Source organism: Emydura macquarii, unplaced genomic scaffold, assembly GCF_026122565.2.
Source record: "Emydura macquarii macquarii isolate MOO-44397 ecotype Brisbane River unplaced genomic scaffold, CSIRO-AGI_Emac_v2 contig_561, whole genome shotgun sequence".
In the NCBI taxonomy this organism is placed as follows: domain Eukaryota; kingdom Metazoa; phylum Chordata; order Testudines; family Chelidae; genus Emydura; species Emydura macquarii.
The window spans coordinates 14,655,419-14,716,366 of NW_027130698.1; the positions used below are offsets into that span (position 1 = coordinate 14,655,419).

The 60,948-nt window shown below is 44.9% G+C and overlaps 1 long non-coding RNA gene across 1 annotated transcript; it reads right to left on the bottom strand.

Moving 5' to 3' along the window:
* Positions 1–31,227: 31,227 nt before the first annotated feature.
* LOC137147663 (uncharacterized) lies at positions 31,228–42,497 on the bottom strand. The gene is made up of 4 exons (XR_010918293.1): positions 42,461–42,497; positions 32,439–32,541; positions 32,165–32,285; positions 31,228–31,787 (listed from the first exon to the last, which is right to left on the bottom strand). It is a non-coding gene; the product is annotated as an uncharacterized lncRNA (long non-coding RNA).
* Positions 42,498–60,948: the final 18,451 nt, after the last annotated feature.

The following is a 60,948-nucleotide window of genomic DNA, read 5'->3' on the forward strand; positions in this document are numbered from 1 at the left end:
AGGGGACCATAGGAAGCTAGAGGTGTGGGAGCTAGTGGTGATGAGGGCATCAGGAAATGTCAGTTCTGTGGGAGAAGGGTCTGGTAGTGGTGACAGAAGAACCTTGGCAGCCCCAGCCTGTTGTGAAATGGGGGAGCAGAAGCAGCTTTCTCCATCATGTCCCCCTGTATCCCTCCTGCTGTTCGTGTTTTTCCATCTCTGCCTCCCTGCTGGCCCTACTCTGGCCTGGATGAGCAGAGAGGTAGGAGCCAGAGCACCCACGGAGCTTCAGGAAACTGGGTGCAACAGCAGCCCCACATGGCTAGGGGAAGAACAGCAGCTGTCTGCTTGCAGCCGAGTGGAATCCTTGAGATCCCTGCAGGGGTGCAGGGAGGTATGATGGGGCAAGGAGCTTTGCACCCCTGCAGGCTCTGCACCTGAACTCTGGGATTTACTGCCCATTTCTCTCCACCAAACATGCTTTTACTAATGCCAACATTATTACTTTGCTTGCTTGTTTCCAACACCGCATCTGGAGTTAAACCTGCAAGTGAAAATGCCACAGAATCAGGGATCCACAGAGAAGTCTGCACTGACTATCAGGGAAGCAACTAAAGCTGATAAAAGTGAGAGATTGGTTACTCCTTTCCCACAGCTGAAAAGAGTGCACTAATCAAGTCCAAATTAGTGTCCTGCAAGTCTTCTTCATTAGGGAACACACTTCAGCTGTGACAAAGCAAGGTTTGGCATTTCCCACATGGGCTAAGTGCGGTTTAGTTATTTCCTTGTCAGTTGCAGAGGAGAGATGTGTGATTATGATTCTTAGGCTCACAATCACTGTTGTTTATTTCTCCCGTCACATCTCTCGCTTGCTGATGGCAATCGTTTGGCTCTGGAGGTGTTCTAAAGAAGTTAATGGATCGGCCATTCTTTATCTCATATCTCAGTTGATATCACAAGAATTAGGAATCACAAAGATTAATAAATATTTCATAGAAAAAAATGTGGTAAAGTTCACACACACATGCTGTGATATATAGTCACAGACACACACTCATACACACACACAGAGCTATATCTGATTACTCTATGGACTATAAACTGAAATCAGAATACACAATATAAGGCCCAGATCCTGCAAATACTTCTTCATGTACTGAATTTTACATACGTAAGCAGTTTCATTGATTTCAAGGGGGCTTTGGATTTCCTCAAGGTTTATTCACATGGGACCAACTGCATGACCTGCCACTTTCAGTCGTTTCAAATTAACTAACATTCAGCAGCAATAAATAGACAAATTTGTTACATTTTTTTCTCTTTGTGATCTCTCAGCAGAATGTCTGGTCCATGCTCTGAAGCATCATGCTGAGTGATAATCAGTTAAAGCTGCTTAAGTAGTTTTATTCCTTTCGGCCCTTGTGCCTGAACAAGCCTCCAAGAGGAAAGTGCTTCTCAGAGCCCTGACATCTGAATGTGTTGTTAAGGAAGAGGCATGTATCACATACACAGTAATTCACTTGGGTTTGAAAGCCACAAGTGGTATTTTGAATGGCAGTTTGCTAGTGGCGTCCATAAATAAATGACATGATTTATCAAGCCTTGGCTCACATGGGAAACAACCCAAGAAAGTGACCCTGGGACTATCGCTCTTGATTCCACAGTGTGAACGCATTCTGTCTGATTCATAAACACTAAGATAGGTGTGGGGGGATTTTTTTGGCAGGAGAGTTCAGACCGCTACAATGAGGAGGATATGATATGCCAACATTTTTGGTTTTAACAAAGCAAAGCCACAACCTGAAATGAGCATTTAGCTGTTTTCACTTCGTGTCGGTGGCATAATTGTTTTTGAAAGTAGGTCCAGCCATTCATTCAGAGCCCTTCAATGTGTAGGGAGGAAGGGACCAAAAGGAGTGGGGAGAGAGAGTAGGGAAAGTGGCATGTTAACAAGAGGATACTTGTAAACTTAACTAAATAAAAAAAAAGTCCAAGCTAGTTGAAAGGCGCACAGGAGGCTAGTTGTCCAGTAGAACTGCTGAATGGCTTGTTCCTATGCCAAGTGGAAGCACTGAGCTAATTGGTGTTTTGGCCTCCAAAAATCCTCCCCAACTGGAGTGTTTTCCACCCATACATTCCTTTGGAAGTAGATGATACCCCCTCATAGGAAATACTCTGCAACGGGTAATCTGTAAACCTCTCCGCATTTCCAATTCCGCTGAAGGAAATAAGCTCCCAAATAAGCAGGCTGGTTTGGATTTTTCCTTCCCTCCTCGTTATTTCCCTAAATGTTACCTAAGGAACCACAAGCAGCTGTGCTCCCGCAAACTTTAAAAATGTAATGACTTGCAATTTCCAAAAGCTCCTTTCGTTTGAAGATCCTGAAGCTCTTTAGAAAACTCAGAAGCCTCACAACCCGGTCTGAATTAGGCAGTTATATTTATTACCCACCCTCATTTTATAAACAGGTAAACCGAGGCATGGAGCAGTTTGGATATTTTGAGCTGCTCAAGATCACACAATGAACTGGTGGGAAGAGCTGGGAACTAAGTATTGCTGCAAGACAAGAATTCCATTTCATGGAAAATTTTGAGCTTGTGGCCAGTGTTTGCCATCCAATGTGCAACAAAACTAAGACCTCTCAAAACCGTTCAAGAAAGAACAAAAAGGCCCCCATGCTCAGAATAGCTAATAGACTGGTGGGTAGAGTGCTATGATGGGATGTAGGCGAGGCAGGTTCAAGTCCCTCTGCTTCAGAGCAGTGTCTTCAACCTAGATATGATGCATCCCATGTGACTCCCTTACCGCTGGACTACTGGCTATCCTGGGGATGAATCTCTTTCATGCTCACTGTTATCAGAGATTCCCAACCAGCTCTTCAGGGAGCAAAACCCAGAATACCCCATTCCACCTCTATTGTTCTAACCACTCAACTGTACCACCCCCATTGCCATGCATTTCCTTTCACGGCACTTCAGATATTTGTCTGTGTAAATAGGAGTTTTCTCCCCTGAATCAAGCCCCTGCTTCTTCCTTCTGCTGGCCTCATGCAATTATACCCCAAACCTGACATTACTTAGCATGAAGCTGATTGTATTGTCACCGCCAACACGGGATTGTGGAGCTAGAGAATTCATCAGCGAGAAGGATTAGAGAAAGGAAAGGAACCCATTTATGCGCATTAGGGCAGCTTCAGCGTGATTCATTGAGCTGCATTAAACACAAGGGAAAGAAGTGTTACCCCTACACTTTGCATACCATCGACTGCTCTTTTTTAAGATGGGAACTCTTGGAGGCTGTGACTATGCCCTCCCATGCATTTGCACCTAGCCATGTTTGGGGCACTTACGTGATGCAAGCAATACCAGCAGGGGCTACTAATTCACAAAGGGGTCTTGGGTGCTGTTGCAATAATTGGGGCTACACTGACCCACCAACAGCAATTCTGGGCGCCAGCACAGAACAGTCCCATCCCGCCTCTTCCGTCCATGGCCCCGTCCATAGTTCATCCCTGCTCTGCCCCAGACCCCACCCCTCCCTGCTCGCTGCAGCACTGCCGCATCCCCCCCACACACACACACACTCAGTCCCCTCCCCTCCACACTTCCCCTTCCTCCAGGCAGTGAGCGACAGCCATGGGGGTTGAGCAGGGGGGGAGGGCCTTGACAAGTAGCGGTAGCGGAGAAAAAAGGGGCGGAGAAGAGGGATGCATGCGGCAAGCAACAGCAGGGAAAGGAAGGAGTGATGCAATGAACAGTGAGCGGCGGGGCCGGGTGGGGCCTGGGGTGGAGTGTGGATGGGACCATGGGCAGAAGAGGGCCGGGCCCTTTTAAATTACCGGGCTCCTGGCCAATTGCCCCCCCTCTCCCCCACCCCCATCAGCGGGCCTGGACCTACAAATGTATCCTAACTGTGACCGCAACTATAAAAGGTATTGCGAGTTCATAAGCCGACACAGTAACCTATACTAACAAACATTGATGGGGAAAGGTACAAGACGGAGACAGACAGACTGAATTCGTCCAAACGAAAAGGCCGACGGATATAACTCAAGGACTGTGTTTAGATCATGCCAGCTAACTGAGAAAAGTGAGGAACCAGAAATCAGTGAACCGAAATTGAAAGTAGGCCTAACTGGGGGATAAAATAACAAAGGCATGGTTTATTCTGCCCACCATTCCCTTTGCGGGTCCTTTAAGAAAGAAACTTTGGGGAGACAAAGTATCTACTGGCGTGAGCCTCACCATCTTGGCTGCCATCGCCCACCACCTCCGGAGACCCTGGACCTTCATCGTCCTAAGAGATGTCCTAACCAGACAGGGCCAGAAAGAGGGGCCCAGATGACAACTCCACCTCTACCGGCTCTAACTGAATCCTAAGCACTACCTGGGATGAAAGGGGATCAGACTTCAACAACAGCTCCAGCCCACCTCAACTAACGTCTTCTCTTGTCCCCAGCAGGACAGTTTTTACCGTCTTTGATACCACCTGAGAGACGGTCAGACGAGGTGGGTTTCCTTCTAAAAATTCTCTGCAGATAAAGGCTGAGGGAACAAGGGAAATGAAAGCTTCTTTCGTACTTTACATGCTAAATGCTTTAACTTTTGTTCCTTCTTGTTGGTATTTTTAAACCAGAGGTTAAAAGGATTTTTAATGGCGTGTTGGCTGTGGTACTAAGCAGGCTAAGGTCTCTGTATACCAAACCCCGAACCTTCTTTAATGCTGTTGCATCTTGGACAGTGACTGGGTGATGTTAATGTCTGTGGCCCATTTATTCCATCTAAATTAATACAAGACAGGCCTGTCACCCAAAGGAATCCAGAACCCCGAGTTAGGCACCCAGCTTCCCCACACGTTGTACAGAGATAGTTAGGTGCATCAGAAAAGGACTCACAGACGCCGGCGAGCAGAGTGGGAAGCGAGCCAGCCAGCAGTGAAATGCAGATGAAAGGGAGGCGGGGGGTTAGGGCACTTGGGACCATAACTCCCATTGATCTGGGCCTTCGCTGCCTGACTGACAGGCCAGAGGGAGGTGTCTGTCTCCCCTCAGAAGTCACAGCCATGAACCTCCTCCCAGCATCAGGTGCCTAACCCAGGTCAATCCTCTCATAAAAACGAGGGATTGTCTTTATAGCCGAGTGGTTAGGGCACTCAGCCAGGAGGTGAGAGCGTCAGGTTCAGGTCGCTGCGCTGATGAATATTTACTTATACAGAGTCAAACAGCTTCGACACAAACAAGGGTCCTCCCAGTCGCCTAGTGGTTATGTCACTCCCCTAGGAGATGTGAGACCTGTTCTGCAGCAGGCAGAGCAAGAGGTTCAAATCTGACTCCCCCACATCTGGGGAGGGAGTACCCTCCCCACTGTGCTATTGGATCCAGGTACATATGCCTGACCTCCTTGCTCCCAGCTGACTCTCCTGCAGGAGAGGTGTGCTTACAGCATGCCTACTGGCTCAGGCCAGGTCGGTGAGGACCCCCCCTAAAGTGAGAATCCTGCGAGCAGAAGCGAGGCTGCTCAGCAATAGTAGGATCTAAGTAGCTTTGCTGATGTGGAAACTTAAGAGCCTCCAGGGTTGGGCAGCAATTGAGTGGCCTGTCGGGCCTCAACATTGGACTTAGCTGCCAAAGTCGAGCTAGCTCAAAAAGTCCCTGCAGAAGGACTGGCAAAGTTTCAAATGACTCACTTCTTCTGCATCACCTACAAGAAATGAGTCGAGATTACTAACAAACGAGGTATTTAAAATTGTCCAACGTGTTCCCCACCTCCACAATTCCCAGTGATTCTCCCCCCTTCTCTACATCTGCCCTGGCTTCACTGGGACTCTGTGTTGCTTGAAGGGGTCTGCCCATATAGCCCTGACTGCAAGACGGGGCCCTTACCTTGCAAGCTCTTCAAGGCAGAGTCTTTTGTGGTTTGTACAGCACCAAGCATTTTAAAAAAAAAAACCACCAAGAAGAAAACGTTCTACTGGCTACATAAGGAGAAAAACAGGGTACCCTTGTTTTCAGTGTCTATGCAGCTGCTTAAACCATTGTATTTTCTGCTATTCATCAGTTTTGGAAAACAGCCTCTAAAATATCCTTTCCGCCGCCCCTTTCCCATGTAAATCACTCCAAGGTTTTGTTGTTTTTTTGTTGTGGTTTTTTTTAAAAAAGCCAAATACACTCTGTTGTTCACAGCAACATTTTTTTCACGTCATTCTAATTTAGCAACTCTGTTTAACTCCACTTTCCCCAAAAGCCTGGAAACAGAGGAAGCAGTTCCTGCCTGCGGCTGCACGCAACCAGCAAATGCCACGACTACATGTTTTTTTTCCTGTCCACTCTTAACGTTCTGTCAGCTACCTCCAGTAATGAATGGGCACCAGTCAACTTCCACTGCTGCTGAGGCAATAGCCCTCCTTGGTTTTTTAGCTGCCTCTGTGCAGAACCCACTTAAAGAGTATTTGAACTAAGTCAAATTCCATTTATGGTAAAGAAGAGTGAAAGTCCCAGATTGTTTCAATGGGGGGCAATTTGCAAACTGCAATGCTCATGACAGAGAATCGGAGGTTGAGAGGAGGGAATGAGGATTCCTCCTCCACACCCAAGAAAATGGGTCTTGCATGGGGACTCAGAAGATGGAATCTTCTCTCCTACCCCAGAAGCAACAACATGGACATGCACTCAGATGCTCCATGCTGCAATTGCTGTCCATGTTACAGTGCAATCAGCGCTGCTCCTTCCTATGCTCCAGTACAGGAGTTGGAAAAATCATGTATGACGACGACAAGGGCCTCTACCCACAGAATGTAGTAGGAGCACATGCCCTTGTTCATCTCCTATGCTAATGGATTTAGCAAATCGATTCACATAGCTCACTGGTTGTACCCCTGCCATCTGCACAAGCCCTTTCAGCAGGTCCTTGGAAAGAGCTGGCTATGGCTGTGAGAGGAAGGATGCGAAGTAGGGCCAGATGCCTAGGATTTGAGAGATGTTGGTTCAATTCTTTGCTCTACTACTGACTTCCTATGTGACCGTAGGCATATCACTTTGCCCCCTCAGTGTCTTAACTGTGAAATAGGGAGAACAGTATTCCTTAACTCACAGAGGTGCTGTAAAGCTATATGCATTAAATGATTGTGAGAAGATCCGATACCACAGTGATGTGAACCAACTAAATACCTAAGATAGACAGACCTTTTTCCCACTGTTGCAAATTCTCACCATATTTGCCATTTTTCTTAAAGCCCCAGTTCTTGGAGTCATGTGATTATGTGAGATTCTCAGCTTCCATTTTTAACTCTATGGATTCCAGAGAAAACCATGAAAACATGACTAAGTGCCAGGGTCAGAAATCAGAGAGGAAATAAAATTCATCCAAATTTTTACCTTTTTTTTTAATCTCATTTTTAAGCCAGTCATGATTTTTTTTAGCCATACTGATGTTTTGAATGTGTGGGGCTGACAATACTTCCCTTTGCATGGCCTTTCTGGTCCTTTTGCTGTAAGCTGGCACCATACCACTTCCACCATCTTTCATGACTTATACTCCTAGGTAGGTAGGGAACAAACATTTGGCACAGTGAAGTTATTCTGCAAAGAAAGAAAAAGACTTCACTATCACAGCCATCAGCTTAAACCTCCCCAGGCTTGGATGCTGCTACAGTCCTATATTCAGGACTGCTCAGTTTACACCCAGAGAGTCTTTCCCATCTCCCTTATACCAGCTGGGACTTCAGTGAATCAACAGAATTCTCCCCAGCAGGAACACCATTCCCTAATAGGGTGGAATGTTTCAGGCAAATGCTGCCAGTCTGTTACAAGACTTTGCAAAATCAAATGGATCCTATTCCCAAAGGGCTCCCCCAGTTTACAAACTGTGAGTGAGCCCTGCACAAACTGGACAAGTGGATTGCTGGCCCAGCTAACTGCAGTGTTCCCACAAATGAAGGGCTCGTGCATGCATCCAAAGAGAGGCACTTTGAAAATTGGACCCAAAAGAAGCAAAAATATGTTTGTGAGCTTTTTTTGATAGGTATTTGGGGGATTTAAACCTTTCCCTGTTGTGCTGTATGTCAGCCCAAACTCTGTACTGGTTAGTGCATGCATAACCCACTGGTGAGTGTGTTACAGGGCCTCTTCTGCGTCAATCAGCAGATAATATGAGTTGTTACAGTCCTTCCCCACACTGCAGACCCTTTAGTTCAAGCGTATGCTTTTTAGCTCTGGGTCCCCAGTTCAATGCTCCATTAGGTCACCCAAGATGGAGGGCAGCTCCCAGGGGTGGAAATCTGCCAGTGAAAGTAACTACAAATAAAAGTGAAAATGACCCATCCTAGTTTCAATGTGCAAACCGAATGAAATGCAAAAAGTAAACAAACTTAACAGCCCGATCTTTATGCCTGTCAATAATTTTATACGCTTCAGTGGCCTCATATTCAGATCAATGAGACTGTCCAAGCGCTTAAAGCAACTCACACATGATTGTGTGTCGGATCCAGCCCAAAACAGCAGGAAATAAATTATTTTTTTCCCATTTTTCTGTTGTAAGCGGCATAAATAAGGAATTTATTCAATGTGTGACAGCTAGGTTGAGTGTACATTTAAAAAGAGGTAAAAATCAGATTCCTTTATAATAGCTGGAAGACAAAGGGATTTTTTTCAGTAACATTAACACAGATGATGACTGAAACCAAGAACTGTCTCAAATCACTCTGCATATTGCTAAAGTTCTACCTTTCCATTCGAAACATGATTTTATTCACTTTTACCAACAACCACCAGCATATGCTGCTAAAGATACTATAGGCCAGGCTTGGCTAAACAGCTGACAAAGTTCTCTTTTCTCAGAAGGACACATACAGAAATGATTAGCCAGGTTTCTCAGGTTCTCTGGAGAGCTGTGGAACAGGGCTGGAAAAGCCAGAGAGACAGTTCCTTTCAATTCCTCCACTGAAAACTATCGCTGTCTCTAAACGGTGCCATGTTTCTAACTTCACCTCTACAATTTCCCTCTATGAATGGATCTCTCTGACACCACTTTCCCTTTTTGTTCAGTCCAGCTGCCAGTCTTGTTTGGGAATCAGGATAGTGGTTTTTAAATGGCAGCTGGAAGGGGTGAAAGTTTCCTGCGGAGCCACTTGGAATCCAAGTGCTTCGACACTATGGAAATGAGATTTTTACAAATGCAAAAATGGAGGAAAATGTTCTTAAATGATGGCAACCTGCTAGGGAATCTATGATACTAGATCTGGATTTTTTAGGGTTATCTCCACCCTTTCTAGCACTTTTTTCCACTCAGTGGAACTGGGGGGGGAAGGAGCTCAAAGGGAAAAAACAGATTGAAATAAATTGAAACAAAGCAGAAATTGTTGCATTTCATTTGGAATTTCTCATTGAAAATAATAATTCAGAAAATTTTCAAAGGAAATGACAGATTTTCAGTTTTTCCAGACTTTTTCACAAAAAGAATGTGTTTTGACCTGCTCTCTCTGTATGCCCATTATAGATTTAACATACTGTTAAACAATTAACTATATGGAGTATAACGTGCTCTACACTAGGAATAATATTAAGGGTACAACCCTGTGAACAAAATCACCTGCATATCAAATATATTTGCAGGATCTGGCCCTTGCATTGTAAACTTCCAAAACAGGCACCCTTGTCTTCTTATATCTGCCTGCAAAGAACCATGCACCCTTATGGCCCTAAAGATATAATTAACAGTATTGACAATTAATCATTATGAGTCATATATATACACAAGATTGTCTGACTTCAGATCCGGTGTTAGCTAAGGAGAAACTCTGATCTGAAGAAACATTCTAGCTCATCCACGATCCAGGTCCATTCAATATTGTCAGGCCTGTGCTGGTGCTTAAATATGAATTTAGCACAGCCTACAGAGTTTGGCAATGGTTAGACAGACGACCAAAGCAAAGTGGGATTTTGGGGGGTGGGGGAGCCATCGGGGTCAATATACTTTAGTTATTTGACTTCTGATTCCCCAGGGAAACAGACTAAAGCGCAACCTCAAGCAATAGCTCTTAATCAGAGATGTAAAAGAGGGAGGCGTCTGTAAAGTCTCGTGCTGACCTCAGCAATCGGGCCTTCACTTACATACCCTCTTTAAAGGATATGGGAATGTTGCAATTTGGAATATGGCCTTCTGCCCACCCCACACACCCTGATTCTGCCCTCCCTTCTGCCCCTTCAAAAGGAGGGAGCCAATAGAGTGCAGAAGACAGTGCTTAATGAATTAAAAGAGCACATAGTTTAGATATAAGAAGTGTCTCTCCATGCATTTCAACTCCATATTCTTGGCAGATTCAGGCTACTCCCACAGCCAGACCTCCCTCCTAGCGAAAAAAGAATTATCTAAGGATTTTGGAGACTTCCCGCAAAGGCTCCAGACCTAAAGACAAAGCAACGTCAGCCTCCAAAGCAGAATTGACACTAAGAGCATTCATTCATCATGCCACACTGGAATGAATGTGAACAAACTGCCAGGTCCAAAAGACGACTGTAGGCGAAATCCTGGCTTCACTGAAGTCAAGGCAAAACACCCAATGACTTCAGTGGGACAATGATTTCGCCACAGATGCCCCCATGGTGAGTTGTCTGGCCTGGCGATCTATTCTGCCTGGATATAGGATCTAGAACTGCCACCTGCTGGTCAGAACTCTTGAGTGCAGATAACCTACCAGCGCCAGCTAAGGACTTCTCAACTCCAACTAGGTGAATGGACAATTGGAGGAAACTGAATCTGCAACCAAAATCAATGAGGTTATCACACACGTTCTCAGCTGGGCCTGGTTCCCCAACAGCTCTTCAAAAAGAAAATGGGGGTCATCTATAATATCCATAGGAGGTCAGGCTTGGTGGGACAAAATCACCCCCTTCCCTATTCATAATTAAAAAAAAAAAAAAAGATGGTTCCTAGCTTTGCACTTTAGTCTTTTCTCTCCTGTTCTTCTTGGTCCTAGTCTCTGCCCATTATTCCCTCCCTCTTCCTTTTGCCCCTGTTGGAGTTGGGATAAGAGACAGGCCCTTGTCACTCTCTGAATGCAGGTGGTGAGTGCGTTTGACAGGTCGAGATGGAGCTCCCTCCCAACAAGGCTGGAGCCGACAGCCCTGGGCTTGCAAACATGGCTGTAACCCATCTAAAACTCTGAGGCTTGAACGTATTCAACTTTCAGTGGTTCTGGTGAGCGCGTGGGTGGGGGAAGGGAATTCTGCACTTCTCCAACCGTCAGAAGCTGGTGCATTGAAATTCCATGAGACAGGCTGCCCTTGAATGGCTCACAGCTGAGTGGGAAACCAAGGACACTTTAAGCCTGACCGTAAGAAATTTCCCCACCCAAGGGCTTGGTGTAAGCACAAAGGAGCTTCTGAGAAGATTCCACACGTTCAGCTGACCAGACAGCCTCTGAAGGTTTTTGTTGAGCCGGGGATCAATTCAGATCAATTCATGTGCCCACAGCTGGGCACCCAGTAACCACACCAGAGAAGGCCAGGAATCAATATCTTCAATGCAGAGCTATTGTTTATTGAAAAGCAGACAAATAGAATAGGACTATACAATGCCTCTCTTTAGTAAGCCTCAATTTCCCAAGTATAAACTCTCAGTAACTATGCTGGCCCCACACAGTATCCTGATTGGTAAGCAAAGCGGAATAGCTACAATTCACAGGTGAAGACTGTCTCTTCCTTCTTCAGGTTCCCTCAGGTCCTTGGTCTATTTTCTGAATCTCTCATAGTGGGGTTTTGGCTACCCTGGGGCCCTGTGATTTATGATCCCTCAGAGCAGGGTCTAGGTTATCCCGAGGCCCTCTGATCATAATCCTTCTTCTGTCTGACAGTCTCACTGGCCTTCTTCGATGTATGAGATACAGATAGAAAACTAGCTACCATGTGATCTTCCCAATACTTATACCCTCTTCCCAAAGAAGTCACATGTCCGCAAAATATGCTTTGCCAGCCAATTAGCTGACATATGCCAATTAATTCATAATTTGGGAGGGGGCTGCAGAGATTGTCTGATATTCACTTATCATGGACCACTCCCCTTCAGGCACCTGATATCACATCATTCCATAGGGTCAGGTGACCCAGGTCAGCTCACCCCAGATTCGCCATTACACGCCTCCACATGTATACATTGGCTGTCCGTGACCATTGGTCTTCCACATCAGCATAGCTGCTTACACAGGATCTGGACAAACATTTGTGACACATGTTGATGCCAAGTGCAATTTTTGGCCTTTTCGGTGATTTTCCACTGTCTAGTGATACAAGGCCCTGCTCCCAGAATCCTCTAACACTCAGGCTCACCAAACTTGTCCATTGTGACACTAAATAGTGATTCAGCACCGTCCCAACCGTTTTCTCACCGTCCAGCACTATTCCCAGCAATCAGGTATCCGTGGGTCCAGCTGGTTTTTGCCATTTGGCTTCAGTCCAGAATACAGCCCCAATATTGTATCCATCTTGCAGAACGGTCATGAGCACTGTGACTGTAGCTCTGTGACCTTGAATGACAATGGACAATACCGTCGTTAGTGGTGACGGCTGGGTTAGGTCTTAAACAGATGAGCAAGTCACATTTTGCCTAATTGCAAATCCAGTCGGGGCTACCTGACGGAGTTTCCAGGGATTCATCCCCACAAGGGCAGATAACAAGAGACTGCCTTTGTCGGCATCGTGAGCTGGGTAAGGCATTGGCCTTTATTTCTTAGGTCAGAGCAGCCGCACAGGAAGTCTGGTGAGGGCGGGATGTGGGATGTATATTGCTCTCCAGAGTAACTCTGAAAGGTAATTAAAAAAAATACAATAAGGAGGAACACAATAAAATCCTGCCGCTTTTATTTTCTCCAGACTGAGCAAGACTTTTCAGGAAGGCCTCATGTTTGTCTGCAGATTTACTGTACCCCAGGCACATGGTGCAACCAAAGGGGCAGCTGACGTTCCTTGGCAACCCTTGTGAAATGCTGATTAGCGCTGCTCTCCTTTTCAACCCTCTCCGATGAGTTTGAACCAGCGCATAGGGAGATTCAAGCCTGGAACCTCCACTTACATATAATGCTAACTCCTTGGAGTTTTATAACCAATCTGACTGGTTTAAAACGGGTCAACATGACCAAAATCAGAATTTTGCGCCGTCATCTCTCTGAACAGCCAATACCACACATTGGCTGGCAGAAGATCATCTACACATGATAGCTTAACTATGAGTAGACACTCCCCCATGCTGTCAGCTGCGGAAGATTCATTGCAACAGGAGCCCCTTACCTCTCTGATGTCCCCTGAGTAGGAAAGATCCTGCACAAAAGTTGCCAGCTACTGTGACTCCACCATACCGCAGGGCAGCTGTCTACTGGCTGCCATCCTTATGAGCACATAATGACCATAGTATATTGTGAAAGATCATGAGGATAATGAAACAATTCTGACTTCTCCAGTGGCAAAAGAAGTAAAGGAAACTGCCCTCAGATTAAAAAGAGAGACGAGGAAGGTGCTCAGAATCCAGATCCAAATTTTGCATGATGAGCCTACCTCTACTGTGACTGTCATAATATATAATGAGCCCAGTTTTTAAATCTAAAGACCGTGAATCCTACATTTGAAAGCTCAAAGCTGGAATGAAATAGTAAATAAAAGATATAAAAGTCTAATATAATATTAAAATGAAAAATATGATACAGTAGCCAACCCAAAACAATAAAGTCATTATTGACACAAGAAAGTCAAAGGATTCCTTTGGACACTTTTCCATCAATGCATTTGTTAAAATTGACATGTTCCCGCAAAACATTTCTGTTTCAATGAAACTGCATTTTCAAGTGGAAAATGGCTGTCGAAAGTGTCGTTGTAGCGATGAGGGCCTGATGATTAGGTCTAGTCTACACTTAAAACTTACCATGGCACAGCTGTATCGGCACAGTTGTGTCGCTGTAAGAGCGTTTGCGTAGCCGCGTTGTGTCCACGTGAGAGAGCTCTCCCGCCAACATAATAAAACCACCTAAATGAGCGGCAGTAGCTATGTTGGTGAGAGAGCATCTCCCACCAACATAGCGCTGTCTACACAAGTGCTTATGCCGGCAAAACTTATGCCGCTAAAGGGGTTTTATTTTCACACTCCTGGGCAACAAAGGTTTTGCCGGCATAAGTGCTAGTGTAGACAAGGCCTTAGATAGATAATGGGCTGGACCTGGACTGACAATGAAGAAAATTAATATTATCAAAATCAAGAAGCATGACCGCCTAGCTCCAGTGCTAATGAGTATTGCATAAAATGACCACTTCACTGAAAAACTGAGTGCCTGAATTCAGGTCCAAATTAGGCGCCCTTAACTGAAAACCCAGCTAAGAACATAACAGCCATACTGGGTCAGACCAATGATTTGCAGTTGTGGGCGCTCAGCACTTCTACAAATCAGGGGTGAAATCCGAGCCCTATTGAAGGCAATGGGAGTTTTGCCACTGAGTTCAGTGAAGTCAGGATTTTACCTGAGGTACATAGTATCTTCGTACCATTGATTGTTTACAACAAATGGGTCTCCAGAGAACAAGATGGCAGAGTTTATAGGCCTGGAATAAACGCATTAGTGATGATAAGAAAAATTAACAGATCACTCCCTACCCTGTAACCTTTAAGGTGTGGTCTCATCCTAACGGTTGTGATCTAGATGACAGCAAAGCCAGGGCACTGTGATAACAATAACTACAGATGTTTGTCTGTCAGCACATTCAATTAATACAGCTTGAAAATGGCATGATCTATAGCATCTTCTGGCAGAATTGAGGCCATAAGTGTAATTTATTGTTTCTATTACATGCTCTTTTGTGTTTTCAAACTGCCTCAGGGAGCAATTTCTCACTGAGAAGACAGATGCCTTGGGAGAAGAAAGAAATGGTTAGGAAAAATGAGAACAGGGAAGCACATGGTGCTTTCTCTAGGACCCTCAGTGCAAGATTGCTGTTGACAGGACCTGTGATAATAGAAAATTGCCATGAAGGAGCCCAAGGGCTGTGTCTGGACAAGGCAGTAGTGGCAGGACTTTCACTACAGGGTTTATCTACTTTCCTTCTTGGTGCTACAAGCTTTGCCCTCAGCAACCAGGTCAAAAGCTCAACAGCTGCAGAGCAGCCAGTTCTTAATGAGGCCATGTGGCCTAGTGGCTAGACACACTTGCCTCTGATTCTGGAGTCTTGGGTGACCTTGGCAAATTCCTACTGACTTGCGTCAATCTCCTCGTCTATAAAATGGAGATAATGATACTTACAGAAACGCAATATGATCTAATCTAGCGATTTATCCTAAAGACTGGGAAAGGAGAGATAAATTGTTATTTGCAAATACCCAGGAGGCTCTCATTAGTGATTGACAGACTGGGATTTCCTTCCCACAGGAATTTCAAACATTTCAAAATCTGTTGCCATTCTGAATCTGAATCACAAGCTGAAATTTCAGAATTTTTCATGGAATGAAAATTCCAACAAGAATTTGATTGAGAACTTTGAACTGTTTCATTTGACTAATGTAAAATCAGTTCATTTTGATAATGTCTGAGCAGCACAGTATGAAATAGAATATGTATAAATAGAATATAAATATTATAATACGATATAATTATATATTATAAGTATTATATTGATTCTAAAGTAAAAATTAAACAAAGTTGAACAAAATGTTTTGACATGACTGAAACTAAGTGTGAGAATCAAAATGATTCATTCAGAAACTTTTCCATCCAAAAATTCATTGAAATCAACACATTCTCACAAAACACTTAGATTTCCACAAAACTACAGAAATCTGTTCTGTCAAAAGATTCCAATTGGTTCTAATGATGAGGGCCTTGTGATTAAATAATGGCCAACATCTGGAATGCTAATGACAATTAGGAAATTAATATTAATACTTTAATAATAATAATATTAATAAATAATAATAATAAACTCAGGGAAGCTCCAGAACCATTCAATCCTCCGTGTGAGACCTTCCAAAACACAGGTAAAATACAACCATTTTTCTGCATAGCTCTTACTTTTGATGAAAGAAATAACACCCATATTTAAAAATATATTTATTATTCATATAGTTAGTGTTATGTAATAGGTGAATCTATGTCTAATAAACACATTCTCTGTCCCAACTGTCTGCTCTATTGTCTAAGGTCCCAGTTCAGCTGAGTACCTAAGCGCATGCTTAACTTTAAATAGGTGAGTGGTCTCATTAATCAGTTAATGGAACCAACTCGTGCACTGAAGTGCTTCTCTGCATCAGGTCCTAGGTGTACAAGTGGGTACAACGCAATGCAATATGAAGTGACAGCCCAAATGCTGTCCAATGCAGTATCATTAAAAATGCTTCCATTAACTCATTATAGACTTAATACCAATGGATACTAGGATATTAATAGATTTCTCTAGTTCCTAACCAATTGTGTCAGGTTCCTCTCCATGCACACACACAATTTACACCATAAAAACCTGACCCAATTATCTATGCATTTCTGTCCACAATCTAGTTGAAAAACACATTAATCTTACCAAACATGGCTAGCAGACAGGAGCCAAAAGGTTGACGCTAGGGTGTGGTGAATGGGAGACATATTTACATGCTATTGCTCTGCAGGTCACAGAAACAGGATGCTGATAACATCCTGCAAACTTCCTCCCTGCACTGGAATGGAAAAAAAAATTATGACCCTCCGACACATAATGACCAGTCAACCATTCACAAATTCACCTTCTGGGAGCCTTGTATTTCAGGGCAGACTGGCAGACGCGTCACTTTTCTCTCATTATAAAGCGGAGCTACTTGAAAGCAAGGAAAACAGTGCTGCTACAAGAGAGAAAACTTCTGCAGCTGCAGCAGGAATGACAATGGAGGTAACTGCTCGGCTAACGCAAGACTTTCACAATCCTCTTTTTTATTGTTCCAGACGTGTTTTAAATTTTAGAGCACCAGAAGAAAGGCCTTTTAACAGCTGTGTGTGCGGCTCTCGTTATTCTCTGTACTATGATAGTGAAGCATTCAAAGAGATTTAGGACAGGATTATGCTCTCAGTTACCTCAGGGTAAATCCAGATTAATTCCCCAGAAATCAAATTAATTCACTCCACTGAAATCATTGCCATTCAGATGGATTTGCACCAGTGCAAATAGAAGCTCTAAATTACTCATCTTTAAAAACAAATGGATTAGATCAGGGTGTTTTTACTAGAGGTCTGTGGAGTTTTCCTAATAAAACAAGGCAAATAGAATTTAGCCAGAATCAGATTTTTTGGGGAATGCCAAGAGTTCAAAATTTTTTCCCTTATTCTGAAACAGAATGAAAGCCCAAAATTTTCAATTTCCCATGAGATGAATTTCTGAAATAAATCATTCTGGGTTGCTTGAAATGTTTTGATAACATTGAGAGATTTCATTCTGATTTTGATGTTAATTTTACATTTTATATAGATAGGCTAGAAAGAATTCCATTTTTATTTATTTTTTTAAATTGATGGATAATATCCATGTTTATTTTTAAGCATTTTTTTAAAAATGTATCAATTTAAATTTTCACAATTGGGCAAAAGTTATGTGGGGACAGAAAACAGAGGGCTCAGACAATTATTTAATGACAATAGTTATTTAATGACAGTAGATGCTGAGATTCAAAAAGTTAAAGCTTTATAGTCATTAAAACATGAATTGTCAAAATCACATGTCAAAATACACATCCTTACATCATATTCTAACAGGTTCTCAGGCAGCATTTTTCTTACTTTGCCTATCTGTACATTGCAATTATTGTCGATGGAAATATTGTTTTGTTGGTGTGTGTGTGTGTGCAGTGAAATCGACATTTACTGACAAAAATCTAATCCTTCCAAGCCTAATTATATAGTAAAGGTTTTTTTAAAAGGTAACAAAAAGTAATTTCAAAATATCCAAAACATCAAAATATCAAAATGCTTTTTTTTAAATTTTTCTTTCTAAACAAACTTTCATTGAAATCAACACCCTTATGCAAAACGTTTTCCTTTCAACAAATCAGAATTCTCCAGCGGCAAAACATTCCATCCGAAAATAGCCCTCACTAGAAGCAAAGTGTGTTCAGTTTGAGGTTTTAGTATAATGTATAATTTAGGTTATGTTAAACCCAAAATGAGGTAGGCACTTTCCAGATACAGAGGAAGACGACACAGAACAACAACAAAATATTTCCTGCCCCAAAACTTACCTTGAGTCTTTTCATTAACTGCAACAACCTTTAGATCAAGGCCTGTATTTACTGTTTTAGTCCTTTCCCTGCTCCTTCCCCCCACCACACAATACCACTCCTTCCCCATACCTTACTCTATGAATGATCTTGCTGCATTTGAGGTTTTAAAGTTATGTTTTCGTATTTCTGTAATGATTTTAGCTTAGGTTCTTTAACTACTTATATTGTCAGCTCTTCAGGGCAGGAACTGTCTTTTTGTTCTGTGTTTGTACAGCACCTAGCACAACGGGGTCCTTGGAAATGACTAATAACAAATAAATAAAGTATAAATACCTGCCCCAAAGAGCAAACCTAAAACCTGGTCTGGATTTTTTGGAATCTCTGCAAGCATTTTAGTGAACCAAGGCCAGGTTTCAGAGCAAGTGATTCGCCAGATTTGGGAGTGAGCCCAGAGTCACATGCATGTCGGTCTTGTATGGCTTTGATTGGAAACCAGACAAAAATTGAGGATGTGGGGGTTCACACTGAAACTCAGACTGAAACTCAAGAGGATATGAACCCCACAAAAAGCAAAACTAGAGGAAAAATGGGCTGACAACGTCCTCCCCTCTCCCCAGAGGGCCACAGTCCATAGAGCATCCATCACCTTTGTGAGCTATTTACTTTGGGTGATATTCGCCTGTGCATAGGGCCGGGAACATCCTGAAAATTTAAGTGGCTATTATGGGCCTGCTGCTGGCCTTCAAATGATAATAGGGTGAAATTCATCCCTAGGCAGAGCATGTGCGTGTGTAGGAAGAGTGCATGCGGGTGCAGAATACTTTTAATATTGTTTCATGTACTTCCCTCCAAAGAACATTTGGGGAGAATTTGCAAATCATCATGAAGGGGTTTCAGCTACATGATTGTCTTTAATGGAAGTCGCATGACTAATTCCCAGCACCACTCCCTGGAAGACTTTGAAAACATAGCCAGCACTATATACAGACCATTTAAAGATGTTTCTTCTTTGCCGTGTTTAATTCTTTTAAAAATCATAAGCATATAGAATATCTGTTACAAAAAATCTCCACTTGTACGAGCTCTTGTTCAAATAAATAGTCTGTCTTCTTGGTTGATAGAAAAGTCTGTACCTAGGACTACAAGTCTTGGTTACGCTCCCACTTACTTTAATCCTCAGGGCTGCCCTTCACCCTTCTGCTGAGCCTGTCAAATAATGTAACATAGGCTCTATTTTCATTTATTTGCTTGGATGATACAATTACCCTTGACTGGCTGGTAATGCACGGCAGTGCCGCAGACCCAGCTGAGCCTTCTAGAAGCACTCAAGGTCCAGGGACCAGTGTGTCACACCCACCCAGGCACTCTAAACGGTGGTTCAGGCTGAGATTCTCAAATGAGTGTAGGGGGATGAGACGCCCAACTCCCTGAGATGCCTTAGCCTCCCAGCCTCATTTGATTTCCAGCAAGCACATATGATCACATTTCTGCCTGGCACCAGGTTCCCTTCCGCCAGGTTCAAAACAGGCTGTGGGGATGTCTAGACTGCGATAAAAGGCCCTCAGCATGCCGGCCCAGGTCAGATGAGGTTTACAGGGCAATAACATTGCAGCGTAGACATTCAGGCTCGGGCCCGGGCTTTGAGACCCATCCCCCTCGCAGGGTCTCAGAACCTGAATGTCTACCCCGCAGCCCAAACCCCCTAAGCCCCAGTCAGCTGATCCAGGCTCTAAGACTCGGTGCCATGGGTTTTTTATCACCATGGAGACATACCCTTTGGGTTCAGTTCCTTGGCCGGGGGAGCAGAAGGACCTATGCACACAGCCTACGGAGCTCAGGCGTCTTTTTGCCCCGTGAGGTGTGAGCATCTCTCACATACCTTCCAGAAGAAGGATTTCCATTGCATGATGCTCCCCTTACCAGACAGCTCATCTGCAGGAGTAGCACCTGCCTGAGAACTCGCCACATTGTGAGGTGCCTTTCTGATCCACTTTCATGTTAGGTCAGGTCTACACTGGCTGCTTTAGCTGGTATAATAATGGCAACTAGAGGTTTGAGTCTTTATGACATTTTGACACCAGCAAAAAGCCCTCGAGCAGATGCATCCCATGCCTGCTTGGTGTGGTGCTCTGTCCCCCGCTTGGGGCACCTAGTCCAGCGAGAGCTTGGTGAACCTGACACAGCCTTAGCTAAGGGGCTAGATAGCTTTCAGTTCATGCCATAGAGACTCATATGTTAGATCCCAGGTTTGATCCCACCTGCCAACGACAGGGGTCTGTTGGTGATACATGGACACTTATGCTGGAAAAGGTCCCTTGGCTGATATAGTTTATGTCATGTACAAGCGCTGCTCACAGGAGGACTCTTGCCAGAATATGTTGCACCTGCACTGGGGAGATTTGCTAACACAGTTCTACTGGTACATCTTTTCCAACAAACAGTATATGTATATACCCACCCACTCACAGACATATGTACATACATATTATTGATTATCATTTGGGTCATGGTAGCATCTAAGAGCCCTAGTTATGGACCAGGGCCCCATTATGCTAGGTGCTGTACAAACACAGAGCAAAAGGACAGTCACTTTTCCCCCCACAGTTACAGCTTTCCCTTCACCATCCCCCTCTGAATTACCTCCAGAGAGCCGCTAACTTTCATTCCCCTAAAAATGCAAACACCCCTTTTCCCGTCTGCGTTCTTGGACGATGTGTTCAGTTCCCACTTCACAGGCAGCCAAATCGCTCTATTCTGTGTCACACGTCCTGGAGAAATGAAAAATGGCCACACCCATTCCTTTAATATTTTTGTTTTCTTTTTAAGAATAAAAAGCTGAGTTTGGGATCAATTCCGGGGACCTACTCATCATCCTAACCCTGCCCGCCTTGGATTGGGAGCGTCTAGCAGTAGTGAGTTTCACAAAGCCAGCTCTGTCATTTCTTTTTCTCCTGCCAAAAATTCTATGTGAAAGCAAGACCTGCCCCTGGGGCAAGTCTACCTTGTACTTGGCCACTTACAAGGAATTTTTCTTTGTATGAAGCATGGACATTTATCTTGGCAACAGCTGCATTGCGGGCCTGGCACGCTACCACTGAAAAATGACACCTAGTTAAAGACACACGCACAAACGCATGGGTAGAGGGGCATTTTAGCACAGGGCGTTGCGTGTCTGCAACTGCATCCCTTTGCCTACCATCAGGTACCCCATGCACAGCAACAGGATACTCGCACATCAGTTCTTTCAGAGAGCGCACTACAAACAAACCAGTGAGAAAGCTCTGCCAGGGCAGGTTATTTTCACATCTCTCAGCACACGAGGCAGGGCACAATGTCCACATGTGACTTGCATTAGGCAAGCGAAGGGAGAAGGTATGTGATTTCAGAGCACAAGGAGGGCAGAGTTACAGCTTATGGAAAGTCACATAGGGAGATGAATTCCCTTTTTATGTTGAGAAAAAGATTTCACGTAACCAGGTTGACCAAGAGCTTTTCACTACGAGTCTCATCCAAAACCCACTGAGAGTCTTTTCATTAACTCCTTTGGATCAAGGCCTATAACTATTTTTTAGTCCTCTCCCTGCTCCCTCCTCACACGCATGTTGTATGCTATGAACTTGCTGCATTTGACGTTTTGGGGTTATGTTTTCACGTTTATGGAACAGTTTTAACTAAGGTTCTTTAACCACTTAGCTTGCCAGCTCTTTGGGCTGGGACTGCCTTTTTGTTCTGTGTTTGTACGGTGCCGCGCACGATGCGGTCCTGCTGCAAACACCACAGTACCAATAAAGTATTTTGTCTTTTTCATTATTTGTGTCAAATCCCAATGACTTTGACAGGGAAGTAACATGGCCTAATCGGGAGACACAGCTCCATGGCTCAGTTCTTGGCTGTGCCACAACTCACTGTGTGACTTTAGGCAACTTGTTACTCTTCGCGCCTCAGTCTACCTGGTCTGTAAAATGGGGAACAACAATAATAACCTGTGATCAGTCACTAAGAAATTACAAACTTTTTTCTTGTTTGTGCTCAATGGACTCTAGATGTTCCCCTGGCTAAGTCTCACATAATAACTTAGGTCCCAATCCTGCAAAGTCAACTACATGGGCAGATAAGCTATAGGCACTAGGGTATCTCAGACTCAAGCTCTATATTAGTATATATATAACCTGTGAGTAGTCCCATTGTACCAGGAGGTTCTCGTCTCAGGATTGGGCCTTAGTATTCAAGAACTGTATCTAAACTACTGCCTGATGCAATTTGCCCCTTAAATAAAAGGAATTCGGTATGCCACTGCTGTATGTGGTCAAGATGTTAGATAGGCAACATGCACACTCTGTATTATGCTCACAATAATGAACAGAGAGAAAAATCATGGGGCAAATATTCCATGTGTTTTCCTCCCTTCTCTCTCTGCTCTTAAATAGATCTGTTTGGAAATCCCTCAACTCTTCACAGGAAAACATGGGGAAAGAACTTCCATAAATTTAGCTACATCCGAACCACTTCACGAGGCCCAGACTGGGCACCGGCGCATACAGCACAAAACTATCTTCTGGGGATTCTGGGTTATTCTTAATTTAGCTAAACTGAAAATGAAGCATGCAAAATAGCAACTTATGACCCCGAGACCCAGGCTTTTTCTTTTTCCCTTTGCGAGCGTTTCATTTTCTTGCTGAAGTCCTGAGTTATAAAGTGGCTTGCCCCGTTTCATTTTCAAGTCATCGCTCCTGGAGAAGGAACTAGGCGGCAAACATGAAAGACGGTGGGTTATTTTAAAAAGTACATAAGAACCACACTGCAGATGGAAGCTCTTCCCTCTCCTACCTCTCACCGAGGGACCTTCACTGCAAGCAGAGATGCAATATGATCAGGATTGAAACAGTCGTATTGGAAGCATTTGGGGATTTTTTTTCTCAATGGAGTTTCATTATAATCATGAGTTCACTGCAAGCAGGTGTCATAGCCCACTGATTTCACATTGGCAGGACCACGGCCCTGATGCAGTGCTAGACAACATGGATTTGCTGCCCTGGCTGTACGCAGAGGTGAGTGAATGCACTTTCCAAATGCTAACTCTGGTTGTATTTTATTTCTGGTAGTTGGGTTCCAGCTACAAACATCTGGTGGAGGCACGTAGGTTGATCTTTAAAGGCCTGGTCCTATAAGGTGCTCAGTGAGAGCTGAAAGAGGTCAGCATCCAGCAGGATTGGGCCCATAGCACTGAGGCTAGGTGACGTGTGTTTCAGAATCAATGGCTTTGGTAGTTTGAATGCTCAGCAGGTTTGTTACTTTGATGCTAAAGGAGGCGATGCAAACGGTAACTTCATCTGCCTCCTTTTTTTCGGTCCAGTTGAATTAAAAGCAGCCAGAGCAGGAAAACACTGTAGCTGAGAAACAAGCTCAGATTGAAAACTAACTTTCCTTTTAATTCGGCAATGAGGGAAAAATGGCAAGTGGCTCTCCTTACAGGGGAATATAAAAGTCTCCTCCAGCTTGAAAACTGGGCTCTGCCACTTAGTTATTTATTAACAATTTCAATATGAATAACGGTGATAATTCACACTGTGACAGCATCTTTCTTCTGAGGATCAAAAACATATTTGCAACTATTTAGCAGTCAATTCTCCAAACACCCTTGCAAGGAAAGTATTCATATCCTTTTACAAATGGGAAAACAGAGGCACAGTAAGTTAAGTGAATGACTCAGGGACACAAACCTGGTTGGGGAAAAGGAACCAGAACTGTCGTTTTTTGCCATCATCATCCATCTACAGGAGCAGTCTTAGATATTTAGACTGGGATTTTCAGAGGCGCTTAAGGGAGTTGGGCACCCAAATCCCATTGAAATTCAAGCGGGAGCTGTGTGGTAACATTTTCAAAAAGCATTTAAATGACTCAGGCATCTAAGTTGCACTGAAAGTCAATAGGGCTTAGGTACCCAACGCACGAAGTTAGGCACTTTTGAAATTTGTACCTGCTCCTCTGCAGATCCCAGCGTTATAGACTACCTGCACCTAAGAGCTATAAACCAGAGACCAACATGGACTCCAGAAACAAAGTGGAAGGCGATTGCACGACACAAGATAAAATCACAACTGTATCTTCACACCCAAAACAAAGGTGGAGGAAAATCAGAACGCCCGTTCCCACCAGAAGAAGTTAATTAACCAGTCTAGAAGGCAAAGGCACTGGAATTAAAGCCTTTGGCAAATCTGCCTGGGTCCATCTACAGCAGGTGTGGTGATAACTGTGTAGGTGAAGTACAGTCATCAGTGACACAGTTAACACAGGAGGCCTGCTGCGGAATCCGTTGCCAGGTAAACCGCAGAGCAAGGGACCCGAGAAACTCCCCTGTGTGGATGTGAGCTGCAGTGTCAGAGGAGGTGATATGCTTTGAATAAAGCAATGCCCTCTTTGTGGTTCTGGCTGGGAGTGTTTGGAAGTATAAGGCAGTTATCTCTATCTAGCCATAAAACTGTAATGTTCTTGAGGGGTCTATCTTCACAGTTTCCCCTTTGAGAACTGGTTCCTGGATTGCCTCCAGCTCCTTATTAGAGGAGGTTAGGCCAAAATATCAAACAGGCCCACCATTCTGCAGCGGTGACTTAAGAAAAGCTCCCTACATTGGCTTGGGCTGTTTTCCGGGAACACCAAGCCTTCTCCAATTACTCCAGTAGAAAAGCCCCTTAGAAGAAGTCCCTCTCTAAGGTTATGCACAGAATATTCCTCCCAGGCGGGAACAGGACATGGAAACCCCAGGCATTCTGAAAATAACCTCTCAGAAAGGGCTTTTTTAGATGTTATGCTCTTCGCTATGGGTACAGTCATTTAAAAAACAAAAAAACAAAAAGTCCCTGTGAGAAAGGGGTACATTACCAGATAGGAAGGCTGTTGTGTCACCTACACCACATGAAATCACACATGTATATACACTATATGGCCAGCATAGTGTGCACCAGATAGGGGTGGGCCAGATCAAACTAAGTTTCTGAAGAGGGAGGAAGTTTGCAAGAAACTGAACTGTTGAAATGAAACAAGGTGCCAAAAGAGGAATAAGGTGCATCTCAGCTACTCTGTTTCCTCACATTTTGAGGCTGTATCCTCTTTTCCTGGGCCAAAATTAAAGAAATAAAACTAGAAGATGCTTGTTAATGTAACTATGCTGAAGGGAGGGAAAATAATACACAGTGAAGGGGGGGGGGGAAGGAGGGGATACCTTCCAAAATGCAATTGGAACTTCTCAACTGTGTGTCACAGGCCCTGTCCTGCTAATAAGAGTCTCCTTTAGCTCAAGCAGAAGGGGGCTATGTACTGGCAGTCGGAGGATCTGAACCGGTTATTGCTGTGAAGATTAACATGACCTGCATGCAGAAATAGTGACAACAGGGAACTCCTAGCTAGCGTCAGACTTGTTGCAGTACATTCCATCGCTTACTGGCGTATAAAATACACACACGCCCATTAACACGTCTGTATCCCAAACACACACACACACATACACACAAAATCACTCTTGCTGTCTTCATGGCTGACACGTCACACTAGGAGCTCATCTCGCCCCGTCGACCCCATTCCTTCCTTCCTCTATACCAGTTCTGGGCAGGGGTTCTCAGACTGGGGTTCGGGACCCCTCAAGGGGTTGCAAGATTATTATGGGGGGGAGTCGCGTGAGCTGTCAGCCCTCACGCATGCCATGGCTGCGGATGTCAGCCCCATGCACGGCTGACAGCCAGAGCCCTTCAGATCTGGGTGACCGGAGAGCAGCGGCTGCTGGCTGGGTGCTCTGAAGGCAGCGCTGCCCCCAGCAGCAGTGCAGAAGTAAGGGTGGCGTGGCATGGAGGGGTGTCACTTTTTGGGAGGGGGTCGTCACAGCCTGAAATATTTTCAAAGGGTGTCCCAGCAAAAAATGTCTGAGACCCTCCCCTGCCCACACCCCAGCCAGAGCTACTGCTGCTGCCATGCCAACCATCTGCAATCACGCTGCAAATGCCAGCCATCTGTCCACGTCGCTCTGTCTCCTGCGGTGCCTACACCCCTGCCTCACACTGTCAGCCCACTCCCCACACTGGCAATGCTCACCATCTGCTGCCCCCAGCTGCTGTCACATTCACACCTGATTGCAGTGTTCCCGTTTCCCGTGTTCTAATTGCCCCGTACCGAAAGATCGGCGTGCAGGTTGGGTTTAGCGCATTAAGTTCTGTTTGCATTAGAATAGCAGGATGGATGCTATGCCCAGATACCACAACAGGCACAAACTACCTCCAGTCTCTGGAGGGTTGTAAATTCAGAGCCACGTATACACTTTGTGGCTTTGGGCTCATCTCTAATAGGACTGGAGGGGGGTTTACAAAGTTTAACGCAAACTTGCCAGGGCTCCAGGAATTTCCTGGGGGCTCTCCCTCGTCTCTGGATGGATGGAGATGGCCCCAGGAGGCTCCAATCCCAACAGGTTCAACTCAACACTTCCTCTTTCCAATGAAGTGAGGTCCCCTTAGTGGGCTGGGGGGCTCTATGGGATGGATGGACACTAAGAATTCTAGGGCACTTCCTATAAGAGTCAGGGTTTGTGCTGGTGTCCTCACCTCACATTTGGAAAAGTCCCTTCACCTTCAGCATACTGTGCCTTTGCCTGCGGTCTTCCCCTTCCAGAGGTTGCTGTATGTAAATCCTGGTCTACACACGGTTCTTCTACTGATAACTATGTCAGTTAGGGATTTGTTTTGGTGTTTTTCTACAGATATCGTTAAACCCCTAGTGTTGACTTAGTTATACTGATAGAAAGGGACCTGTATAGCTTATTCCTCTTATCCCCCTGTACAGAAATAGCTATACTAGCATAAGCACATTTATAGCAGGTTATGTCTACACTACAGACGTCTTCCAGCATAGGGCTGCCGGTCATAGGTACGAAGAGGTGTGATGCCTCAAAGTGCCAGCCACAGCCCCAGCAAAGTAGCACTTTTACCAGTATAGTTGGTTTTGTTTGGGGGTGGTAGAATAAGCTACACTGATAAAAGCACAGCTTTGCCAGTAGAAGGCGTTTACACCACATAGTACATACATAGCATATGGCAGTGTATACTGCAGTGTATGCCGGCAGTGGTAAAGCCTGTGTGTTCAGACAAGTTAAGGGGCAGCTGAAGTTCCTCTGAGAGGCTGTGGCTGAAGTGTGGCTTGGGAGGCTGGGGGAACCAGTGTTCAATCCCAGCTCTCCCACAAATTCCACATGCAAGTCAAACTCTCTGGGCCTCAGTTCCTCCATCTGTGAAATGGGGATTGTAATAATTCCGCCTTCCCCCCATCCCTAGGTGGGATTTGGGGACCTCCAAGCTTTGCTGTAAAAGTCATCTACTCTCCTGGACAGGAGATTCAATAGGTGGAGTGTTTGCACACCTCCTCACCTCTCGGATGCCCCTTCGTGCCCGGACATGGCGTTGCAGGGGACTTCACACCTCAGACCCATACCCCCTCCAGTGGGCACTTCCATGGCCAGTCCCAGCTGTCTTCTCCGGACTCCTTCTCTGGGTTTGCTGTGGCTTGGCCTGCCAGCCACGTCATGGAACAGTTCACTCCCCTTCCAAGTAAGAAAAAGCCCAACTTAAAGTCCAAAACAAATGCCCAAACGAACAGTTCTTCTGCCCCTCTCCGGCTGCACTGAAGTTCCCTGCCTCCTGGCCCCGGCAGAGCTTCTCTTATCTTGCTTCTTCCCCAGCAGGATTCCCCTACCGCTTCCTTCCGACAGTTTGCCTCTGAGGATCTCCCTGCTCCTTGTAGGCCTTTATCTCTGGGCTCCCTTCCCTAGGAGCCCACCCTGCTCCCTGTGGGTGACTCACCCTGACTTTCTCAGGCTCTTCCCGGACAGAAATTCCCCTTGCTCTGCCCTCCGGGGTCCAGTGGTACTCAGGGGCCATACTTACATTGGCACCCCCTCCGGTCAGCGGCAGCACCATGCGGGGGGAAAGGGGGTCTGCGGGCCCATGTCCCGCTCTCCCCAACTCCCTCCTCCGCTGGCAGCAGCAGCGGTGGCAGCAGCCCCATGGGGGGTGTACGCGGGCCCATTTCCCGTTCTCCCTCCGCTGTGGGGGTGGCGGGGGCTGCCCAGCGGCAGTGGTGGGGGAGGAGGGGGGCCTGACGGGCTCTGGTCCCTGCAGCTCCCTCCTTGTGCCCAGTGCAGGGCCGGAGGGGCCGGGAGTACGGCCTGGCTGCCTGTGACAGGGGACAGCTCCGAGGAGGAGGGCCTGGACTTTGACCCCCCCGCCACAGGCCAGCGCCCGGGGGCAGGGCCCCCTTCCTCAGTACGCTACTGCTGGGGTCTTCCTTTTCTGCTGAGTTCATAGCTCCATTTAAGCAATGCTCTCCCAGCTGGGGTCAGTCTTTCTAATTAAGCCCCATTCTGACCCAGCTGGGGTTACTAAATTAGTCCTTATGTTGGCCAGGGCCTCCGTGAGGCTGAGGGCTAGCTGCTAAGTCACGGGCCAGGCTGATCCCAGCATGACTCAAAGGACCAGCCAGCCAGGGAGGAACGTGTTTGACGGCTGGGGGAAGAGCCTTGTTGGGTTGCGGGCGTGTCTCTGGTGGGGCTCAGTCAGGATTATGAGGCACCTGATCAATTTCAGACTCAGAGAGTCCTCTTTGCCGGACACCTTCCTAGCTTTCCCATCACACCTTTGCTCAGTATGGGGTGACGAGGGACCTGTTTTAAACTCATGCAACCGCTTGGAAATTATCGACAGGTGCGATGATACGTGCAAATACAAACATGGGCGTGTCAAAAGCGTCAGGAGGAAGGCCCCGTGTAAAGCTCCGATACAGTTACAGAGGAATTCAGAGTAAAGTTGCAGAATATTTTAAAGTGACTTAAAGTCAGTGGCCAACGCGGGCAGTCAGATCAGTTCTTTCTCCCTGCACATTTCCCGAGAACCGTGCTGCAATTCCCAATCCCTCCACTGATCGCACTGGCTCCTATTCACGGTTTATTTCGCTTGTCAGCCCATTCCTCCCCTGCTCTGGCTTCTCCAATCACCCCATGCGTCTTCCTTAGAGTGACACCTGCTGGCACAGGCCAGGTTAGTGCAATTGGAGTCTCCTTTTTTTCTCCCCTCCTCAGAGCTACTGCTTTTTGGAGCAGGCAGAGAGGTCTCCCCATGCGGGTTCAAAGTCCAGGGAGCGAAGGAGACGGGCACGCCCTCAAAAAAGCGTTAGTCGGACAAAACCACGAGCCGCCATTTTGACTCTCCGTCTCGAATGCACCCGGGCCCCCCTGCCGCAGAGAGGAGTTGAACTTGCGGCACAAGCGGTCGGTCCCTGGAATCTGATGGTCACCAAGAAGGGAAACGAATGGGGGAGGCTGGCCTGGTGGCTCTCTCTCAAAACCAATTAACGCCTTTGAGCGGCAGCCAGCCGCCGGCTGACGAGTGAACTTTACGCGGCCCGTGGGCTGACCTCCGTTCCTCGCAGCCACAGCCGCCTCTTAGCCTTCCCTCGCCATGCAGCGCTTTCCCCCTTTATCTCCCCAGTGAGTTTTCCTGTTTACATTTCCCATTAGATTACTGTAATGAATGTAACAACACCAGATACAGTTTGGGAGCTCATCTGGCCCATTTCAGTGGAGGATTGGTCACTGAGGGGGGAAAGGAAGGAGGCTGAAATGGAGGCGTTTATATGAGGGTTTGCAAGGCCGGCACACTCAGCGTGCTGGTTCAGTTGGTGTGGGCAGCAGATGGTGAGGCTAAGAGGGGGCCCAGCTCCCCAAATCTATCTCTGCCTTGTCATTCTTAGAGCCGCCCTGCCACCCACGGGCATGCCCAGCTAAGCAGGCAAAGCCCCAAGGCCTGGAAGAGGACAGGGCGAGGTGTCACAAGAGAAGAGGGCCCCAGCTACACACGGACGTGTCTCTCTATTGTTCTTACAGCAGGCTTCCCCAAATCGGCAAGAGCCAATGGGCCGGAGTGGGTAACCAGACCCATGGGACAGGATGCACCACTGTGGGGTGAATGCAGGCTGGGCTCAGGCAAAGAATATTCTCACCAGTCGCCTATAGAATCATAGAAATGTCCGGCTGAAAGCGACCTTGAGAGATCATCCAGTCCTGCCCCCTGTGCTGAGGCAGGACAAGTAAACCTAGACAGGGGTTTGTCCCACCTGTTCTTAAAAACGACCAGTAACAGGGATTCCACGACCTCCCTGTAGCCTAGTCCAGAGTTTAACTATCCTTCGAATTAGAAAGTTGTTCCTAACATCTAACCTAAATCTTCCTTGCTGCAGACTAAGCCCATTACTTCATGTCCTACCTTCAGTGGACATGGAGAACCACTGATCACCAGCCTATTTATAACAGCCCTTGATGTATCTGAAGATTTATCAGGTTCCCCCCCCTCCAGTCTTCTTTTTCAAGACTAAGCAGGACCAGGTTTGTTTGTTTTTTGTTTTTTACACCTTTTCTCATAGGGCAGATTTTCTAAACCTTTTATCATTTTTGTTCCTCTCCTCTGGAGTCTCTGCACTATGTGCACATTTTTCCTAAGTGTGGTATCCAGAACAGGACACAAAAATCCAACTTTGCCCTCACCAGTGCTGACTAGAGCAGGAGAGTTACCTCCCTAGTCTTATATATGCCACTCCTGTTAATAAACGCCAGGGTGATGTTAGCTTTTTTTTCAACTGCAGCCCATTGCTGGCTCATTCAATTTGCAATCCATTATAAACGCCACATCCTTTTCAGCACTTCTACCACCTACCCAGTTATTCCCTAATTTGTAATTGTGCATTTGTTTTTTCCTTCCTAAGTGAAGTACTTTGCACTTTTCTTTATTTAATTTCATCTTTATTGATGGCCACCAACACTGGGAGTGTTCTGGTAGCAAAACCTCAAAAATCCAGAACTAAAACTTCCCCCAGAGTTGTCTGGGCCCACAGATTTGGCTTAAGCTTTATTTCTTGTAAAAAAAAAAAAAAAAGAAATCTGCATGTGCATGGAGGCATTTGTGTGCCTTAAATGAGAAACTGCTCAGCTAATGGCCCTTTTGCACATGCAAACAGATTGACCTAGAAATAATGCAGTTGTATTTTTAAACACCCACCAAAAATGTGGTTCTTGTGGTATTATTTCATACTGTGGTGGTGTAACAGCCGCCATCCTGGCCAACACACCAGGGACTGAACTGGGGACCTCCACAGCTAAAAGCATAAACTGCAACACCTTGAGCTAAAGAACCAATCCTCTATAGTCGGGGGCTCTAATAATTCATATCCGCTGTGGATCAGCACAGAGGGGGACTTGTAAGACACATTCACCAGTAGGTTACCATAGCACTTAGGCTCCCCAGTCATGTCCCACAACCCCCGGCGTGTCCCTATTGTGCCTGGTCTGAAGAATTTACAATCTGCATATTCTAAACTTGATCATTTCATTCCATTTATGAGCTGGGCGAGGTTGTTATATTCCAGCAGAACGAAAACTACAGATGCGGAAGAGTAAGATTACGCTCTAGCCATTTGCACTTATGAAATGTTTCCTGATATTCAGTCTGCATTTTCCTCTGCTTCGTTTTATCCTTTTATCTCCAGTTTCAAATGGGATGGGGCACGAAGAACCTTTGCTCTCTGTTTAGGAACAGATCAGACACAATCAACACATGGCATTTTTCTCAGGAAAACTCTCCACTGACTTCCCCCCACCCCTCATTTCCTGCCTAGAACAGAACACTCCTCAAGCAAAGATCATTCTGTCCCACAACTGCATACACTGATAGTCACCACTGCCATTCTCTCTGATGGAGGGGGTCAATAATCTAAGGGAAGCCAAGCCATAAAAACCTTTCCATCGCTGTCAACTGAAAGCAATGGCTGTGCAGATCACTATCAGAATCAAAGTTCCCCAGATGATGTATTGAGTCTCTGCTGTGTGTCAGGGACCCTTTGGTGAAAGCAGCCCCCTTGCTGTTATATGGTGCCCAAAAGAACTTTAGATATCGGCTTACCGGAGCTCTTGACCCCTGGGAGATTTAATATGGCTCACACAGTCATTGGTGGCTGGAGCACATCTGTGCCTGAAGTCATCAACACTTCGGTACCAATCTCAATCAGACAGGAGATATGCATCTTCCAGGAGGGGGAACATTTAGAACCAATGCAAGAAAGAACAGACTTTGCTTTGAAATCAAAGCTCACAAGACAAACACTTTAAATTCATAAGAGAATCATTATACAGGGAATAAATTAAATCATGCTGGGGTAGCGTGGTGGGTGTCTGACCTGGGATCTCATGCATGGAGATGTTAGTTGAAATCTTGATTTAGGTCCCAAGAGTAAATCAGTCTGGTGCACACTGGCATGGATAAGTGTCTGCTCAGGAAAGCTGGAAAGGCAGAGGGTCTCACAGGTGAGGACAGAAATGCAGTGGGACAAGGAGAAGCTTTCACCAGGCCTATTGGCACTACCCTAAGTCACACCTTGCTAGCAGTGCCTCATTGCTAACAGCACCAAAATTACTCACACATTTAAATACATACATTAATAAAAGGGGGCATGGAGGCAGGATCTAGATCCAAATTATTATGAAATAATAGAGGCCCCAGTCAGGATCAGGGTGCCATTGTGCTAGGTGCTGTACAAATCTGAAGACAGAATCTCTTCCCCAAGAAGCTGACAGTCTAAGACATCTGGATCTGGATTAGATGTAGGGATGAAGGTCATCTTCAATGGTATCAAAATCCCATGAGCAGTACTCGTAGCATTTTTACAGCATCCAAAACAGTATTGAAATTAGGCCCGTATTGGCTTGGATCAGTACCAAATAGTGACAGGCCCAGATCTGAGGAAAACACAGATGCTGCCATGCACTTCAAAGAGGTTTAAGATGCCAAATTCTGTTTTTTGCCCATCATAGATTTTAATCTATAGCTAAACAGATTATATATATATGCACACGAAAGAGTCTTTACACACACACACACACACACACACACACACACACACACACACACACGAGGGTCTGTATTATTTATTAGATCATTCCCTCTAGGCACACATTTTTAGCAGATGCCGTTAACTTGTATTTATGTATCATGCAGAAGTACTGCTGATTCCTCAAATTGGATTAAGCACATCTTCCAGTTTGTTGCCATCATCTGGATTTCTCAGCTGTAGATACTACCTTGTCAATACATTTCTTGGGCTCTTCTGCAGCTATTGAGACTCCTTCAAGCCATCTTCCTCCCCACACACACAAGCTTTCCCCCTTCTCAGAAAGGTATTTACTTCTAGCATAAACCTGCCATTACTCCACAGCGTCACTTGAGGTCTCAAAAGTTGCAATGGTGTATTTGCAAGGACCCTTCAACCACCAAGGTCAAGGGACTTTTGCATGCCCTTCCCCACTGGGTATGTGGTTTCTCTTGCTTGCACAGTTTGCATACATGACACAGCAGGAAGATTTGCAGCTTGTATGTCAGCCCCGCTGACCCTTGTAGAATTTCTTTCCAAGCCCTTGCAGCTTGTGTATGATTTGCAACGTGACTGTGCTGTTTCGAAGCTGCTCACCAACAGGGAACATTGGCCTGGAATATCGGTATGTTCATGGCATTCTTGTGGACCACAGCAGTTTTCTTGTGAACTGGAACAGTTATTTTCCCAGGAAAGAGACAGACTCTGCATTAGATTTCCAGATAAGGCTTTTTTCTTTTTTCTTTTTTTTAAACTCTGCTAGCCGGACCAATGACATGGACGCAAATGCAGAGTCTGGAGAGATAGTTAAGTTCCCACTACCGGACAGAGGTAAATGCACTGCAAAGGCTACAGAGAGTCGATGACTTCTCTCCCCTCCCCCAGCCTGTCTGCAGATGTGTTTAATTGTGATGTGTGTGGCAAGATGAATTCAATAGCATCCCCTTCTGGAATTTTATTGCACCCTTAACTCAGCTGGCGGGTGACAAGAATGGTCTGTAACTCCTGCAGCTGGGAACAGCTGAGCAGCTGGGGATACAGTAACATCCTTTCTCACGTCATCTCACTGCCGTATGGGTGTTGTACATGTGGGGGCAAGGACAGGCAGGCGGAGGGGCTCTTTGAAGTGCTTCTCTTCCAGCAATACAGGCATCCCAGAGTTCTCTCAACATCACGTTAGCCTCGTGATGGGAACACTGCCAGGTACCAGGGTGGTATGGAAGCCCTCTATAGCCAACGTCCAACTGTGTGTGTTCCCGGTGGGAAGGGGGAAAGTGAAAGCAGAGGCAGGAGAGAAGGGCGATATGAATGGGATAAGGGGTTTTCCCATTCCCTGGGCCCCAGAAATTCTCATGGTAGTCCTGTCCCTGGTACAAAATTAAAACAAAAATGAAAAGGTTCCATTAGAGGCCCAACCCCAGGATCCAAACACCCCTGATACTTGGGGAAATTCAGCTTCTGACACAGATCAAATCTTACTAGCTCTGATCCAGCACTCATTTCAATTATAAAGATGGCCAGGGCATGCAGACAATGCTGGGAAATGCACTTGAAAACACCTCCTTTCTCCTCATCCCATCTAGTTGTATCTCTACTCAATATAATCTATGTACTCATCTATTGTTAACAGCCAATTCTCCATTTCCCAATCACTCTCGTAGGAAGAAAATCTTGCCAATTATCATTAGCTTTGCCCTTTACCAGGGTCACCCACAGTTACCATAACTCAGTCAGAAGAGACACAATATTCTGCACAGTTCAAGACTGTGCCAGCAAGCCTGGCATTTACGCAGAAAGGCGAGAGAAGGCCCTAATATATCATCCTTGATCTCTTCTTTAAAGATAAGCTCTCATGCTAGGGCATACTCGGGGAATGGGGAAGGAGAGGTTAACGTTGTTATACAAATGCCATTTTATTTAGCTAGTAACTTTCTGCATGTCATCTGCTCATATTGCCAGAAAAGCTATTTCCCCCCTGCTTGATCCCACAGCAAAGTCGCACACAGGTTTTGATGAGATCACTTTTTTTTGCCAACAAAGAAAATTGGGCTGTAAAAACTCAGCATAGGTGGAGGGGCAATTGTAGGCCTAGTATGAACCCACAGAAGCAAAAGTTGTGACATCAGGGCTCAACACGGCAGGCAGAGAAGATGGATGCAAAGCTCCTTCAGGAGCCTTTGACGGTTCTGAGAGCATGTCAGTAAGATACAACGAGGCAGAGCAGACCAGGAGCAGCCTAGAGATGGGATGTGGATTCTAGAGCTGGGCAGAAACTGGAATTTCCATTCTGCAGGAAATTCTGATACTTACGAGTTTGTTTTAATTCCAAATTGGAACAAGTTGAATTTCTCCTGGAATGAAAATTCTGAAAAATGTTGATTCAGAAACTCAAATTTGTTTTGTTTCAATAATATCAAATTGATTTGTTTTAATAATGTCAGAATGTTGTAACAGAATATAAAATATTAAATATATAATATGGGCATAAAATTGGTTATTTTAATATAATAAAAACTTCAAAAGAACATGCACAGAAACAATAAAAGTCCAAATGAAACATTTTTGCCTTATCAAAACAAAACAGGAAAGTCTAAATGAGTCTTTTTGAATTTTTTCCCCATTGAAAATTGTCAAAATTGACACATTCATGCAGAACATTTCGATTTTGACAAAGCTGTATTTTCTGATGGAAAACTATTCCACTGAAATATTTCTGACCAGTTCTACTGGACCTCTTGCGGCACACACCGATGTTTTGCCTTATGGGCATGGCATGTCCTCCCCATCATCTGCCCCAGTAATCAAGAAAATGTCCCTTTTCCTTTTTTTGGATCTGGTTTGGAACCAAAGCCACAGGAGCAGGTTCTGATCTGCTCAGTGAAATCCACACTCAGCTAGTGTCATGCTGCAAGATCTGGGTTTGACCCATCCTTAATTTTCTGATAGAGAGCGGACATGTGTGCCTGCATGTTTAACTTTGGAGTAGGACGTTGTGGAAAAGGGCTATTCACCAGCTAAATCAACCATGCTGTTGTTTCCAGCTAGACAGCTGTCCCATTCAGCCAGTTCAAAATTTTCCCAGCATCTAGGCTCAGAACTGGCTCCTAGTTTGGTTTTTTATAAAGATACCATCAGAGCAGCTGTGAAGATCAATCCTGCATCCCAACGTTTCCAATATCCTGGGTTGTTTGGATCCATCTGTCCTCTACCTTACTCGTGTTCATCTGGGGTCAGCGTTCAGAACGAGTGCCGGGTTGTTTGCACAGTTCTGCGCTGGGTAAATGAAGATACGGCCCATTCCTCGTCCCATGAGATGGTCGCAACAAACAAGTTAACAAGGCAGAATAGTGTGGAGAGAAAGGTTCCTGTACTGCTGACCGTGCCCATGTTAGTCTCTGTTACGCTCACTAGAGGGAGGCAACCCCTAGGAGATTGCACACTGCATGGCCATTGCTAACTGAGTCCACTTTCAGTGCCTGTTCAAGAGAAGTTGTTAAACTGCAAGTGTTTTGTGCTCTCCGTTGTCATTTCACTGCTGCATTTAACTATCGGTCAACAGGAGCCATCTGTTCAGTGGGAAATCCAAACTGATAAATGTTGGGCCCAATTCTGCTCAGTTATGCCAATATCACTCGGAATATCAGTTGAGTTACACCAGAATTACACAGGTATAAAATAAGAGCCAAAAGTGGCCGATCATCATTAATCTTATTTTCCTTCTTCTGGTGGTTTTTCTTAGTAAAAAAGGAAAAAAAGATGTAATCATTTTTATTATTTAAATTTTCTCTTCCCTTCATTATAGAATATTTACTCTTTAAAATAATAATGAGCCAGTTAAACGCATGTCAAATCCCAAAGATTATCCTGTCAAATATGCCTTTCACCTTGAACACAAAAGAATTCATCTTGGTAATGCTTTGGCAAGTAATGCCCAAGTGACGTATATTGTCTGGGCTATTTTAGAAGGTTAGTAAAACAAACCTTACATCTCATTATCAAATGGCTAGTGTCAAGGACCGGGGAATTGATTTCTATTCCAAACTGACAGGCACTCAGTCTGTGGCCTTGGGCAAGTCTTTTAATCTTTCTTTTCCTCAGTTTACCTTTCTGTGAAACAAGGATAATTTCTCTGTATGGCTATTGTGAGGTTGAATTCACTACAGTCTGAATAGCGCTTTGAGAGCCATAAAGTATTTTTTTAATTTTTTGGGTGCAAAGGAATCGGTGGTTGTCATCTGTTAAAAAATAAGCTCATAACCTCACTGCAAAAATCACAAAGTACTTTGCTGATAAATTCCTCCCTGATATTCATGGGCTGTTAAGAACAATCAGTCCTATTTCTCATACTGTTTCATTACATTAGATGTTACCACAGTAAAAATAAATACTATGAGTCGAGAACAGAACTGGTTGCACATAATGTCAGCACCCGTGATCTTAAAAGGATAGCACTGATATATAGAAAATAATTTATTCCATTTTCCTTTCAATAACATTTGGCCAAATCCGTTTGATTCTGGACAGGTTTTGATTTATGCTTGTTAATGACTAAGGAGCTTACTACATTTGGGGAAAGCATTACATATACATATTTGTGTCTCTCCGCATCTACATGCGCTGACCCATTTTGCTAGGTATAGAAATAAAATATAAATTCTATCACTGCTTTTAGCAAAACAGCGAGAGTCCTGTGGCATCTTAAAGACTAACACATTTATTTGGGTATAAGCTTTCATGGTCAGAAACACACTTCGTCGCATGCCTTTCGGTGGGTTTCTGCCCACGAAAGCTTATGCCCAAATAAATGTGTTAGTCTTTAAGGTGCCACAGGCCTCTCGCTGTTTTGCTTCACACAGACTAACACGGCTACCCCTCTGGAACTTATTATCATTGCTTTGTAAACTCTGAAGGTTAAGGAAACAATTTTTGATCAATCAAATACAAGGTGTTAGGAGGGAAAAAAGGAATAAAAGGTTCCTTTTATATCTTCCTTAATGGACCTGGCTTCAAATTGTTTGGGGGTGAGAGGGATGTGTATGTGTAGACAGAGGTGAGTATCCTTCTAACCGCTTGACCAAATGAGCTCAAATTAGCACCACTAAATCCAGTCCAGACACTGACAGCACAATTTGAGCATTTGAATATGCCTGCGTGTTCTAAAGCATTTAGAATAATTGGCTATTAAATAGTCAGATATAATATAACCATATATAGTCTCCCACCCCACTGTTATATATGTAAATAACTGGAGGGATAAGGTATGGAGAGCTAGAAAGGGGTGTGCCCCCAAAAAAGCCTTTTCTAATCAGACCACCGCTCTAGGTTGCATCTTTTCTTAATTATGTTGTACCTTTCCCTGCAAATACAGCATTTTCAGATATTTTGTAAAATGTCTACAAAAGAGGAGGACTTTTTTTTTTACCAGTGTGAGTGCACTATTTTTTTTCCCCAAAAAAAGGAAAAATTTGAGGCCAGTGAAAACTCAGTGTTTAAGGAAGTCTCAAAAAGGTTAGATGATTTTGAAACCAGTGGCACTTCTGTAGACTGATTTACAGGAAAAGGCAGAGTTTCGGGTTACTCTTTAGACTAAGTTTTTTAGGCTGCTTTTTATTTTTATCTTTTGTTTGGTTGCGTTTTTTTGTTTTGGATTTTTGCCACCCAGCTTCTCTGGGCTTAAACATACTCCCGTTGAAATCAATGCAAACCCCCTTCTAAGTTCTATGAGAACAGGACTGACCCCAGGATGGACTGCAGAAGCCTCCAGATAGTCTAGTTCAGTGTCACCAAAAATGCGCTAAAGCAGCAAATAGAAAGACCTTCTCCGGTGTCGATAGCTAAACATGGCTGGGATTCTCAAGCAAAAAATCATTTTGTATTAATTTTTCAGTAACTGTGCACTTTGCTTTCAAACCGCAGTGTCTGAAGCATTTGTGTCATTTTCAAAGTCCCCATAAAATGACAAGATACCGAAATTAACTATACGAACTGGAAAATGGACAGCAATTGTTGTTAGGGCCAAGTCATGATCAGACAGAGATCAACAGGGTCGGGCCACTGAATTCAATGCCAGTAGGATCCTTCTTTAATCTTAATAACCAGGAATGCAGTATGAAATATTTAACTACAGGAAAGCTTTGTTTGAATTAAAATAAACTCCTCTGCAGTTCTAGTGTCATATTGTGCATGCATTAGTTGAAAACAAAATACGTATTTACATACAACAGAACCATATACCCAGAAGCAGCAATAATAGAGTTTTGATGTTTATCACATATATCGTTTCAAATAAAAAGGCATTATCAAAATCTAGTCTAAACAGACAGCAGCTGTAGGTGTTTTGCCACTTGCAGGGAGCCACGAACAAGGATCTACGATTCAAACAGAACAGGCGCTAGGCATAAGCAGACTAAGCAATTGCTCAAGGCCCCATGCAGCTTAAGGGGACCCTTTATTCGCTTTTTATTATGAGCACTTGCCTGTTTTAGCGGGGGGGGGGCAAAAATATTCCTGCTCTGGGCCCCCAATGAGCCAGCACCGGCCAGTGTACAAGAGAGTTTTCAAATTTAAAGATCTCCCAAGTCCAGCCAACACGATCTGCACCGAAATCACTATTGAAACGCTCATTTGTTGCAAATATTGTTAAATATCAACACCTTGGAAGGTGCAAAAGGATTTTTGCCCATGCTGATGCCTTCTGTCTTGTAGATGGAAACATACTTGCCTGAATGCCAGTTCTCACCCTCAAAAGGGCCATGTTCAAGCGGAAAAGCCAGGTGACTGCCCGCCTTTTGCAACACAAGGCTGTGGTAGAGCTAGAGTGGCTAAATCACAGGCAGAAAAACTTCCCAAGGCAGGACTTTCTACAAGACATTGTTCAATCAGAAATGAAATTAATTGTTTGGAGGAGTTTCCACCTGTCCCCCAGTAATAACAGATCTAGGTTCAAGGGCAAAATCCTACAGTTTTTACTCAGTTCTTATAAAGATTCTTAGTGAGGAACTTGAAAGAGACCCGGTTTCAATTCCTGGCTTTGCCACCCTTTTCTTGCGTGACCTTGGGCAAGTCACTTAGCTGCACCTTGCCACCATTTCCCCATCTGTAAAATGGGGGCAATAGCGCTTCCCTACCTCACAGGGATGCTGTGAGGATAAATACATTATGAGGCACTCAGTAATGGGGGTCAGCTAAGTACCTAAAACAGACAGATTACACAGACAAAACTCCTATTGAAACAGGATAGAGATCTTCAGCCCAGGAGGGAGGCACATTTTGGAAGAGGTGAATGAAGTTGAGTGGCTGGAGTAGCAGGATTTGCTCCTCAGGCTTGTGGTGCATTGGCAGATCTCTGGGGAAGGGAGCAGCAGTCAGGACTAAACTCCAGGGGGGGTGCACAGCTCAGGATTGAGACGCATTGTGTGTGGAGGCCATTCAAGGATTGGAATGGCTGCTACGAATCAGAATGGATATGGACTGGTAGGTGTTTGTAGACGCGTGCCTAGTGCTTGTCCACAATCTTAGGCTTGTCCCAAGCCATGGGGTATTAGCTGAGCACTTCCGGGAGCACTAAATTCATTCACACCCTCATTTTGCACACCCAGTCTGCCTCTGGTGCAGCATCACTCATTTGGGCCCCAGCTCTGCACAGCGCTTCAACACACGCTTGGCTTTGAGTACGGGCATAAACCGAACCCTATTCGGCAAGGCACTTCTGCACACGCTTAAATGCTTTGCTGCAGAGGGACTTCATGCAGCAAGACTCCTTTGAAAGTCTTTGGCCAGGCTGACTTACAGGTGTGCTGCAGGAGCCACGTGTTTTCCATTTGCTCTCGCCCTCAGAGCGACTGGCTCTAGCCTTCAACAAAAAGGTATTTATAACAGCATGAGGTTGTTATATAACTAAAGGGCTTTTTCTTCTCCCCTTCCCCCTGTGTGGTTAGAGTTCTCTGGAACCCACCAACAAGCTTTGCTCTTCTTCTGGTTTTCGAGCGTGTGTCTCTTAGAAAGAGGAAATGGTTTGGAAGGCGATACAAATTTAAAATTAACAAGCACAGAGGGTAAACTAAATGCTGCCATCGAAGAGGGAAGCTTTTCTACATCAAGTGAAACCTTTGCAGTTGTTAGGGGGTCCCAAACACCCAGGGTGGAGCTGGAAGATTGACACTTCAGCAAAGCACATCACCTTTCTAGCAAAAAATACTACAATATTCTGAAGTATTAGCCCCAGGCTTTTGTAGTAACATTATTAGAAGCAGCATGGTTTGGGACCATTGCTGCAGAGTATTAGAGTTGGACGGGAGGGAGGTGTCCTATCAATGCTGCAAACAAAGCTCGTGAGACCAGTAACTGGAGACCTGAGCATACCCTGACTTGTACTGGGAGGATCAGATTCTCATTTGAGTTCCATTGTCACCATGGACTTCATTGGAGTGACTCCAAAATGCTACAGCTGAGATCAGAATTTGGTCCAGTGGGCTTATGCTGATTTCAAAAAATCAGAGATTTTCAGATCAGACTGTCAGTCGCAACTCTCCACTCTAATAAAGTAAAGGGACTATTCTGTAAGTTGCATTTGAAAAGTTAATTAGCTGTGAGTAAGTTTCATTTCCAGAAACCTGTACTGGGAAAGCAGAAAGTAAGTGACTGGCTGATTTAGGCCAAAATACTTCATAAAAGCCACTCAGTAACTAGCATTCACTTGGAAGGCAGAGACGGATATGGATTATATGTTTGTACAACACTTAGCACAAGGGATCCCACCCTACCTGTGACCTTTACATGCTGCTCTAATATAAATGCTCAATAGTGATTTCACCCACTATGCATGGAAGAGGGAAATGAGGCATTTATAAAAACCATTTCCTATATTTTATTCTATTCTTCTATCAGTAAAACATACAGGGCCAAATTAATCTGTGATGTAACGACCAACAGTAGGGATAAAAATGGACAATTGCATTAGGCAATTTTTGAAGCACCATGGCAACATATAAATACAAGTTTGGGTTTTAGGATCAGGTCAAGACTTCTCTATATCACCATCTGCATAACAAAAGCCAGAGGAAGCAGGACATAGTTCTCTCAGCCTGACTGCCATATACTGACCTAGACCCCCCTGTACAGCTCTCAGTGCTACCAACAGTGCTAAACTACATTGGTAGATCACAGACAGGATGTAGCTCTTAGCAGTTTAATTACTTTCCTTTAAAGTCATATGACTTCACCCCTTCTCTCTACCAGCCTTTGCAATCCTAGAACAGCAATTAGGAAGTCCCTAGAAGGTCCACAAACTCCCCAAGGACAAAAGCAATGGAAGCCATAGCAAAAGCACATACCAGCTGGAAGACAGCTCCAGCAACACACACACCAAACAGCCATCATAGGGCTGCAGCTGTTTGTCTGGGTCAAATTTAAAGGGACAGTCACCAGACAAGCATGCTGGGAAAGGTATCTATAAAAAGGGGGTGATTCCAGTTTGCAGAGTTTTGATAGTGGTTAGTCAGTTCTAGAGAAAGCAGGGGGGGAATTCTTGTTTAAAAATAAATACTGAAGTTTTAGTATAGGTAATGAGAGTGACCCTATTTGCAGAGCAGGTCTCCTGTAGGGAAGCAGTTTTCCCCATATTTTTAAAGTATCTGACTCAAGAAATGGGTTGCGTGAAGGGTGTTGCCTATATTAAGTTCCCACTATTTGTACCCTGGAGAAAAAGCTAATTAGTAGAAAATGAAATGCAGATTTGTTAAACAGATTAGCACTAGATACGTGCTAAGCACTGTAAAAAATCTATGCTTATGTAGGAACTTTATTTTTGTCATTATGCTGAATACTATGGGTGTTCAGAAACTGAAAGCAACAGCAAGGATAGAACTCTGCTATAACCTCCTGCTGTAGCTCTCCAAAAGCACAGGTTCCAATGAGCATTGAATCATATGAAATCATATGAGCATAAGAATCTCTTTTAGCAGTATAGGGCTAATGACTCACATTTGAGCATATGCACACTAGCCAATTAACTGCTATACTGACTGTTATGAATAGAACTTCCTTGGAAAAGGAGACTGCCTATCTTAGATGTGCTACAATCAGTGTAGATGAAACTGGATCAGTGACTGGCAAAACAATGTTCTCTGCTATGTTAGAACTGTTGTTGAGATTTCCTTTAGGGCTCCATGAAAAGATTGTTTAAAAGCCCAGCATTATTAACCTGATCAGTCATGGATATAAGAATGGCTGCATTTGGTCAAACCAGTACATCTAGCCCAGTATCCTGTCTTCCGATGGTGGTCTGCGCAACATGCTTCAAAGGAAATGAACAGAACAGGGCAATTTATCATTCCATCATCCAGTCCCAGCTTCTGACAGTCAGAGGTCTGGCGACACCCAGAGCATGGGGTTGCATCCCTGACCTTCTTGGCTAATAGCCATTGATGGATTGGTCCTCCCTCAATTTACATAATTCTTTTTTCAACCCACTTATACTTTTGACCTTCATAACATCCCCTGGCCACGAATTCCACAGGTTGACTATGCACTGTGAAAAGTACTTCCATATGTTTATTTTAAATTTGTTGCCTATTAATTTCATTAGATGACCCCTTGTTCTTATGTTATGTGAAGGGGTAAATAATACTTTATTAACTTTTTCCATGCCATTCATGATTTCATAGACATCTAGTGTATCCCCCCCTTAGTTGTCTCTTTTTTCTAAGATGAACAGCCCCAGTCTCTTTAATCTGTCCTCATATGGAAGCTGTTCCATATTCCTACTCATTTTTGTTGCCTTTTTTCTGTACTTTTTCCATTCTAATATATCTTTTTTGAGATGGGGTGACCAAAACTACACACAGTATTCAGGGTATGGGAGCACCATGCATCAATATAGTGGCAGTATGATATTTTCTGTTTTATTATCTATCCCTTTCCTAACAGTCTGTTAGCTTTTTTTACTTCTGCTGCACATTGAGTAGCTGTTTTCAGAGAACTATTCCCAATGACTCTAGAACCTTTCTTCAGTGACAACAGCTAATTTGGACTTCATCATTTTGTATGTACAGTTGGGATTATGTTCTCCAATGTGCATTACTTTGCATTTATCAACAGTGAATAATATCTGCCATTTTCTTGTCAGGTCACCCAGTTTTGTGCGATCTCTTTGTAACTCCTTGCAGTCTGCTTTGAACTTAACTATCTTGAGTAATTTTGTATTGTCTTCAAACTGTGCCATCTTGCTGCTTACCCCTTTTTCCAGATCATTTATATGATAAACAGCACTGGTCAAAATACAGATCCTTGGGAACCCCATTATTTCTCTCCACTGTGAAAACAGACTATTGTTCCTACCCTTTGTTTCTTATCTTTTAATCAGTTACTGATCCAGGAGAGGACTTTCCCTCTTATCCCATGACTTGCCTACTTTTCTTAAAAGCCTTTTGGTGAGGGACTTTATCAAAGGCTTTCTGAAAGTCCAAATATACTATATCAACTAGATCCCCTTGTCTATATGTTTGTTAACACCCTCAAACAATTCCAATAGATTGGTGACAAAGGATTACTGGCCTGTAATTGCCAGGATGGCCTCTGGAGCCTTTTTAAAAAATCAGCATTACATTAGCTATCTGCCAGTCATCTGGCAGAGAGCTGCTTAAAGCGGTAGCTTACATACCACAGTGAGTAGTTCTGCAATTTCACATTTGAGTTTCTTCAGAACCCTGATGTGATCATCCTCTGGTCCTGGTGATTTAGCACTGTTTAATTTATCAATTTGTTCCAAAACCTCCCCTAGTGTCACCTCAATCTGGGACAGTTCCTCAGATTCGCCCCCTAAAAAGAATGGCTCGGGTGTGACAATCTCCCTCCCAGCCTGTGCAAAGAATTCATTTTGCTTCTCCCCAACGGTCTTGTCATCTTTGAGTGCTCCTGGAGCACCTGGATCGTGCAATGGCCCCATGCATTAAGGTGCAACCAGGCTTTCATTCTGTAGCCTTGGACATTGATAGAGGTTGTGCCCAACTGTGACCAAATAATATTGGTGATGGACATGCTCCTAGCAAAGCAGAATTTGAGAGGGTAGCCTTAATCGAACCCACATATTCGCTAATGAAGAGATGATGGACTGATTGGTGACAGAGGACCTATGCCCTCCTTCATTTCCTCCCTAAACGCTCTTATGTATGAACAGCCTTTGTTATATTTTGTGTGCAGAGCTTTTTCTTTAAAAAGACACACACATGACCACTAGAGGGGGCAATAAATCTTATCCTGGAACCCATGCAACAACTGACGTATATCGCACTATATAGCCAGTTTATGCAAATTCTGAAACGACAGCCACATCTGTCAAAAAGGCCCCTTATAAAGATAGCCTCCATCTAAGCAAATACAGGGCCAGGGTCCTGGTCAACCTGTGAAGTATTTTTAATCTTTTTTTTTTTTTTAAGTCTTATTTGCATGATGCCATGCAAACTTGTCGCCTGGCTTTGCTTTGTCATCCAGGGCTGGCGTGGCGGTGCAGATGTTAGGTAGCGTCCTGTCATGGTGAGACGGCAAACCTGCCACCTCCCAGAAGAAAGCGGCTGTATTCTTCCTCAGGTTGTAGATTTCAGACTAAAGAAGCCAACCGGCACGTTCATTGGTGGTGATTGTTCTTTAACTGCTGGGAAAGACGCGGTCCAGCTTTTACAAGCAGTTCGCTTCTCACAAGATTTCAAGCATTATTTTTACTTTTCATTATTATTTGGAGCAAGGCTCCATTGTCCTAGGTGCTAAACAAACACAGAATAAAAGATTTCCTGCCCCCAAAATCTTAGCATAAGATATGAGACAGCAGATGGAGTCAGACAGATAGCTGGGGGAGTGCTAGGAACCAATGAGACAATCTTGGTCAGCATGACAGGCCATATCTGGTCTCGGCACACCAGCAGCATGACTGTTGTCAACATTTCTGTAGAAAGGAGAAGGTACAAATTGTGTGCATGGCTCGCATGTGAAAATAAATAGGTCAACATTCGCCGCTGGTGCAAATCAACTTCCATGCTGCCACTAGATTTAACTTTTTGATTGATTTTTTTTTTAAATGGCTTCTGAATGCCTGATTTCGCCCCCCCCCCCCTGCTGTTTCATCATCCCGTCATGCACTGTTAATTCTTGTTAATATTATTTAGACAGCGTCCAAAATAGCGCTGAGGGCTTCCTGTTTGCTGGAGTTATAACAATGTCATTAGATAGCTGCCAAGAGGTGAGAAGTCAGTAGTTTCCTCTTCAGTGAAATTCTGTCACTAACAACCATTTATATGTGCAATTCTGTCTTTCCCTCTGTGGTCCCGGGTGGACAGCAATCTGGACAGTGTTACTGCTGCTTATCACGACTTTTTAGAAGGGAAGCTGGTGTCTGTAGACCAGGAAAGAGGATCTAAACTACATGGAATTAGAGAGGAAGGATGGGCCTGCGGTTAGTACGCTGGTTTAGGCTGCTAGAGAACAAGGTTCAGTTCCTTGCTCTGCCACTGACTTCTTGAGTGACCTTGGGCAAGTCACTTAGTCTCCCTGTGCCTCAGTTTCCCATCTGTGCATTGGGATAACAACATTTCACTGGGATGTTATGAGGATACATCCATTAAAGATTGTGGAGAGATGTGATAATGGAGCCATTTAAGTCTGTTAAAAGTAAATTCTTCTTTTGACAGTTATTGCCTTTTACCTCCCATGTTGATCTGTATACTTTGGACATAAGGATCTTTGGTTCAAGTCCCAGGCAGCACAGACCTCACTCCTTAGTGCTATTAAAACTGACAGATGATGTGGCTGTCGGCATAGTAAAAAGTTTAACATGCAGTAGAGGTGCAATGGGAGCCCCATTTGAGAGTTAGCCTGCCACCCTTTGTTAGAAAGACCCAGACAAATACGGCCTAGGACACAGAGGATTCAGCAAGGGAGGAGGGACTCTGCTACAGATTTTCATAACCATTCCCATTTCAAAGCTTACCCAAAGCTGATTTGCATAGAATCATAGAAATGTAGGGCTGGAAAGGACCTTGAAAATTCAATTCCAGCCCCCTGCCCTAAGGCAAGACCAAGTAAAACTAGGCCATTCCTGATCGGGGTTTGTCCAACCTGTTCTTAAAAACCTCCAGTGCTCTGGCTTCCCCAGCCTCCCTTGGAAGCCTACTCCAGAGCTTCACTACCCTTATGAGAGTTAGAAAGCTTTTCCCAATATCTAAGCTAAATCTCCCTTGCTGCAGATATATAAGCCCATTACGTCTTGTCCTACCTTCACCGGGCATGGAGAACAAAATTAATCTCCATGAATCCGCAATGGGTCAAGCCACATTGTCGGGGAGTAGTAAAACTTGGCATTTCTACCGGCTTTCCAGCCAGGGACCTCCAGGGCTTTACACAGAACCTGAGTGAGTTCAGCAATGACCCCCCTCACCCTGCTGCCATTGGGAAGGAGGCTCCACGTAGGCACCGCTCTTGAATGGATCAGGAAATGCGTGTGGGACCAAGGGAGGCTGTACCCGTCATAGAGGAGAAAGATAATACCAATGAGTCGTGCAGTGAGGTTCCTCTGTGGCCTTGTGACGCCAGGCGCCCGCCTGGGGACAGGAGGATCAGTCCCAGCACACCCGAGGATTTTCCGCTGCGGCTGCCGCTAGGGGTATTGCAGTGGTAATGCGGAGATGAATTGCCACAGGAAAGCAAGAGCAGTGAGGTAGAGGAGTGCCAAAGGGGACCCGGAAAGGAGCAAGCGGGAGGGGGCCCTGAAGGACAGGAGAGATGGTGCAGGGCAAGCGAGCAGGCAGCCCATAGTGGGCACTACCATAAACAATAAACTAGAGCAGGGGTGGGGAACCTTTTTTCTGCCAAGGGCCATTTGGATATTTATAACATCATGCGCGGGCCATACAAAATCAACTTAAAAATTAGCCTGATGGTGGTACGCGGAAGACGGCTGAGTGTCCGCCGCCTAATTCTCCCCCCTCCCCCCCCCCCAGCCGAAAAGGGGCAAATGGCGGCAGGGTTTCGGCGGCGGGCACTGCCCCCCCACACGGAACCCCCCGCCGCCGTGAAACCGCGCCGCCGCCGAATTCCCCCCCTGCGGTTGCCTTGCCAGGGCCGGACCAAATGATTTTGCGGGCCTTATACGGCCCGCGGGCCGGATGTTCCCCACCCCTGAACTAGAGAGACAAGGTGAGTGAGGTCATGTCTTTCATTAGACCAACTTCTCCTGGTGAAAGAGAAGAGCTTTCTCTCTCTCCAACAGATCTTGGTCCGGTAAAAGATACGACCGCCCTCACCTGGTGTTTCTAATATCGAGGGACCAACACGGCTCCAACAACGCTGCATGCAGATAATAAACGACTACTAAGTGAGAGTTCCTGGGGAAAAGGAGAGAGGCTGAAATGGAGGGAGGCAGAGCGAGGAATGAAAAGGCAGGAACCCAGAGAGAGAGGAGGGGAGGGAGGTTGAGTATATGTCCAGCTGTAAGGCAACCTCTTTGAGAAGGAGCGTGGCTCTCTGGGAGAAACACATGGATTCTATCTCCGGGATGCTTGCCATTCCTGAAATGAACAGATAAATCAGCTTGATGTCTCCTGGAAATTAAACAAATCTCCATTTGAGGAGGGATCACTTTGCTCACAGTGAGACGTAATCTCCGCTTCTTTCGAGCGGCAATGAATGCAGCCTTCCACTCTCCAGCAGAGGGCTGCATGTGGGTTGGCATTTCAGTTCTGGAGCCAATGGGGCTGATTTTCAAGGAGAGGGTCTCCCCTTTGCAGAACCCCCAGCCCCGATGCCATACTGCTGTGGCAAGCCTAAAGCATGAGACTGCTCTTGTTTGAATAGCAGTATGGCAATTTTCCAGAGCAATGACTACAGGTCCAGTAGAAAGTGTAGCACTTAAGGTGTATATTGTGTTTGAAGAGGAGTGGCATTTACAGTAAAAGGGGGCCCATATCTAACATCTCCACAGGGTCTGATCGGAAATACTTGCCTACATGATATTCCCAAGGCTAATCATTAAACAGAAAAACTCCTTTATGGTTTACAAGAATTATAAGGCCCATAGACAGCTGTGTCCGTTGCAACACTGTCTGTGTTTCCAGGAAACCTGCTTTACATTTTTGTTGGTTTTCATTTTGAGCTCGTGAAAAATGCTAGATGCCCATCCCCGAAGAGTGAATCCACCCAAGTGTCACAGGCAGGGCAGCAGCTCAACAAACGTCTCCACGCTGACCTGGAGGACATATTTAGTCCTGGGCATCTCTGCTGAGCTTGCTAGCAAGGGTTCTGCTGGTTTGGAAATGCAGGCAGATGTTCACGTGGAACCGTCTTGGGACCTGCCAAATCATTTCACCACCAAACAGCCAGCAGATGATAACAATTCTGAGTCACTAACAGCCGTAACCAGATTTTTCCATTTCACCTATGAAGACTCTTACTCTAGGAGGGAGAGAGGGAGAGAGCAAGAGAGCATCATTGCATGCTTCACTTTCATGGGGGTGGAACCAAGAAGAAATAAAGGGCCGAAAAAAAATCATCCCTTGGTTTCAATGGTGAACCACATTTTTCTTCTAAAGTCTCGGATTGGAGGTGGGTGGGAAAAGGAGGAGGGGAGGATAAAAATGACAGGGCTATTTCCATTCAGTGTCAAAGAGCAATGTCCCGCCAATCAGATCTGAGTTCTTCCCCCAGTTTTCCGTTCTTTCCTTTTAAGGCAATAGGTTGGTTAACTCTGCCCAGGGGCTTATCGTAAAGTTATCCTTTCTCTCACAAATCAATACCAACTTATGTTAACTCCCTGAACAGCAAAGTCACTGAAGAGGGAGCAGACGAAATGACACAATGGGACACCAGATTGGTGGGTTTAGTAACAAAGAGAGAGACACTGGGAGCCTTTGGTGTGTTCTGTTAAGTCTGCTCAGAAGGACAATGTTTGGTGGCTCCATGGTTGTTACTATTGTTTGTATTGGATAGCACCTCAGAGGCCCAGCCCTGGATCAGCACCCCATTGTGCTAGGTGCTGTACAACAGCACAAAGCAAAAGACAGTCCTTGCCCCAGAGAGCTTAGTCTCCATGTGGTGAGAGATTCCTCCTTCATCAGGTCAGAATTCAGTAACGGTGGAGATAAGGATGAACAGTCACTGCTGAGTTCACTGTTAATAACTGGCCACAAGGGTCAGGACAATTCTTCAACACACACCTCCAAAAACTCACAGAAGCAAGGTTTCTGGATGTGCCAGGCTGATGATTTCCACCAAGGACAGACCTGAACTGCAAAGTTTGAACCCATACCCAAGCTTCAGGCCTACTTGGATCGGAGGGTTTTGTTTGACCCATTATTGACGTAGGCTCAGCCGCGGAGCACCATATCCAAATTTCCCCATAGTCTGTGAGTGTTCAGATCTGGGACACTGAATTTGGGTCCCTCTCCAGTTTCCCACCTAAACCCAGGTTGACCAAGGGGTGAGACTGTTTTAACCTGCATTAGGGATGAGACAGAGAACAAAAGAGTCATTACGGAGACCCTGACAGTCACCTTTCCTGTTCTCCTTTCTATGGACTACATTACAGAAGCAGAAGTGCATTACTCTAATCTGCACCAGAATTTGGATTCAGCAGAGAATCTGCCCTGTTATATGATATGAATTATAGAAAGCAATGATGTAAAGAGAGGGGGCCAAATTCTAGTCTGTCATGCCAGAGTAACCCTATTGGAGTCATGATGCACCCAGAAGCAGAATATGGCCCATTGAATATATTAGTACATCAGTGCAGATGCTTGTGTGTAACTTACCATAAAAATGGACTGAAAATCTCATGGGAAATTGAATCCATCATGGCATTTTGGACCTTCTAATTCCAGCCCCAGCTGGAAACAGGAAAAGTGGACATGAAAAATGACTGGAGGAAGGAAAAGGGTAATCCAATAAGTTTGGATCCTTCTTGGGACAAAAGTTTAGCTTAGCTCTTATTTTATCTGAACTGGTTTGCCCACTGGCTCTCCAGCATCTACCGTCTTAGGGCCGCTTTGCAGTCCTCTCCTGGACCGTGTTCCAGCCCAACATCCCAATGCAATTCATCGGCCCAATCATAATTTGAGATCCATTCATTGTAGGGTAAGTAAAGGCTGGTTATAAGACTGACTGTAGAGTGAGAGAGGTGTGAAGAGGGGACAAATGAGGTGGTGTTAGTTAAGATTTTCAAGGAAATGGGTCCATTGGGCCTGGGTTTCTTTCTATCAGGAGGAGCTCTGTTGGAGCTAATGGAGTTAGCCAAATGTAAAACTGGTGCACATGAGAATCAGTCATTCTCTCTGTTATTCCTTTCCCATCTGTTTTTTCAATGGCCATGTGCTTGTTCTGGAGGCATCATGCTAAAAAGGCTATTTTATTTCTTTAGTGTACCATTAATGACATCCTCTCCATGTTGTTATTTGTATTAGTGTAGGCATTAGAAACGCTAGCATGGACCAGGCCCCATTGTGCCAGGGGCTGTACACACGCACAACAGAGATGGTCCCTACCCCTAAAGAGCTTACAATCAAAGTATCGGCCTAAAGACAACAGGTGGATACAGACATACCAACGGGGGCGCACTAGGCTACAAGGAGACAATGACCAGCTGTGTGGTCTCAGCACACCAGCAGCCTTGCTATTGTCAAGTTTTTGGTAGACAACACGGCAAAGGAGAGTTTTAAGGAGGGATTGGAAGGAGAACAACGAGGCGGCTTTGTCGATGTTTTCCGGGAATATTTCCCGAGAGTGAGGGGCAGCATGGGAGAAGGCACAAAGGTGCTTGTCTGAAAACGTAACAAGTGGCTGGTCGAGGCTGGCATCATGGAGCCATCGGAGGTAGGAGTGGACCTTTCAGTACTGAATTAGATCAGAGGCGGTTTCAGGAACAAATTTGACAAATGTGATTCACTTGCAAGAAAAAGAAACTAGCAGCACAGAGAAATTTTCCTCCCTTGTTGCAACTCAGTTTTCTGTTCAGAGACATTCTGGCCGTGGGAAAGGGGTGGGGGGCGGGGGAGAAGAAATATCCATGGCCAGTGTCTTGGCCAAAGATTTCCATATGTGACCTTCTGTGCCGCAGTTAGAGAAAACGAAGCAACTCAGACTGCATTCTCCTCCTTCCAGTTTCCCTGTTCTGTATCCACACATTAGAGAGACGATACAGTAACAAGAGATAGGACCCAGCACAGCACATAAGGAATGGGGGTGGAGAATAATATGGAACTAAATTATAACGCTATGATATAAATTAGTGGTACAGGGTCAAAAGCAGACAGTGTGCAGTATGAGTCACCCCACTTCGAAAAATATATTCTAGAACTAGAGGGGCTTCAGAGAAAGGTAACAAGAATGATTCAAGTCCTGGGAAAACTCTTATATGAGGAGAGATTGAAAAGACTGGGATTGTTAGGAAGAAAACCAGTAAAAAACAGCATAATAAAGGGCTCTATAATAATGAACAGAGAAGGTGGTTTGGGTGCATCTGTTCTCCCTGCCTCATAATACAGTATCAAGAGGCCATTCTTGATACTGTATTATCAAGAGGCAAGTAAAAGGTGAGAAATTCAAAGCTCATGAAAGGAAATACTTTTTTCACATAACACATAATAAGACTGTGGAACTCACCGCCACATGATGTCACTGAGGCCAAAAGTTTGAGAAGATTCAAAGAGGGATTGGATAGCTATATGGATAGCTCGAGTATCCCAGGTTCCCATAGTTCATGCTAACAAAAAGAATATGGGGAGAGAAATAAAATCTCATACTTCAAGGCTTACCCCAATTAAAGAGTAGGATGAGACTTTCCTGGGGAACAGATTCTCCTAAAGGAGGGTTTCTTGCACTTTCCTCTGAAGCAGCACTCTGAGACACCATGCTGGACTAGATGGACTATGGGTTTGGCCCAGTCTGGCAATTCATGTGCTCCTGTGCAGAAACCAGAAGTTTCTCTCTCTAATGGAACTCTCTGGAGTTCAGGAGGGGAAGGATCATTTCACATTTCACCAGCAATTGCAGGTTTCTCTTTTAAGCTCATGCCCACCTATTTCCTGTAAACACATTATGGATAAGCCCTATAAGAACAGGACCATAAAGATGACCTTTGCTGTATATATTTGATAGTGCATCTTTATGTAACCATGATTAATGTTTAACTCATCCCCTTCTTTCTGCTGATTTAGCCACTAAATTGAGAAGCACTCTCAATGTGTTAGCGATGTGTACGACTCCCATTAACCCTGATAAGATACTGTGTTCCACTATATAGATTAAGTAAATATTAAGGCAGGTTAGATCGTTACAATGTGCCATAGCTACGGCAGTTTTATGGCATTTCTTGCTAACTTCTCAGAAACATCCCCCCTTTCCTAGATTAGGGAGAAGTTATTTGCTTTGTGCTGTGTTTACCACATGTACACATGCACACTTTTAGAAACAGAATTCCAGATCCTCAGCTCTGCTCTGTCCCACTGGGACTGCTTCCGCAGTGCACTGGCGGGGATGGAAAGCTGGCCTTAAAAAAACGCTGTCCTATATAAATTCCTATCTAGCATAACCAACTCTATGCCACATGCTCCAGTCCCCCTTCCATAGCAAAGTGGGGCATCCCAAGGTTTGTCGGAGAAGAAAGGGACTGGCCAGTGGGCATTTATCTCCAGCACGTTAGGACAGCTCTGAGGTCCTGTTGTATTAATTCAGATGGAATACGTGGGTTCGAAGGGTCAAAGATGTGAACATAACATAGTCACTGTCCAACATGAAAGAGTTGTAAACAAGGGTTGGGTTTTGGTGCACAGAGACCTTGGCTGCTTAGTATCATGGCAAACGCACCAGTAAAAATCCTTCGAACCTTTTATTATGGAAAAGAAGGAAAAACAGTGAAAACATTTGAAGTGTGGAGTGTCAAATAAGGCTTTCGTTTCAGCGACAGCTCTTGTTTTCTTTCCCTTTAACTGAAGCCCAGTTTTAGAAGAACTCACCTCCTTGTTTGATACAGTTTCTTTGATGGTAATAACTGTCCTTTGAGGGGGGGAAAGAAGTTAGCTGAAATTGGCTGGAGCTGTCGTTGCTGTTGTTAAAGTTGTTGACTCTATTTCCTAAGAAGACAAAACAAGACAAACACACCCACACACACACGAAGAAGAAAACAACAGCAAAGATAGAAATGCAGCTTCTGTCTCCGGCGTTGACTTTCACTTGCAAACTCCCTGCTGGAAAAACACAAGGTTAGCACATGGTCTGATCAGCCACTTTGAGACCCGGCAAACTTGTACCAGCATCAGGCTATTCAGAGCATTGCTTTGAGCTGCATTTCTGGTCACAGGCTCACAGCAGCATGGCAAAAATGTGCAGACGTGGCTGGCTAAGCCAGACGCTTATTAGACGGAAGAGAAGGGAGAGAGTTAAGAAACAGAAGAAATAAGGGAGGGAAGGAAAAGAACGTAAAGGGGGCGTCCCGGGTGGTGACTGGGATTCAGCCAGAGCTAGTGGAGGTGACTGTCATCTGGCTCCTGCTCTCTAGTTTGGCCTGGTCAGGGCATCGCTCAGGATCAGGATGAAGACACCCCAGGAGACAGCGGGGAAAGCAGCCCTGATGGTGAAGCTCACACCAGTAGCCAATTTTTCCCCCAAGGTCTATTTCATTAAGGACCCCGAAAGGGAGTGATGGGTGGAATAGCCCATACCCTCATTATTTGGTCCACCCATTAGGCCTAGTTTCCGACACACCAATTTTGGTTCACTGATTTCCAGTCCCACACTTCCCTTGTTTACCAAGCATCATCTTAACACGCTCCTTGAGTTATAGCCATAGGCCTTTTTGTTTGCATCGATTGTCTTTCTGCTTCGCTTTTGCACCTTTTCCCATCACCATTTGTTGTTCTGGGTTATTGTGATGTCTTAGGAAGCTCCACTCGCTTTTTACAGTTGAACTCACAATTATAGTAAATTGGTGGGCCCGGTTATCACAACAGTCCCCAAACCCCTGCTTGCGCCAGGAGCAGGGGATAGAAATGTGGCAGAAAGCCACCTGTGCATCCACCTCTCCTCAGGTGCACCAGGTGTAGCGCCTTGATGTATATCGCTTCTGTGTATATAACGCTGGGCTGCAGTACAAACCCCACAGCCACTGAAGGCTCTTTCTCTGGGGAATTCGCTGCCACACTGAGCTTCCCCCATGCTGCTTCTTCAAGGTGCCTTGACCCGGCAGGACCTACATTACAGTGAGAGGAGGAGTTCCCTGTCCCTGGTGTCTCTGCTCCCAAGCATGGCAGTGATTTTGTGATGCAAACCCCTGTCCACTATCAACCAGAAACCCACCAGTTCGTTGCAGCTAGGCCTCCAAACAGACATCAAATACAAAAGGCCTTTGTTCACGTCACCACCCAGCCGGGGTCCGAGTCAAACACTCAGCCTAGCAGTTTAAGGCAATGGCCTGTGAAGCCAATCTTCCCTGGGGGCTTGTTTTATTTAAAAACAAAAAAGTCCAGGCACTCAATAAATCAGGAGTAATTCCAAGGAATCCAGCCTTCCTTGGGAGTAGCTGAGAACAAAATTTGTCCCTCTGTCTTCACTTGAGCCAAGAATATGTGTTATAAAGAGGGAGCTAATGGCCCTTCCTTGGCACACACGGGTGTTTTGGATCTTAAATGGAAGCAGCCAAGTCACCATGTAATATAGTGTGTAAGCTGTAAGCTTTCTAGGGCACAGATCATGTCTTCCTATGTGTTTGCAAAGCGCCTGGCCCAATAGCGTGCTAATCCTTGGCTACTACAGTTCAGATACATAATGCTAATAACAATAACACTCAGTGAACGTAGGAAATCTATACAAATGAGAGCTGCTTGTGGGATACAGTCAGTCAGTTTGTTCAGAACAGTTTCTTGTTAAGGAGAGGAGAATTGCTCAGAAGAAGGCTCCATGCCCAGTTATTGAGGCCCAAGGAAAGAGTTACCAATTCTCGTAATTTTATCACAAGTCTCGCAACATTAGACGTTTTTCTGAAAGCCCCAGCTCCCAGAGTCCTGTGATTACATCAGAATCTCAGCTTTCATTTCAATTAAAAACTAACCCTGGTGGTTGCAGAGGAAAGCCAGGAAACATGAACCCCAAGAGCTCAGAAGTCAAATAAAAGACTCCAGCTTGTAGGAGGTGGGGGGGGGCTAAATCTCATTATTTTAAGGCCAATGTCCTGGGCCCTGCCTGATGCTTTTTGAACCCTTTCGTTTGGCAATACTAGTGCCCCGCAGAGCTCTGGCGAGGTGACACAAGCGTTACCGTGAAAAATGTGAATAACTGGGGAAGATAATCTGGCCTCATTGTTTTTTGCCTGACGTGTCAGGGTGGTTAACCATTCGTTGACCCCTGGGAGCTGAGAACTTAAAAGTGACAATAGAAGGAAAAACAAAGAGCATTTTGGGCCTTCAGTCATTAACCAAAAGGGCTTTGTTTGGACAGAGTGTCCCATTAGGCTGCAAACTTCTTCACGGAGTTGGGTAGCTCCTGCCTCAGTGAGGTCCCCACGTGGTGTCCAAGGGGGTCAGAATTACGAAGGGTTGCACAGGGGAGAACTCTGCTCATGAAACATAAAATCGCACTCAGTCAGGGCTCCCTGGGGGGGGGGGGGGGCACCGAGCATGGACAGGAAGGCCCAGCGTGATGTGAATATACCAGTCGTCTCCTCCTATGGGTTGACCAGCCTTTGAGCTGGAGTAGCCTCCATCGAATTGCTTGGTCACCACTCCATATTCAGGAGGGTGGGATTCCTTTTCCCGCTCCCACATATCTAATGAGGGTGCCTAATGCCAAACCCATCCATGCAGGAACAGTGGAGCCAATTAGGAGGGAGCAAACACCCCTCCCACAAACATTCTTGCACTTGCTCAAACTTCCATAAACCGCACAGCTGAGGTGGGGAGGGTGTTTTAAGCAGCGGTCCCATGCTAAATCAGTACGGCTGGGTCAAACGGTGTTGTGAGCTACGCCCAGGGAGTTTGTCCCTGTACAGTGTCTGCTGAATGCAGAGGAGACCACCAAGGACTTCACTCCTGGCAGAAGCTGACAGGGACTAGAATTTGCTCCCCCTCCCCACCAGAAATATCTGAATTGCCACCACTGCTCAGGATGGGTTAGTATTTCTAAGCCCATTAGCGAGGAAGAAATCTTTCTATTGCTTAAACATTTTCACTCTTCTCCCAACTTCAGGAGGGACCACTGGAGAGAGACAAGTCCAGCCTCAAACCCTGAGGATGTTCGGCTCTCAATCCACACAGCTCAAGCCTATCTCGTCTTCTATCCACCTCCGTCTCTCTTTCCACACTCCCTCACGCTCACCCATCACAAGAGTCTATTTATAGATGTAAACTAAACTTCTTGGAATCTCTCCTCCTATTTTTTTAGATGACTCACTGTCACTAGAATGAATAGAAATGTTGTAATACCCCACCCGCAATGGCCTTACAAATAAATACCAGAAGCCTCAGGCAATTTTTTATAAGCGCATGCTCCACTGCACATTTTAAGGTGTATATTTATTCCCCAGCTTTGGTCGTTCACCCTCCTAATTGATAACTGCCTTTTGGTACAATTCTAGAAACCACAGTCCAGACTATCTTAAACTGCTATTGTAAAATCTCAGGTGATGTTAAGAATCAGTATTATTTTGCTCCCCCTCTCTCCCTGCCTAGATGTACGTTTTCATTTTCAAGTTCTGTCGCTTTAAGTTCCACTTCTGAGTAAGCTTTCCGAACGCATCAAACATTTGGGAAGAAACAGCCAGCAACTTTAAAGTGTACACCTACAAAAAATCAGAATGTTTAACCACTGAGCCGCCCACTCCAAACCCATAAATCGACACACGTTCCCTTGAACCTCTGACTAGATTGGCCGAAAGGTTAGCAAAAACTACCAAACCCTTTCTCGGTTTGTAACGAAACACTTTGCTTCCATTATGAAGGTTTCATACAGCCCTAGTGTCTTCCCATGCTTCAAAAGTGATTCTATAAGTGGCTTTCAAATATTTGAGCACATGACAGAGATTTGTTTGAGAACTATTTCTTCTGATGCTTCTGTACGCCTTATACGGATCCTCACCCGGAAGAAACTGACATAGTTCCTCTGTGGCCAGTGGAATGACAAGGACTTAAAACCAGCTGAAGGCGTGGGCCTCATCATTTAAATGAATCTCAGTTTATATTAGTTTAATTAGTCAGTTTTATAACTGACCATAATTTACCACTCTCAAAAGAGTCAAGTATAGTATCTAAAGTCTATTGAAATCAACGGCCTTAGCAAATTGGAACTTAATTCTGCCTTTAGTATCCCGCAGGTCCTCCTAACTGAGCAGAAAGCTCAAGTGAGCGTTCAAATGTTCTTTCATCGATAAGGCTGGTGTTTCCTAGCTAACTGTCACCACAGCAGGGAGGCACCAAACACATCAGTTAAGAAGAATCAGTAGTAATCTGACAATGGGCTGTGCTCTCTGGTGGACCCACCTTGCTTTCTCAACACCCCACGGCCAAGTTCCTAAAAATAAGTCCTTCTGCAAACCAAGTGGGCAGGGCTGCATTGACTGCTGATTTGTCTCCCAGGCTGCAGGCTGGGGAATAGCTGCATTACTATGGGTATCGATTTCATTTTCCAACCCCTACCACCGTCAAATTTCTTTTCTCTCATCCCAGAGATCGCAACTCTTGAGTTGTTGTTTTTCAGGGGCTGTGCTAAAAAGTCTGAAGCAATTTTACTGTCTTACAGGGCAGGCGCTGAACCCTTTATTGTTTTGGCAAGGTGGAATTGCAGGCTGCACAGGAGTGCTTCCTATCCACATGGGCACCCTTAGGTTCTTCGGGGCAGCTTTTATTCCAGGCAGTTTTCTTCTAGGTTTATCCTTAAAGGAACCTTCCCCTAGTGTTTTATTTCCCCCCTTTGTCTCTATCCATTTCTCTTCCTGCAGAGAGGCCTTGTTTGAAGCCTCCAGAAGGACAGCAGCAGCCATTTGTTTTCTTGCAAAGGCCTTTCGCACATCGGTGTGGTTATATTTCCTTCCCTGTGAGGGAAGGGGGCGGGGAGGGGGGTGATGCCAAGTGCAGCGGGGATTATTGCACAACGTCAGGATCACATCAACGGTCAGAGCCCCAGGGCAGCAGCAGCGGGAGGAGAGACGTGCAGTTGGATAGAGTTGTGGTCCAGGGTCTTTTTATACTTTTAGAGAAGTTGGGCTCATCCCAAGTTCCTCTCCTACAGATTGTTCCTGTTGTTGCTGTGCTCCAACCCCATAGACCATGTGACTGCCCACAGCAGTGTCTCAGCGTGACCTGGACTCAGCTCTGTCTGGCTCACCTAGCCCACTCCCCACCACCCTCTCCCCTTAGTTTTGTAACACGGATACGTCCACTGCTGCTCTGGTTCCATGTTTGGTTCTGGGGGGCCGGCTCATGTCCATCTTTAGCCTTTGAGTTTGTTTCTTTTTATTTCCTCCCATTTCTTCTGTCGGATGTTTGGGGATAGTTTCCTTTTTGTAATTCACCCATGTAGGGAACTCTAAATCCTTTAGGGTCGTTTCATCTGCAAAGACATCATGCCCCTCCTTGGTTAAGCCTAGGAACGGCTCTGACTAGCACTCGGCATCCCTGTTTGTTGAGTTTTCTCTGTAGTCCTTGCCTTCTTTAATAGAACGTGGCTGTACTAATAGGCTAGGTTTCTTAATTTTTAAATGCATTAGATTTGCAAAATCATGTCGCCATGGAACTCACATGCACTGGAGCTGGGAGGACAGACTCTGATCTCATTGTGTGCATTGGGGCAAATTTCTGATTTCATTGGAGCGCTGGGACAATGTTTATAGTGGGGGTGCTGAGAGCCATTGATCCAAACTGTAAACCCTGTATATAATGGAAACCACTTCAAGACAGTGGGTGAAGCAGCATCTTCCTCCCCCCACCCCCTTCACACCCATGGTTCCAGCGCCTATGGCCCTGGGGCTAGTTTCTAATGGACGTAAATAGAGTCCCTCTGAATTCATACCAGCGTGAATGAGATTACGACTTGGCCCCAGAACTCTCCAGGGAAGACAGTTCTTTCAAGAGAATAACAGACCACTTTATTTTAAAAATGACAATTGAAAAGTAAACTAATCAATCAGTGCATTTCCAGTGAGCTATATAAAGTGTGGCAAGAAGTCAGATGAAACAGAAACATTCTCAACTGTAATATCGTTTCTGTTTCTTGCTGTTCAGGTCCGGTGTGAATTCAGGTCGGGTTTCTTTCCGCTGAAGCCGTAGCATCGTAAAGTACCGTGTAAGGCTTGTGTTCTCTCGGTGTTCGTAGCAAGGGGAGCTGAATGATTTTGTTGCGATGAAGGTCTTAAATTAGGGTGATAGAAGCAAAGCATTTCTCTACATTGACGGGTCTGTTTTCCTCTGCAAATAAGCTCAGCGAGGTCTCCCAGCGATTATAATATGGAAAGTAAATAGCATGGTGTCCTCATGATTCTGAGAGAAAAAGAAAGTATTTGTTCCGAAATGATGCCAGCCCTGTGGTAATAAAGGCCTTCTGACTGCAATCATTGCAAAAGGGTCAGATTTTGTGTTCTTGATCAAGCAAAACTGCTACTCACTTCAGTGGGAGTTTTGCTTCATGGAACACCACAGAATTTGGCGTAAAAGTAGATCACGAGTTGGTTTTGTGCTTATTTGTCTCCTGCTGTTCTTCTCTAAGATGGCTAAGATAAGCACCGGTCGCATATACCCAGCTGTCAGTCAGTAATGTTGACTTCTAGCCAAAATATCCTCAGTACAAGCCTTGCAGAATTAGC